At 40.5% G+C, this 72,089-nt stretch overlaps 2 protein-coding genes and 1 pseudogene across 13 annotated transcripts; all 3 read left to right on the top strand.

Annotated features, from left to right (window-relative positions):
• The first annotated feature begins 13,187 nt into the window (after positions 1-13,187).
• Positions 13,188-15,759, top strand: LOC112177902. The gene is made up of 4 exons (XM_024316142.2): positions 13,188-13,341; positions 13,955-15,024; positions 15,255-15,335; positions 15,500-15,759. Exons 1-4 carry the CDS (start codon positions 13,301-13,303, stop codon positions 15,580-15,582), a joined length of 1,275 nt encoding a protein of 424 aa, XP_024171910.2. The 5' UTR covers positions 13,188-13,300; the 3' UTR covers positions 15,583-15,759.
• A 9,199-nt stretch (positions 15,760-24,958) lies between these two features.
• On the top strand, positions 24,959-30,170 carry LOC112178587 (TATA box-binding protein-associated factor RNA polymerase I subunit B). Of its 12 annotated transcripts, none has more exons than XM_024316738.2 (8): positions 24,960-25,162; positions 25,314-25,492; positions 26,148-26,238; positions 26,732-26,798; positions 26,883-27,542; positions 27,881-28,732; positions 28,876-29,009; positions 29,492-30,170. In XM_024316738.2, the coding sequence occupies exons 5-8, from the start codon at positions 26,975-26,977 to the stop codon at positions 30,125-30,127; spliced, it is 2,190 nt and encodes a 729-aa protein (XP_024172506.1). In that variant the 5' UTR covers positions 24,960-25,162; positions 25,314-25,492; positions 26,148-26,238; positions 26,732-26,798; positions 26,883-26,974; the 3' UTR covers positions 30,128-30,170. The 12 variants fall into 12 exon arrangements, with proteins under 12 accessions (XP_040366960.1, XP_040366956.1, XP_040366959.1 ...); XM_024316743.2 differs by having other exon boundaries at positions 25,006-25,162; positions 25,314-26,238; positions 29,492-29,556; positions 29,643-29,781; XM_040511026.1 differs by having other exon boundaries at positions 24,959-25,162; positions 25,314-26,238; positions 26,736-26,798; positions 26,935-27,542.
• Positions 30,171-31,870: 1,700 nt separating this feature from the next.
• LOC112177901 lies at positions 31,871-50,831 on the top strand (annotated as a pseudogene).
• The last annotated feature ends 21,258 nt before the right edge of the window (positions 50,832-72,089 follow it).

Here is a 72,089-nt window from a genome sequence, read left to right as displayed (position 1 = left end):
TCCTATAGTCAATTTCACGACCATTTACGATCTAAAGCAATTAACATACAAGGTCTTAAACTTTCCATGATCAACTCAACTTCATAATTCTATAAAACCTTGAAATTTTATAACCGGGTTCTAGTTTAGTTAACAGATAACAATCGATTAAATAACTCTTCTGCTAAATAACAATCGATTAAATAACTTTTCTGCTAAATAACAATCGATTATACATTTCGCCATCACTCCCATTCTTCTCCATGGAACTCAAAATGAACTTGGACAGTCCTTGTTCAATTATACAATTCACCTTTAAAATCTCCAAGTTGAACTCCTATGTTATCAGGACAGCCAAAGATCAGTAGGTCACCAATTGAGATTAAAAATTAATCGAGGAATACTTAACCACTGCTACTATCAATAATCTCGCTGTGCTCACACAACCCAAATCTCAACCAAACATCAATTTCAATCATATAATCGTGTAGAACTTGACAAGTAGAGTTGGTTTCTTACCTTAATCATCACCAACAGTGACTGGAATCGTAGGAGAACTGAAGAAAACTGCCGGAACAGTAACCTCGGCACTGGTCGGCGCTACCCAAAACATCAATTCTTTCATAACTCAACCAAAATCAAAAACTAAATGTGCACAGACGTAGAACTCGACAAAAGGATTACGTTTCGTACCTCATGCATCTAGAGCCGCTGTCTGAGTCACCGGAAAATATGCCGGAAGGTTAGAAACTTTTGGTGTTCGCATCTCTTTCTACTATCAGGGACCTATTCTAATTGATTTCTTATTACTCCTAATATGGTTATGAGTCTCTGGTTTTGCTAGAATATTGTTTATGCCGTAGATGTCGTTTCCATTTTATGATATGTCATTGTATAAGTGTTAGCTAGCTGTGATGCAAGCTGTAGGAATCTTGAGACCGTTCTGCATAGGATCACTGATGATTGACGTGTGTCAATCTTCACATGTATTACACCTGGGCATTGAATTCCATATTAGAGAAGTTCTTGCGTGGGGCAGCTGCACAGACACGTGGTGCGGCTGTCCAATCACTGCCCAATAGGGGGGATGTTTTGGGTATTTTACTTTAAAAAGCAGGGACAGTTTCAGAAAAGGGGGAAAATTTTCTAGTTTTTTATTGGAGGGCTGCACCGCCACGTGGTGCGGCAGCCCCTATGCAAGAATTTCTCTCCATGTTATAAGCATTGTAATGGTTTGAGACCGAAATCGATCAATTTTGAATATAATTTTCATTTTGTTATCTCTTTCATTTTGAGTCTCTATACCCTACGATTGGACGATCAAAGATAATAGGCAGCCCCTTGGATCTCTGTTGAGACTAATTTCTACTACATTTTTAGTATATTTCTCTCTACATTTTACTTAGTTATTTTCTTTACAATGTCATTTCTAACTTATTTTGTGTTTTTAGGTAGTTTTGAGTCTGGAAATGGAAGACAAGGAGTTATATGCGCATAAATGAGAAGAAATGGAGAAATGAAGTTTTCCCAGTTCTACCAAGAAAATGAATCCCAGTTGAAGTAGGAATCCTAATGCAACTAGGAGTGAGCTCGAAAAAATGATGTTCGAAAATGAGAAATGAAAGAGTCCCAGTTGGACTAGGAAACCTAATCACACTAGGAATCCTGATGCTGCTAGGAGACCTGGAGAGGCTAGGAGATGCTGTGTCTTGAAGATGACTCAAGATAGTTCAAGAATGTTCTAGATTATTGAAGAATTTCGGCAATCATTGAAGATATATTTAAATTGGCCCATTTTGGGAGAGTCTGGCCCGAAGTTTGAAGCATGTGACTTGCACATGAATCTCTAGATCCTTTTTGATGGCTTGGAGGAGTCATTGGCCCATTCTAATTTCTTTTTGCCGTGATAATTAAAAGAAATATCAAGGGATTTTCGGCAAATATATTATGGGATATTCTTAGATTTTCTATGGAATTTATGTGAAGAAAATAGTGAACTAACTATTGATTTATGACTCTACATGCAAGGAGGCCGAATTGAAGTCTAGATACATGGAAGATTTCGGCAAAAGAATGTTACTTGCTGTGATGCCCCGGAAATTCGTATTTATTTTCCGAGGATTTTTCAGAATTTAAATTGTGGGTATCGGACTGTTTCGTGGCTCGTGGATGGAGCGGAGGTGTTTCAGGTGAATAATTATTCAGGAAGCGTCATTTGGGGGGGGCGCAAGGGTTGACTTTTTATTCGTTTAGATTCTCCTAAAAATTCCTTCATGAAAGTTGTAGAGTGCGTCGATACGAGTTCGTGGACATGCGGAACGAGAGAATTGGAGTTCGTATGAAGAAGTTATGGGCTTCGGAAAAATTTCCATTTTGGTATAAAAGGACGAAAATTTCTGAAAATTGCAAAAGAGCCCAGATTTCCCAAAAAGGAAACCCGAGCCCGTGTGCAGCCTCCATTTTCGCCGGCTTCGTTCTTCCTCCTTTGGCCGCCATCGGACGCGATTCCAAGTGGCCTTTCTTTGCCTCAACCTCCTCTACACGTCTGTGGTAACCATCGAGCGTGGGACGAGCTGTGGTGGGCGGTGCAAGGCCAAGAAGAAGCCACGTTGGGGACGAAATCGCCTTCGTCGGAACTGGAGATTCCGGCCACCTTTGCCGGTGATTCTTGAGGGCTTTTGGAGCTCGGAGGACGTAGATGCTTCCCACAAGGTGGCTTGCATCAATTCAACTTGTGGAGGTCGAATTTTGGAATTGAAATTCTAGGGTTTCAATCAGTCCGATTTGTTCTAAGGTAAAATTCGATCGATGGGTTTATAATTGGACTTTGGTGTAGTTATGAAAGTTTAAATTGGAGTTGAGATGAAGAACTTTAGTGTTTGGAGTTTTGTCAAATTCCGACTTTGGGCCGGCGGCGGCCCTGCCATTGTGGTGGTGTTTTCCGGCAGTTTCTGACCACCTCAGGGATAGTTTCTGTTCCTGAGTTCGATCTACTCGTTGATACGAGCATTTCGATATATTGTTTGTAATTTTTGGAGATCGTATGAGCATGTTAGGGTTTTTACGGTTTCGGACCGTTCGATGTTTCGATCCGTGAGGATTTGATTATCTGATCGACTTGTGGTTTCAGCATATCAATCGTAGATGTATTCTGGAGACATTGGGTGGTCTTGGATGTGGTTTCGCCTCGATTGGCGTCACTTTGGGGATTTTAGTTCAAAACAGGGGTTTCAGACTTAAATCGTTTGTGAATTGTTACTAAGTGGAAACCGATTGTGATTAGGTACTTGATGAAGTATTCTTGGACGGTCGTTTTGTGGGTTGGCTGCTTTGTTCTGTATTTAAGACGCAGCAGAAGTTTCGAGGTGAGTAATCTCACGATGTTCATTCACGAACGGGTTTACCATATTGTGTTGAAGTTATGGGATTAACTGTGACTATAGTGGTATTAGTGGCATTCCTGAGTGGATGATCATGTATATATATATATATATATATATATATGTATATATGTATTGGTGGAATCTGTGTGATGAGTTGGATGATTGCTGTCTGGGTGATGACTGATGAAATTGTGTATTGAGTTGTGATTGTAGGATATCATTTGTTGAGATACCATGGGTCTAATATGAACGTCTTAAGTGAGATTTAAGATATGGTACCTTGTGTAGGAATATCTGTGTGATGAATCGATGACATCAGTATGATGAATCTTTGTGATGATTATTATGTAAAGCTTGTGTAGAAATATATGTGTAGCTTGTGTAGGAATATTTGTGTGATGATTGATATCTGTGTGATGACTAACAATGAATCTATGTGATGATCGCTATCTGTGTAATGACTGGCAATATCTGTGTGATGATTAGTTGGATGATCGCTATCTATGTGATGACCGGCGATATCTGTGTGATGACTGGCGATATCTGTGTGATGATTAGTTGGATGATCGCTATCTGTGTGATGATCAGTAGGATGATGGCTATCTGTGTGATGATCGGTGAAATCTGTGCGATGATCACTGTGATGACTGCTCAATAACGGAGCTGAATTGTTATTAAGTTAACAATAATTGAGAAGACTGCTGTGATGGTCGGGGCTACCTACAGACGTCAGAGTGTGAGATTACGATGACTACTTTGACTTGAATTGCTTGACTTAATGTGACCTCCTGAACTAAATTATATGCACGGGTTACTATGAATTGTTTTGCCTGTTTTGAATTGTGATTGCTTTGTTTCTTCTTGATTGTATTGATTGATGATTTGATTTATCGTAAGAGCCAAAGTGGTGATTCATTGTACTCTGTGGTGAGGATAGGAAGGTGATTCATTGTTTTCACCTTGATGTCATGTTGATGACAAAAGCTCCTAGAGGGAAGGGAATGAGTGTGATTTGGAATTCGCCGTAGTGCATTAGAATGGCGTCAAACATTGCTTGAGGAAGTCTTGTTTGATTGAATTTGTGTAATGGGATGCTAGGTTGAGAATCTGAGCATGTAGTTTAGTCACTAGTTGACTTATGTAGGCACGATATGGAATGTTATGGAATTGATGGCCATAGGTGTGAGATATGTGCATATCGTGTTTAGGTTGAGGCGACTTAAGAAATGTGTTTTGCTTTGTGGTTTTGAGTTTACTCATATGGGCTTGCAAAAGCTTATCGAGTTTGTTGTGTGGCAACCCTGTACACCATTCCAACAGTGTATGGGTTATTTCTGCAGGTCAGGTTAATCGTGGCTAATGCTGAGGTAGCGTGCTTGCAGCTTAACGGTAAGAAGTCAATTTTGTGACTTTACCTTTATAAAGACTTCCGCTTGTAGTGAGCTCTGAGGAGCATTTACGTTTTATTTAGTTGTTGACAATTTAATTCGTAAGCTCGTGTATTATGTGACTTTGTGGAGCGAGTCAATATTGGAATTGTGGGTTCATGACATCAATATGTACTTGGGTTAAAAAGGGAAAAAGTTTCTAAGTATTTTGTATTGATGGTTGAACGTTCACGCATATATAATTATGGGGTTATATATCGATTTTTATTGTGTATAAAATTAGGGGCGTGACACTTGCTCTCCAATTTCAAGCAATTTTCTTATTGGCTGAAGTGATGTAATTCAAGAGAAATTTAAGGGAACCTTTGTGGTGACCCGAGAGGGGGGTCCCACAGCGCCACGACCCCGAGCCAATGAGAAACCGACATGTCACGAATGACATCTCGATGACCATCAACCCGAAACCGCAAGACCTTTTGGGTTTAGACTGTTGGTTCACAAAACATTTTCTTGGACAAATCACTCTAGCAACCGAACAACATAATTTCAAATGCGGAATTTAAAATGGGCTATAAATTTTAGCCTTACAATAGGAGCCTAATTTGGAAAACAAAACACTAACTAGAAATATGGGAGACGCGCCCCAGGGTTACGGGTCTCCTGGAATTTTGGTAAACGAGTAGGAAATAAATAAAAGTAAATAAATAAGGGACTTTAAAATCCAACAAAGGACCAAGACCTTCTTTTGGTAAAGTTAAAGAGAAGTGCGCCAAGCCAGGCCATGTGCCTCCTCTGTGCACTCCCTGACCACATGCTCGAATCCTGCACACTGTTGTAGGGGTGAGCTTTCGTCCTTGCATGCCCAGTAAGGGCTGACCCAACCATGCTAGGTTTGAAAATAATAATAATAATCGAAAATATTTACTACATAATATTGTGCACGTTTATCGAAAAATATTTTAAAAAGAGGCAACCACAAACATTTATTCTCTTTGATAAAACATATGCAACATGCTTCACACAACTTGGAGCTCCGAGATACTTACCTGCCGGCTAAACTCAAATAAATCGGTGACCGACCTGGTTCGTCATCTTTCGGGAACCGGCCAACTACTCTGTAGTATTTCTGACTACAAGTAGCGAAAGTGTCCATTTCCTGGCCCTGAGTCTCCTATGACTGGTTCACTGTCTGTACTCACTCTTCCTCGATAAACATAGGAGCACGGCCCTCCGGAGGTTCACGGTTATTGACACCGTGGGATCCCTAGGAATCTACTCGTCTAGGTCCCATTCACTTTCAGGTCACAAGTACAAACATACAAGGGTACAGTATCTCAATATGCAAGTCTAGCCTCGATTTTCGCAATTAGCAATTATCAGTTCTGAAAACACATGTATCACGAGGCATCGACTAATGAACAACCAAAAACATTCTTACAGGGAATATACTATCTTAGTATAGCATTCCACATATACTAAAAAGCCTCTAACAAGGAAGGGACAGCTCACCCTACCTGGAATTGTAGTGCTCGTCCACAATTAGCTTCGTTTTCGACTTTCGAAACTTCTTCCAATTTTATGGGCACACACACGAGTCCTTTATAATAAAATTAAACCAATAAGTAACTTGACGTCATTAACTTAATCAATCAAGCACCTAAGGCATTCACTTAATTTCCTTAAAGTCCTTAAGGTCCATCGAAATATCCTTTTAACATAAAAATCTACTATCAATTCCCAAATAATCCAAATGATATGGCATTTGAACCATTTAAGATATGGCCATTATACTTAACACTTTAACCTTCATTTCTTTAACCTTTTACTTCAAGAAAACAATTGACAATTTCCATTTCCGAACATTCCATTAAATAAATTTATCTCAATTTTCGGGACATGGATAATTTAACAAAGCAATGATCCATAATTAAATTTTTAGGTCAACTCGTTAGACCTTTCTATTTTCTTGGTATACTTTAGCTTCCTTAATTTCCTTTTTTCATCGTCAATGTACTTACAAAACGGATTTCTTAATAAGATCGGTCCAATAATCAATAATCAATATAACTTCATTTCGGGTACCAATTTCTTATGAACTTGAGCAATTTACATTTACTTTATCAATAACAAACTCACTTCTTTTCTTACAACCGTTGTATCCTTTAGTATCCGAAATGATAGTTATAGACATTGTCATTGCTTACCGTCTTGAACAAACTACTCTTAATCAACACAAATTCAACACTAACCGCTTTCCTAATTAAATCAATCAAGGACAATTTCCGATCAATTCCAATCTACTCAACAACATATCCATACACTTTTCGACCACTACAAAGAACATAGCCAAACAGATCCAAGATGCAGTCCCTTACCATTCTTCTATCCAAAACTAGAAGTCGATTTAACATGGCTGCACCAAAACACCATCAACCATTCGAACCCCTAACATGTAGAACAAAATCAACAGTCAACCCATCACCAACTTTCGTATCCAAAACAGAAACTACAGAGTGTCCTTACCATTTCTTCTTTTCCAGGTTAGAAGCTAATTCAACGTATCTGCATTCCACCACTGTTAACCATCCACATTCCTAACAAGCAAAACACAAGTTAACAGACATTCATCATTCAGTTTCATATCCAACAGAGTCTATGATCCTCACCTTGATCGATTTATATGGAAACTGTCCCAGTAGCTCATCTCTTCCCCAAAGCTTCAATTCCCATCTTTTTTTCCAGATTCCATAAACCTAATCATGACGACCTGGGAGTATGGCAACACGAGTGGAGGAGCTGCAGTGGCTCACGCACCAGCTGCGGTGCGTGCAGGGGTTCTGGCCGAAGCTAGAGGTCGAGATTTTTGGGGCTAGTGTAAATCGTGAAACGCTGGTTCGAACTATGGAGGTGGTTTAGCTCGATTTGGATGGGAGGCCGGAAAACGAAGACATGCAGAGCCGAGAGCTCCGGTGAGGCTCGAACGGCGTCATCAGGCGTCGGCGGCGAAGAGGAGTCTTTGGATTTTTCTCCGCTTTGCTTGTTGAGGAGAATGACAGTGGCGAAAGTGCGAGGAAATCGCCAGAAACCGGCGAGGGTCGAGCAACGGTGGCCTCGTAGTTTTGGGTTGTCGCGCGCGGAGGCTGCCGGCGGTGTATGTTGAATGTAAGGCTCGGGCTTGGGTCGGATTTGGGTGCTGGATCGATTGGTGGTGGCCGGAGATAGAGTTTGTGATGCCCCAGAAATTCTTATTTATTTTCCGAGGATTTTCCGAAATTTAAATTATGGGTATCAGACGGTTTCGTGGCTCGTGGACGGAGCGGAAGTGTTTCGGACGAATTAATTATTTGAAAGGTATGACTTTAGGGGGGATTCAAGGTTGACTTTTGATACGTTGAGATTCTCTGAAAACTTCCTTCACGAAAGTCGTAGAGCGCGTCAATACGAGTTCGTGGACATGTGAAACGCGAGAATCGGAGTTCGTATGAAGAAGTTATGGGCTTCGGAAAAACTTTCCATTTTGGTATAAAAGGACAAAAAATTCTGGAAATTGCAAAAAAGGCCAGGTTTCCATTTTGGGAAACCCAGCTCGGTTTTCTCTCTCCCCGAGCCCGAATTGCCTCTCCATTTTCGCCGGCTTCTTTCTCCCTCCTCCAGCCACCATAGGATGCGATTCAAAGTAGGTTCTCTTCGCCTCAATCCCCTCTTGAGGTCTGTGGAAGAATTGGAGCATGAAACGAGCTGTGGAGGGCGGTGCAAGGCCGGAAAGTTGGGCGGCGGCGATGCTTCGAATCCAGATCGGAACTTCTGATTCCGGCCACCTTTTCCCGTGTTTCTTGAGGGCTTTTGAAGCCCATAAGACGTTGATGCTTCTCCCAAAGCGGCTTGAGACGATTTCACTTGTGGAGGACGAATCGAAGCTTTGAAATTCTAGGGTTCATCGAATTTCAGATGTTGCGAGGTAAATTCTGGCCAAACGGCTATGATTTAGACTTTGTGTTAGTTATGAAAGTTTAAATTGGAGTTGAGATGAAGAACTTTGGTGTTGGGAGTTTTGTCAAATTCCGACTTTGGTCCAGCGGCGGTGCCGCCACTGTGGTTGTGTTTTTCGGCGGTTTCCGGCCACCTCAGGGATAGTTTCTGTTCCTGAGTTCGATCTACTCGTCGATATGAGCATTTCGATATATTGTTTGTAATTTTTGGAGATCGTATGAGCATGTTGTGATTTTTACGGTTTCGGACCGTTCGATGTTTTGATTCGTGAGGATTCGAGCTTCCGATCGACTTGTGGTTTTGGCATATCGATTGTAGAAGTATTCCGGAGACATTGGGTGGTCTCGGATGTGGTTTCGCCTTGATTGGCGTCACTTTGGGGATTTTAGTTCAAAACAGGGGTTTTGGACTTAAATCGTTTGTGGATTGTTGCTAAGTTGAAACCGTATGTGATTAGGTGCTTGACGAGGTATCCTTGGACGGTTGTTTTGTGGTGTGGCTGCCTTGTTCAGTATTGAAGACGCAGCGGGAGTTTCAAGGTGAGTAATCTCACAAGGTTCATTATGAACATAATTACCATTATTGTTTTGGCGTTAATTATTTAACTGCAAACTATAGTTGGTATTTGTAGGCATTCCTGAGCGAATGACTACGTATATATATATTTACGTGAAATATATATATATATATATATATATATATTCTTGTGGATGATGTGTGATGAATAATATGCATGATGGGTTCATATTATTGTTGAATGAGACTTTTCATAGAAACAATATTGTGGAAAAAGATGTTTTCTATTGTTTGAAAAGCATTGAGTTTGATGTTACATTTTGGAGTCAAGCGTGACTCATTTTAAATGTATTGGTCTTTGTACTAAGGGTCACAGATGGTGAGCAGGGATGGGGAAAGCCGGAATTAGATGGTCGTAACGTTTTTAGGTCAGGTGTGACTTACTTAACGTTGACTTGAGACCAGATGGGGTCTGAAAAGCATGGGTCGCAGATGGTGACCAATGGTTAGTTCTAAGACCAGACGGGGTATGAAAATCAAGAGTCACAGAGGGTGATAGGTTGCAGATGGTGACCAATGATTTATCTGTGTTATGAGCTTAGTTACCATATTGTCTTGGAGTTATGGAATTAACTGTGACTATAGATGTATTGTGGCATTTCTGAGTGAATGATTATGTGTGTACATATATATATTATGGGATATATATATATATATATATATACATATGTATTCATGTATTGATGGCATTTCTGAGTGAATGATTATGTGTGTACATATATATATATATTATGGGATGTATATATATATATATATATATACATATGTATTCATGTATTGATGACATTTCTGAGTGAATGACTATGTGTGTACATATATATATATTATGGGATATATATATATATATATATATATATACGTACGTATTCATGTATTAGTGGCTTCGTGGTGAATCTGTGTTGATGTGTTGTGTGTCTAGGTTGGACTGATTTGTTGTTGGTACATCATGGGGTTAGTGGGGAGCTATCTGATGCTCATGAGTACGTGTTTTTAAAAGAGAGTTTCGGGGATTCTTTCTTTTAAATGTCCTGGGAGGACTTGTGAATCATATTTTATATGTCACAGATGGTGACAAGTTGCAGATGGTGACCAATGGTTGATTTCGAGATTTGATGGGGTCTGAAGATCATATGTTACAGATGGTGACAGGGCGCTGATAGTGACCAAGGCAAGAAATAAGGAATCTCGCAGTTAGCCGGGCGAGTGGTTACGATAAGCTAGAGCGCTAGTATGTTTGCCATGGTACCTCATGGATCTAAGTAGGTTACTTATGACTCCTGGGTACGTATTTTGTCCAGGTTGGACTAAGAATCATATGCTATTTGTTAGGTTAACGATAGGTATGATTGATGTGCGTATGTGTTTTATCCAGGTTGGATCGATTAATCATATTTGAATTGTTATGTTAACGATTTATATGATTTTGTCACGGTGTGACTTTTGTGATTTCCTTTTTGGAAAAGAGTATTGTTTTGGGAAGCATGGTATGTTTTCCTTATTCTCGAGTCGAAAGGTTTTCCTCGTGTTGGTGTGAGTTATTTTGAGTTACTCATACGGGTTTGCAAAAGCTTACCGGGTTTGTTGTGTGACAACCCGGTGCACTATTCAAACGGTGTAGGGGTTAACCTTGCAGGTCAGGGGAAATCGTGGCTGAAGCTGAGGTATCTTGTTGGCAGCAGAACTGGTAGGAAGAAAATTTGATTTGGCTTTGCCATTGTTATGACTTCCGCTTTGTAGTGAACTCTGAGGAGTATTTACGTTTTATTTTGTGATGACAATTTAATTCGTAAGCTTATGTAATATATAACTCTGTTGGGCGAGTGTATATTAACTTGGATTGGTTCAGGGCATCAGTATGTACTTGTTTTAAGGGAAAGATGTTCCAGGTATTTGTATTGATGACTGAATGTTCACGCATATATAATTATAGGGTTATATATATATCGATTTTTATTTGTGTAAAAATCAGGGGCGTGACAGAGTTTTCCGACGATGGCAGAGAGAGTGAGAAGAAGAGAGAGGTCGGGGCATGGCTTTGATTCCTCTTGGGTTTGGTTCGGATTTAGGTATTGAGTTGATTGGTGGTGGTGGTTTTTGTAAGATGGTGGCCGGACGCTGTGTTTCAGGTGGTTGCAGAGGGAAGACGAGAAAGAGATGGGTCGGGGAGAGAGAAGAGGGGTGCGGCCGAGAGGGAGAGAGTGAGGGCTCTAGGGTTTTCTAGTTGCCCCTTTTCTATTTATACTCATGTTCGTGAAATAGCCATCTTGCCCTTGCGACGAATTACGGAAATCTCCTTGCTGATTCCTTTCGGGTTTTGGGCTCGTTACTTTTCTTTTACTCGTTTTTCGTCGGATATCTCCTAAATTATTTCGCGACTTCGCCCTAGGCCCGAATGAAAGAACATTGGTCCAAAGTTTAAATTTCGGCCTAATAGGTGGTCTCGACACCAAAACAATTTCCGAAATAGATTTCGTCACTTAAATCGCCTTGCGAAAATCTTATTGGAGAAAATTTACCTTCAAAATTTAAACGAAATTTTTCGGGGGCTCACAACCTTAGCCCTTGCTGTTCACTATATAAAGCAGGTTTGTGAAACTCTTCTACACACCACAAAATTCAGAATCAAAATACACAAACATTTCCCCCTTCTCTTCCAAGTTTCGGCAATTTCAAGAAATCCAAAGTTCAAGGCCGTGAAGCATCATCCTCTCTATTCAAGGATCCTTTCCGTGATCTTCATCCATTCCACCACCTTTTGAAGTTTCTTGCGTCATTGAAGATAAAAAAAAGTGTAACCATGAACTTCATAATTTATTTTCGATTTTTGGATTGTAAACAATTTAGGTTTCTTATGGATTTTTGATTTTGTTTTCTTTCTTGGATTGTGATTTGCGCTTTCTATGGTGGATGAAAGATTCATTTTAGTTATGTGATTTTTGAATACTATGAAGCATGTTTTAGGTTTTTGAATTGAAAAATTGCGATTTGAATATGTTCTTGCATGATTGTTAATTTCGAGCTTCAATCCCATCTTTTATGTGTTGATTGATCTTTGGATGCATACTTAGGTTGATGAACATGTAATTGAATCCATATTAAGGTACTAGCGTTCCAAGCTTTAATAATTTCGGTGGAAAACCTGTAATTACTTTGGTAAATTAACAATGAATCTTGTATGCTTGATTAGCGTTCTAACTTGTGTTCTTGACTTGAATTGATCAAACTTCCAATATGTTTACTGCGTTAAGAATATTTTTGTTAGTGATTAGCTACCACTAGTAATTACATGATTAATAGGGTTAACTATGGTGCGTTCATCTAGTTAATTTAATTAAGGAAAGTAAAAAGAACTTTGCATGCGTTCATTTTTGTTCTTGATTGATTCTATGCCTTGAAATATTTTGATTCATGATTTGATGTTTAAAACCTTGCCAACATGTTAATTGTAGTTAATTACTTCTAAATTCGTTCTATCCATAAAAATTAGGGGAAATGATCATTTACCCCATTTCTGTGACATTTGACCCCATTTACCCAAACACTCTAAGAGATTGCCCACTTAATCATCAGTTTTCTTTTTTAAACCCCAATTACCCAACTTTTTCAACATGTTGCTGTTTTATTCATTTTTGTGGACGCTTTTGCCCCTCTATAACTAAAACCTTTATAACTGAATAAGTTTCGTTTTGAAATCGTAACAGAAACGTGATTTATGGAGCGAAGCTCTCCGATTTTAGTGAGAGAGGTTCGTCTGTATATGTAGAGAGAGAAGCTCTCCGGGTTTGAGTGTGGAGCTCTATCATTTTAGAGAGAGAGAGAGAGAGGAACTGTGCGATTTATATAGGCAGGGGAGAGAAGCGTCCTGGTCCCGGTTGTTGAAGATTTACGGCGATTTTGGTATGTGAACCTCCTACGATTTATATTTAGAGCTGGTGGTAGTAGTTTTGCGATTCATATTGAGAAGAATTTTGCTGTGATTTTCACATGGATCGTGATCCAGATGCTCTTTGTGTTCCTCCACTGAGGTTTGCTTTTGTTTCTTTACCTCTATCTAATCCGGTTGGCTTTTAGCTCTGTTTAATATGTTTGATTTTAGGATTTTTTTTGTACGAATTGTTGTCTTATTTTTGAACTGAATTTTCAGTATCAGAGCTTCCAGGTGTTTGTTTTGGATATGAATTGTTTTTGTAATTTTGGTTTTGAACTTCCAGGTGTTTTTGAGTGCATTGTGTTAGTTTTGAGTTTCTGTATTATTTTGGTGTTTCTTTCGGTGAATTCATGTTTGGATTTTGTGGTTGAGCTGGTACCCGGAGTGTTACGGTAGTTCTGAGTGCAGTCTAGTGGGAGGCAGTAATATTTCTAGTGGGGGCCAATAATGTTGTTCAACGATATTTTAGTATCTATAATTGTTGCTTACTGATAATATTGGGAGGCAGTAATATGTCTAGTGGGTGCCAATAATTTTGTTCAAAGATACATTGCAATTTATTACGTCTTACAAATTTTGTATGGCTGTTTTGATTATATTACTGCGGACCAGTAATCGGTGTATTGGGGGCCAGTATTCAGTTTACTGGGGGGCAGTAATATGTGTTTTAGGTTTTATTAATAGTTTCGGCTACTGTGTTTTCTTCGCAGGTCTATGGCTGATCCTCTGGTTGCTAGGTGCCTTTACTCTGGCAAAGGTTATATGATTCCTTTGAATCAATGCATGGACTACTCTGAGTTGTATGAAGACATTTTTCGTACATTCCAGTTTTTCCCAACTGATAATGTTGAGCTTCAGTATTCAGTCCCAGGTTGTGAAGTCTGTTTTCTGCGTAATGATCGTGATTTCCAGATGCTGTTTTGCTCTGCCAGGATACATAGGCTAGAGTGTGTCGATATTTCAGTTTTAAAGGTTGGGGGAGGTTTTAGGAGAAACGGTTCGGTGGATAGTGGTTCGGAAGTTATTGATGAAGATGATTATTTGGGTGATGCATTCAGGACTGAAGTTCACAAGACGCATTTGTCTGATGAGTGGAGTTCTTATATCCATAATGTCGGGGATAAGTTTCATGGCGCTGTTGAGCTCCGTGAAAAGCTCAGGAAGTATGCAATTGCAGTTGGTTTCGAGTTTGTATTCCTGAGAAATGATCTGGACCGTATTCATGCAGTCTGTGCAAATGTTGGAACGGAAGGTTGTGATTGGCATCTTCATGCTTTTGCATCATCTGCCAATGGTTGCCTGTATATCACAGAGTTGAATAATACTCACACTTGCAAGGGTGTAGTTAGGACTCAAAAACACAAGCTTTTGGGGTCCAAGGTTGTCAAGACTTGCATTGCTTCTGATGTTAGTTTTAATCTTTCATTGAAGCCAAGGGAGATTATGAGCAAGTTTAAATCAACATATGGGTTTGATATTTCATACAAGGTTGCCTTGAAAGCAAAGCATCGGGCCAAGGAAGCGATTTATGGTTCTGATGCAGACACGTTCAGCAAGTTATCTTGGTATAAGGAAGCTGTTTTGCAGAGTAACCCCGGCTCTTCTTTTGTGTTGGAGGTTGAACCATCTTCAAATCGTTTTCAGAGGCTTTTCTTAGCTTACGGAGGTTGTGTAGAAGGCTTCCAATTCTGTTTGCCAGTGTTGTATGTTGATGGAACGTTTGGTAAAAGCATTTACAAGGGGCAGATTCTGTCTGCAACTGGAAGGAATGGGAATCAAGGTAACTGGATTGTTTATTCCCCTCCCCCCATAAATTTATTCTTGCCCCCCAGTAATATTGGCCTTTGTTATAGTTTCATATGTGAACTTAATATTTCTTGTTTTAGTTTTTTTCATTGTGATATATATCATTTTTACATTGTTGTGCGACGTTGTGACATTGTACTGCCGTGCAATAACAACATTATTGACCCCCAGTAGACTGATTTTACTGTGATCTGTTTTATGCAGGTTTCTATCCTCTAGCTATATGTTTTTGTGATTCAGAGACAGATGCAAACTGGACATTCTTTTTCAAACATTTGAAGAGTCTGCTGGAACCTCAAGGGAGAGTTATCACATTTATTAGTGATCGGGGTGTTGGATTGTTGAGCGCTTTCGATAAGGTTTTTGCTGGTAATCCTCATCTGTTTTGTTACAAGCACTTGGTGGCAAACCTTGCCAGTAAATATAGGGGTAAAGGTAATTCAAAACTGATAGAAGATGTAAAGCAGAAGTTTTTCAAGGTCGCATATTCGTCTACACAGAAGGAATACCGTTTCAATTTGCGGTTGCTTAGAGCAGCTGGAGGTGCCGATATTATTGACCCTTTTCTTTCTGAATTGCCTGTGGAAAATTGGTGTCGTGCATTTTATACTAGCTGCCGATATGGAATTATGGCTAATGGGATTGCTGAATCATTTAACTCTTGGATTGCAATTGAGCGTTTGATGCCAGTCTACTGTATGCTTGACCAGACAAGAATTAAACAAATGGAGATGGCGGGTAAAAGGAGGGAAGAAGCAAAACGTTGGACCACAGAACTAACTCCCAAAATGGAGGAAAGGTTGAAGGTGCAGATGGAGAAATCTCGTCGTTTCAGTGTCCATTATTCAAGTCCTGGAGTTTATGAGGTTCGATCTGACTTTTCATATGTTGTCAACATTTCCGATCATGCGTGTTCATGTGTTAAATGGCAGATCAATTGTTTTCCTTGTCCTCACGGCCTTGCTGCATTACAAGCTGCCTCTGAAAATGTATATGATTATATTGATAAGTACTTTCATGTTGGTATGTTCAAGAAGAGCTACAGTTTTCCTATCCATCCGATAACCAATGTTGATATGTCTTCTTCGGATTCTGCCTCTGAATGTATATTACCTCCCCTTGCGAAGAGGCCCCCGGGAGGCCTAGGGTGAAGCGGTTCAAGTCGGTTGGAGAGGTTGAAAAGAAGCTGATTCGTTGTGGTCGTTGTGGAAAAATGGGCACTCATAACAAGTTGAGCTGCACTGAACCTCTCGTTCAGCAGTAGTAAATGTTTCTGTAGAGAGTTTTTACGGTTTGACATGTCTAGTGGGGGGCAGTAATTGGTTTATTGGGGGACAGTAATTGATTATATTCATACTCAAATTAACATTTTTATCACACATGTCAGATTCTTACTGTTGTGATGATAAAAATTGCATCTACATAGCACAAGTTCAATTTTCCAACAGGATTAGTGATTATTGTGTGGCAATACTGGGGGGCAGTAATTGGATTATTGGGTGCCAGTAATTGTTTTTATTCAGGCTGAAATAACCTTTGTCTTATTCACATGTCAGATTCTTACTGTTGGGATGATTGAAGTATAAAATTTCATCTACATATCACAAGTTTAATTCTCCAACAGGTTTAATGCTTATTGGGTGTCAATACTGGGGGGCAGTAATTGGTTTACAGGGGGCCAGTAATTGATAGTATTCAGGCTCAAATAAACATTTTTCCCCTTCGCATGTCAGATTCTTATGTTTTGGGATGATTAAAATTGCATCGACGTAACACAAGTTCAATTTTCCATCGGGGTTATTGCTTATTGGGTGACAATACTGGGGGCCAATAATTGGGTTACTGGGGGGCAGTAATATGTTGCAGTTTGACATATAAGGTAGTAACATGTCTAATTTGGAGCATTTTTTGTAAAACGCCTGCTTCTAATTGAAGTCAGCATCAGTATACTATATCATCTAATAATGCAGTTCATTTCAACTTAGTTTGAAGATTAGACTAGTACGATAACTGTACAACCCCTACTCTTCGGATATGAAAACTACATGTATAAATATGTAATATCTAATCTCATGCCTCACTTTCTTCCCAGTACTAGGTGCATGAACCTCTCAAGCAGTCTTTTTCTCATGTTGTCCCCACCTTCCTTGGTTGGTTCTACGTCGTTTACAATGCTCTCCATGTAATGAAGCATAAAGGGACCGCAATCACCACTGTAAAGAAGAAAAAATTAGACATGTTTAGTAATGTACGCTACAACGACAAATGTTACCCAATAATTATGACAAATAATCAGCTTCAATGTACTTACGATGATGTGTTCTGTTGCGGGCAGTCAAAGTCTTCATAGAGTTCATAGTCTGTCTCCGCAACGTTATTCTGTAAGATCCAGTTCCTGGTTTGTTTTTCTTCCTCGGTCATTGCTTCCTCAACAATAATCAGGTTTTCGTTATCATCTTCGCCTTTGCATTTTTCTCGTGTGACATTGGGATCTTGGCTTTCTCTCGGCATTCTCATCTTAGTCAAGTTCACAGTATGTATGAACTTCTTTATGTGCTTTACCTGTTTTTAGCAGATATAGAATTTTAATTCCACAAAAGCATGCCAACAGTATTTAAAAGATAAAACTGAATTTGAGAGATTACTACATACCACTCTAGCTGCATTCAGGTGGTACTTCTCCTAATTGTTGAATTCATCTACTGGTGGCCTCAATGAATTCATATGGCTGATTCTCCTTTTTTCATTGTCGATTACCAGTAATGTGTAGTGCATGCTTGTGATGTGGTGAATTGGTAATAGCACCTTTTTGAAACGGAAGACGGACCACAGGGGTTCATAAATCATAGTCTCGACTCCACACTCAAAAGGTCGAGTGTCCTCTTCCTGTTCTTTCGTCTGTTCATACTTTATGGCATAATACTGTAAACAGAACGTAACCAAGTTAATTCAATTTAACAATAAGACTTATCATTGAATCTAGTTCAAATTTTGCATATTCAGTGGGGGTAGTAGACATATTACTGGGGTGCAATAATATGACGAAGAGCCACCAATAGGCCGACAAAGAACAGTTTATTTTTCATTCAATATGAAATTCATATACATAACATCTTCAAAACACAAAATTATATATACTTATTGCCACGAAGTGGACCATAAACGATCTACTGCCCCCAGTAGATAGATTACTGCCCCCCAGTAACCACAAAGGGTACTCCATATTACAGCATGTTACTCAATGTGGCTTCCCAATAAACACATAACTCAATAGATTTGGTTTATGCTACTTACGGAGGCGTCTACTGTGAGGAATCCCACTTGCGAATTTTGCTTTTCTGCATCAGACTTCAGCAAGTCAATGTAAACGGCGATCACCTGCAAAATACAGTAGGTGGACTATGCATCAAAACTTTATAAGTAACAAGACAAATGAAAATTGCAGTAATTGATGAGATTACTGGAGGGCAGTAATCAGTAAACTGGGTTGCAGTAGATTATTGAATGGAGCCACTGGGCAGTAATCTATCTACTGGGGGGCAGTAGATAGATGAATCGAGCCACTGGGCAGTAAGACTTACGTCAGTTTCAATGTCCCCCTCCTGGATTATTACTCTTAGGTCGTGCTTCGTTATCCGGCGTAGAAGATCACTGCTAATCCAGTACTCGGTCCTATTGAAACAGAAACATTAGATTCCAACACATATTTTATGAGTATGTAAACCGGAAATTAAATTGTTACACCAATTTTAAACCACAATGTGTACTTACGTGTCTTTCTGAGCAACGTTGAAGAAGTCTCGATAATACCTTGCCACTGCAGGATCCAATGTCTTCCATGTTTGCTTATCGCATTTGACTCCCTTAAGCTTTATCTTGTTGTGAAATTTTCCATGGGCTTGTGGCATGATTCCTGCCTTCTTAGGTGCAGCTCGCTTTGTCATTTTTGCCTCTTCCGGAGTGTCGTACTCCCACTCCTCCACTCTAGCTTTCTTGGCCCCCCTCCGGTATGTCTTCACGTTTTTCACTATCGAATGTATCTCCGGAGTTTTCTTCGTTTGTTCCTCATCGGTATGTGTCCTTTCCTTCTTTTTTTCCTTTCCAATTAATTGCATCACTTCTGTCTCAGCAATGTTCCTTATAATGTGGTCAAGCTGGGCATCTTCATCTTCATTACCATGTTGTTGCTGCCCCATATGAAAACGGCTTTCATTATCTTCAACAGGTACATCCTGTGCGATAGGAAACGCTGACGTCACCGTGTCCGTCGACTTTCTCGCACTGGCTGCATGATGGGTTTCTTCTCCGACGCTCGGTCCAAAGTTTGGATTTTCATCCTCAACTTCATCATGGTGGACCACACCTTGCTTGAACGGAACTATCTCAAGATTGGTTTGAGGTCGGGGGACCTCTACTTTCTCCTTTTCCAGCCGTATGTACAACGCCCTGATGAGGTTATTTTTGGCCCGCTTTTCAATTTCCAACTCCCGAATTCTCTCATCGGCAACCCTCAGTTTTCCCCATAAATCCTTGTTCTGTGCAGTCAGGTCCTCATTTGCTTTGGCTAGCCTTGCTAACTTTACCTCCACTTCTTTTGTGGGCTTTGTATCACCAATGGCTTCCTCCATCTCCCTAATCAGTTCCTTGATATTCCCCGTCAGCCTTTCACTTTGTTGCTCTTCTGCTTGGCTTGCCAGTGGTACCTGCCAACAGAATATAACCATAACCATCAAACTATGGGTCCCAAATAATGTGTTTACTGGGGGCCAGTAACAATATTATTGCCCCCCAGTAGAATGCCATAAAAGCACATATCTACATGCAAACAATTCAATGATTTAAAAGTTGAGCAACAAACATCACTCAAAACGCTTCATGGACTATGTTTAACGTATCTATTACCGGCCTATTACTGGATTCACATATTACTGGGTCCCAGTAATGTATTCATTACCCCACAATTAGTACTGCCCTCCACTAGACAAGGTCAATATACTGTCTACTGCCCCCCACTAGCCCGGAACAACCATCACAATTTGCCCCCCACATTCCACCGCAACACAAGTTTCACGGTTTATAGCAGTTATTCACAGTCAAAATAACAATTAATGTACAAAATCACACAGAAAGAATGTCAATAAACTGTCTACTGCCCCCCACTAGACACAGTAAGAAGCTCAGTTGTGCCACTCACCCAGTTGTCAAAGCTTGGTGTGTCCTGCACCTCATCCCCCAGCTCGATGTCTTCCAGTCTAATTTTTGCAGACCATGGTCCCGCTTTTATCAGATCCTGATACATTTAACAAGTAAGTAATGTGTAGTCAACATTGAAAATAAGGTATAAATATATAATGTTTTTGTAATTTTCTTACCACGGCTAAGTTCTCGTTCATGTACAACTGCTCCAGGCTAAAAATTTCCTTTATTGACCATCGGATGAATCGTGGAGTCTCATTCTGCCTTCCAGGAATCCAGGTCTTTGCCTTGGTTTTCTCAAGGAACCAGTAATAGATGAGAAGAAGGCATCCATTCAAAACAGATGGACTGTTCCTCCTATACTTTTGTAACCCTTCCATCAAGAAGTTCAGGATTAATCTTGGCCAATTGTACATGTTAATGGTCTCAATCTGTTCACATATCGCGACCATATCCCATGTGATCTGAGCACCGGTTCGGGTGAAGAAGAATGTGCCGAATAGATATGTCATCATTAGCACGGCTATCTTCCTGGCATCTTTCTCTTCTGCCGGCTTTGTCAACTCATCTATCAGTGTCGACTCCACCCTTGTTCGGAGGACAGCCTGCGTCTTTAAAGGGCTGCCAAATATTGGAGAGTCTTCCATCTCTTCCCTTACCACCCTCCTGTTCACATTGAACACATCTCCTTCAGCCGGGAGGTGAAACAAAGCCATGACATCCTCCTCCGTTATTTCCATAACAATATCACCAAACTTCCACTTGTTGTCGGTACGGTCGAAGTGCCTTAGGAGTATCTCCAGGTCCGCTTCATGTTTGTGCAGCTGGATCTCTGTTATCTTGTCCTGCCAGAAAGGCTCCATCATTTCACCAAAGTTGGTGCCCATCAAAATCTCTTTCGTTCGGTCTGGTATTCTGTCTTTGTGTCCGTTGACCATCCTCCAGAATGCACTGAGCGTGCACTTCTGTTGCTTCCACTCAATCTTTGCTTTCTTTGTCTCTGTTTTCTCCTCCTTTTTAGTCTCCTTTTTCATTTGCTTCTTCGCTTTCTTCTTTGGTTTTTCTTCTTCTGTATGCACTTCTTCGCTTTCTTCTTTGGTTTTCCTTTTTGGTTGTTTTCTTGTTTTAATTACAAACCTTTTCGTTGTCTGTTCACCCTCTGATTCTGATTTTTCTTCAGACAATCGTCCTGAATCTTCTTTAACTTCTTCTTCAGCGGATCCTTCGTCAGAAATATGTGCTGCCTGTTGTCGCTTTTTCTTTCTTATTTCGACAAACTTTTTTTGCAGTGTTTGGTTAAACGTGGTCTCAGTACAGTTATCGGAACTCTGTGAATTCCGGTCATCTTCCTCTGAGTCACTAATCAATTTGTATTTGGGTCTACCCATCCTGCACCGAAAATGAAATCACAATGATCAATCCAAAATAGCTAATAGAAGGGTTCTGACTACAGAAACCCTAATATTGAGGGGCAGTAATGTGTCTACTGCCATCCACTAAGCCATCAAAACTAGGACAAGTTTTTTGGATTCACAGTGTAATGCACTATAGAACCAAGAAAACCAAAAATGATCATTATATAATCAACAAAAGATGATGACTGTGTCCTAATAGAAACATTATTGGTTGGCACTAACTAGTCTACTGCCCACCAGTAGACCATAAAACATTACACCGCATCCCATGTTTCGCGTTTTATAGAAGTTATTCACACTCAAAACAACAGTTAATGTCCAAAAATCACTCATCAAGATGGTCAATACACTGTCTACTGCCCCCCCACTAGACTGCCAAACACCTCACATTTTGCATTAAAAATTCCACCGCATTATATGTTTCGCGTTTTATAGAAGTTATTCACACTCAAAACAGCACCTAATGTCCAAAAATCACGCACTGGGATGATCAATATACTGTCTACTGCCCCCACTAGACTGCCAAACACCTCACAGTTTGCATCAAAAATTCCACCGCATTCTATGTTTCGCGTTTTATAGAAGTTATTCACACTCAAAACAGCACCTAATGTCCAAAAACTAACACATCAGGATGGTGAATATAATGTCTATTGCCCCCCACTAGACTGCCAAACACCTCATATTTTGCATCAAAAATTCCACCGCATCCTATGTTTCGCGGTCTATAGAAGTTATTCACACTCAAAACAAAAATAAATGTCCCAAAATCACGCACTGGGATGGTCAATATACTGTCTACTGCCCCCCACTAGACTGCAACATACACCATAACTTGAATCAATAATCGACTACTGCAGTTTGACACAAAATTCAACTTGTAATAGCATATTTCTTACCGGCAATGAATCAATCAGTGATAATTGGCCCCCAGTACGTACTCTACTGGTGGGCACTAATGTTTCTAATTTTAGGGGGCCTCCCGAATACGATTCAGATCCTACCTCATTTCATCTAAAATAAATGTTTTGAAGTACTGATTAAGATTCGAATAATATTTTCACAGTTATGAACTAGAAACCATATATTTCACCGTTTTCACAAATATATGCAAACTCGATCGAGAAATTTCACAGAAATGTCACCAAAATGTAACTTCAATCTACTTTAAACGAAAGATTTTGTAATAGGTCTCCCAGAAATCTACCTAAAACTGGATAACGGAGTCGTAATAGGTTTTTACCTGTTTCGATATCTTCCAAGCCGGAAAAAAACTAGAAACACAACTGCCGGACCTTGAAGCGTCGTCGCCGTATAACGGTGAGAATACAGGTCAGAGACACAGAGAGAGAGAGAGAGAGAGAGTTAGAGAGGGAGTGAGGCAGAGAGAGAGAGAATCGGGTATGGAGGGAGGAAGAGATTTGAAACGGTTTGACGTTTGATTGGGATTGGTAACTGACGAGTCGTGCGGTGTTAGAATTGGTAATTGACGAGTGGCACTACCGTAATAATGTTTGTTTCCAGAACCTATATGAGTCTTGAACCTATAGAATTGGGTAAGTGGGCACAATTAGATGAAGGTGGAGTGGTTGGGCATATATTTGTCTAAAAATGTGTAACTGGTCACAACCCCTAAAAATTAACTTGATTCTGTGTTTTGATGTGTCACACATGTGTATATTTACTTAGTTGTTAAATGGACTAAATACTGTTTAGTCATTGAGCTTTTGACTATAAAACACTTTAGTCTCTGACCTTCTAATTTCACACGTTTAGCCCCTGTACTTTAAAATTTCAGACCAATAGATCCTTACCTTTTAAAAGTCGCGGCGAAATGTCTATTATGCGCTCAGTTTTTTTTATTTTAATTTTTTTATAATAAATTTATACCTTTCTCTTTTTATTTATTTATTCTTTTTTCTTTATTATTATTATTATTATTTTTCAAACAGAAAGAAAGGAAGGGAAAAAAAATAGAAAGAAAGAAAGGGAAAAAAAATTCATTTTCCAAAAAAAAAAAAAAATTTAATTAATTAAAAAAAAGAACTGAGGGGATAATAGATATTTCACCGCGACTTTTAGAAGGCAAGGACCTATTGGTCTGAAATTTTGAAGTACAGGGACTAAACGTGTGAAATTAGAAGGTCAGAGACTGAAGTATTTTATGGTTAAAAACTCAAGGACTAAACAATATTTAGTCCTTGTTAAATTAAATAAATCATAAATCCCCTTTATTTGTATTTTTCGTAAATAATGTATAAATATTCTTTAAATTGTTTTGCTAATGTTTTATTTTTCAGGAATTAAAGGTCTTTAATCCCTGGTTGATAACGATCTCTACTTATTCCTACTACATTGATAGGGTTTTAAATTGAGCACTAATTTTGTGCAGGTCAATCTCTTGTTAATGGTTGCCATCATTTCATTTCTATTTTGGATAGCTTTAGAGTAGGGCTGTCAATTCCGACACGACCCGATAACACGACTCGAAACCCGCACGAAATAAAGCGGGTTGAACCCGCACGATTAAAAAGCGGGTCAGCCGTGGGTCAACCCGCCATGACCCATTTAATAAATGGGTCGGCCACGGGTCAACCCGCCAACACGAAGTGAACCCGTATAACCCGATTATGCTATACTTCATCCTGAAATTTTAGATGTTGAGAGTATTTGATCATAGGATTAGACAATTTGAAATATTTTGCTTTATAATTATTGGATTTAATTATTTATGAATTATATATAATTATTTATATTCTTCGTCTTGTAGAGTTTTTAGTGAATTTAATCAATTTATGCATTTTCTTAGTTAAATGGGTCGCATTGTTAACCCTTATATTTGTCATTTTGTCAAACACGACACAACCTATTTATTAAATGGGTTAAGCGGGTTGGAAACGGGTAACCCGTTTAATAAATAGGTTGGGTTTGAGTTTAAATTTTTGACACGATTATTAAATGGGTTGGGTTTGGGTTTGTATCTTGAGACACGACAAATACCTTGACCCGACACGAACCCAACCCGACACGACCCATTGACAGCCCTACTTTAGAGTCAGCCATATTTTCAGAGAGTGCAATATGACAGTTGATGCCTAGGCTAAAACAAGTATTGATCAGGGTTTGTTTTGGAACTCTTTTCCTTTCCCTAAACCTTGTTTTATTTTTTATTGTTTTTTAGCCCTGGATCCGCCCCTGCACGGCGGTTCACCGGTCACGTTCGACTCCTCTTTTTCACAGTGGTTCTGCCTGTTATCTTTTTTTTGGTTACAAAAGGAGCCCAAAGAGGCCCAAAACCGAAAAGCGAGAAAGGCTAGCTAAGGAACAGCAGCATTCCCAGTCCTTCTAGGCCTAGAAACACCATCAAAATCATCCAAAAAATCTTTTTTTGTTTTGGAACACTCTTTTCCTTTCTCAAGCCCCTCCGAATTACCGAAGTCCCAGCATACAGGCTGCACAGCGCCGTTCTCCGTCTCTGAGCTCCAGCAGTCCAGCCTCTAGGTATCTCTCTCTCCCTCTCCGTCTTCTCCTCCTCCTCCTCTTCTTCTTTTCTTCTTCCCCTTTATATTCGGATATATATATATATATATATATATATATATATATATATATTTTTGAAGTTTCTGATATCCTTTATCTTCTTCTTCTTCAGTTCTTCGGCGGCTCGGCCCTTGAGGCTTGATCAGTTGCTGCGTTGCTGGGTTATTCACGCCAGTCACTCCACCGAATCTAGGATGTTAAAGAGGCGTTCTAATAAAACCCAATTCATCTCCAAATTGATAAAATCCAAATTGAAATTGATAAATCACAGTTCTTGGGTTTACTGAATTTGTGCGTGTAGTTTTCTAGCTAGTCATTCATTTAATTCAAATACCAATTCTGACATCATTGCTTGGAATTTGGGATGATATCGATCCAAGTCCATCGTTTGATGTGGTATAAGGAGTGTGAGGCAAATTTTCTTCGCTGTAAAATCCTGTGTTACTGATTAAACTGAAGAGACCTATACCAAAATGAAAATTATTTTGATTGAAGACAGGAGCTACTTGCCTACTACGTACTATATCGATATTTAGCTGTATCTAATGAATTTGTGGGTTCGCTGAATTAGGCTAATACATCTGAGTGGAGATGCCTGAATATTGATTTCTTTTAGTCGTCCTCCTCTGTGCAGGAACTGCTAAACCTGTTCAAGTTTCCATCAATATTATAGTATAGTTTGAAACCTCATAACTGACTCACTTTGGTATACAAATATGGTACTCATATATATGGAGATGATGTATTAAGGTGATTGGAACACTGCATTGTATTCTGGGCTGATCAAAAGTCAAACAAAACTGAAAAGCATTGGAGTTTCAAGCTCTTTTAAGATGTTTAATTTTTCCTTGGATTCATTCCTTCAAGCTGTTTTCTACTCATGTTGCATCATTCACCGTCGAGATTCTCTACTAATTTTTTTTTCTTTTTCTTTTCCTTTGTTAAGAAGTTCAAGCCCCACCGAGCTTGTAATCCTGGATCCACCCCTGAATAGGACTATTGATATGTAATATGTGGAGGGAAAGCCTTGCATACTGGTAAGGTTTTCTCCATTATGCTGGAAATTTTGCCGTTTCAAAATCAGCAATAGCAAGCATCAATAAGGATATGTATACTCAGTCAGTGTATTGCAATGAAGTACCCCTTTTTTTTTTTTTTTTTTTTTTTTTTGTATTGTGATCCATGTGTTATATACTGCAAAGTTCAAATCGTGGTCCCTACCTTCTGTTGAGGGCAAGTTAGAAACATTGCTATTTTTTCTACCACTTTCAAGTCCAGGATGCATGATGTAAAATTGCTTTTTTAGTTGCTAATCTAGAACCAGTATCAATGCTTTAGTCATGTTTCGTTGCTAGATTTTCTGTCACTTTCAAAATTAAGGGAAAAAAAAAAAAACCCGCAGCATCTCGCGGCAGCTACTTAGTATGTTTCTAACTTTATTTCTTATGCACACTATGTGTGATGTATGCTGATTCTTATAGCTATGTAGTTGCCAGCATAATGGTTCTATGAAGTTCTCTATTTTTGTAGACAGACACAAGATCAGTATTGGCGATTGTGCTCTTTGCAAACCTCCCCAAAATTCCCCATAATTCAGGTTATTGAAAATTTAACTTTAGTCCTTGTTTGCTTAATTAATACTGATACATATATTAAATTTTTTTTCTTCCCCAAATTCAAGATAAGGCCTTGTATTGCCTCTGCCCGTAGCATCAACTCTTTTCTGCAATCAGCTAAACAGTCCCACTATCAAAAAAATCATCTCCACCAGCAATGGGGAACCCAGATACATGGCGTTGCCAGAATTGCGGCAATGTGGGGCTAGAAGATGGCGATGATGGCTTCTTCTATTGCACCCAGTGCAACTCACAAGCCGAGGACTTCATGGACACCGGCGTGGCGGATGAGGACTTCCTCGACCAGACTGGCAACCCATTTGGAGGCCTCTACTCTGCTCGTCACACCCGTCGCATTAACAGCTCTGTTGTCAAACCAGAGCCCCTGTCTGAACCCTTAGACGACTTGTCACCTCATTATCAGCTGTTTAGTCAAAGCCAAGCTAAAACTGAAGATCAGGATCCCATAGGGCTCGAGGATTTTTCATTTGATGGGAGAAAGAATGAGGACTATTATGGATGGATTAGGCTTAGGTATGTGATGGGATTGCAACGGATGATTGAGCTCCAATGTGAGGCTTTGGTCACGGAGTTAAAGGTAAATCCCTTGATATGTGGTTTGGCTGGGACCATTTGGCTCCGCTTCTTGGCTGGGACTCAGGTTTTCAATGATGATTGTTCTGACCAGATCTTTGACTCTAATGAGTCTGAGATCCGCCAACAAGGTTTTCTTCAAGAACTAAGCTAATTATGTTACTTGACTTCATTTTTCTTGTTTTGGAGCTTGATTCTTTGAGTAATACTAGTTCACTTAAAAAGATCTTAATTGTTGTGCCCAAATATGAATTTTAGGATCAGTACTTAATTCTGATTGGCCAAGAATGAAAACAATCAGTTAATTCTCTTTTTAAAGCTCAATGTCAGTGCTAATATGATAAGAGTTCTTAGTCTGCTTTATTTGTTTGTTTAAACTTAGATAAATTTAGGTCTCATTCATCCTTGAGGCAGAGTTCCCTTTGTATAGTTACTGTCATATTTTTTGATTATTGACTTTTAATTTCAGGAGAACCACATGAAAATTTGAAGATGCCTTCTAGAAGCCATGCACAACATCATGCAAAGTATGACCCTCAAGCAGTGAAGGCGTGGTTTAGGTCCTTGAAGAAGATTATACCACTATCTTATACTCTAGCTGTTTCTTTTTTGGCTTGTCATCTTGCCAGGGAAGCAGTACTGGCAACCGACATGGTAAAATGGTCCCTAGAAGGAAAGCTCCCATATTTTGCTGCTTTTCTTGAAATTGAAAATGATCTGAAACAGTTTGGACAGCCTTCACGTGCCTGCCCAATAAGTTCAAGCTTGATGTTTAGGCCTTCTGAATCAGTTCCAGTGCAGAAGCTAGAATCACTAGCGGTGTCTGTTGCTGGGTCCATAGGCTTGGACTTACCTCCAGTCAATTTCTATGCTATCGCTTCTCGCTTTCTAAATAAGTTATCTCTTCCGGTCGAAAAGATTCTCCCTCATGCGTGCCGCATATATGAGTGGTCAATGCCTCCAGAGTTATGGTTATCTACAAACGAGTTGAGGCTTCCAACTCGTGTTTGTGTGATGTCAATACTGATTGTAGCTGTGAGAATTCTTTATAATATTCATGGTTTTGGAGAATGGGAAAGAAGTTTGTGCAGTCGACATGCTTCATCTTCCACATCTAACAATTGTGGAGATGAGGACCCCAGATCCAGTTGCGAAATGAAGGATGATGCTGATAAGGATTCAGAAGCTCTGCCTCACAGTAAAGATGATTCAGATACAAACTTTCTTAGAAACTTATCGCATGCGCATAACTCTAAGTTGGATACTGCAGAACTTTTGGCCAACCTTGAAGCAAGACATAATGAAATTGCTGATGACTATGGTAAATATGTTGGAGTGGTTTATTGTTGAAAATGATGATGCAATTTGTGGCAGATTTTTGTGATGTTTTATATATCAATAGTACATATACTTTCTATCTTCCTCTACTTAATCATGAAGTTTTAAATTCATTTGTCTTGACAGAATATTGCAAGGACTTGCCAACATATCTCCAGTTCTGCAAGGATACAGTCTTTGCTAGATCAGAACCATCGCGTAAGGATGCCAAGGAGGAAAAGTTAATTGAATCTTTATGGAACTTCTATCAAAGTGGAAAGGTAATATGTAGCTTGCTTGGAGTTTTGATATTTTCTTATCGAAATATAGGCTCCGATACATTGGATAAATTTTTGGTTTAGTCAGCTTAAAATAATTCTTTATGCATGCTTTTAATTTACATTCTGTTAAAATTTCTTTATAAAAGAGCTTCGGTACCATGTAATTAGCATAGTAAATGTAAAACAGAATAAATGTCTCTGTTCAGCACAATTAAGGAGGCTGAATTTGCAAAGATGCTGCAAACTGTGCAACTAGCTTTGATGGAATTGCCCATCTGGAAGAGATATATAATTTCCTTAGAGAAACTAAATGGAAAGTTTTCATTTGTTTGTAATTTTGAAGGGAAACTGAAGATGGTGAGGAGGTTCAGATATTCTTTTCTTCAATATTAACAACATATGATATTATGTATATATATAGGACGCGTACCTAGTAGCAGTACAACATATTAATATCATTTAACACATTTTGTTGGTTTCAGGATCCTGATACTGCAGTGGGGCAAGGATTGCATAGTGGTAGAACTGATGACCAGAAAAGACCAAGGTATAATGAAGAATGCACTAGTAGTAGTCCATCTAGAGAAAAGAAGCTTAGGACGCCATCCTCCAATGACGAAACTTCTCTCGCAGATGACCATAAGAGGAGCCAAAATGGTGCTCATTTTGGTGATAGCTCACAGAATAAGAACTCAGAAGTGAATGACCAAGAATTAGCTGAGACTCTCAAAGAGGAAGCCATTAATAGAATGAAATTAGACATGGAGGAGAAGAGGTTCTGTTATATTCCACCAAGGGTGAATCTCAAAAGATTTGATTACCTTCACTATGTGAGGAAGCAGGATGAAGGTGCCTACACTTACGTTGCACATGCTGACTACTACATACTGCTTCGTGCTTGCTCTAGAGTTGCCCAAGTTGAAACTCGGTGTATGCACATTGGGGTGTTGAGCTTTGAGAGGAGACTGGCTTGGTTGGAGAAGAGAATCGACCACTGCTTGCACTTGACCCCTCCTATTGTATCATGTGATTATTGTACTGACATGGTTCCTGAGAACACTACTGATGCAGAAACAATTGTTGAGGAATCGATTGGACTTTCAAATTTGAATATATGAGTTTATTTATTGTTTCCTTCTTTTTGGAAGGCTATCAGGCATATTTTGAACATTAGCAACTTTAAATGTTAGAAAGGATTATGAAATGCAATGTGGTTCAATGGACACTGTACCTGGCATGTTTTAATATGTGAAAAAGAAAATCACATATTAATCTTTCTAAATGAATATTTATACGTTAAAACAAGTTTTGATGTTGAATTCCTGCTTAAAGTCATTACCATTTTGTCGGTTGCTTTATGTGCTTAGAGACAATCATTTATCTAAAACATATTTCATTGGGGTGTGTGCATATGTTGTGAGCACCATGTTTTAAAACTGTTTTGACATTTTGGCAAGAATGTGTTCCCTTTCCTGGTAGGATTAGAGGATGAAGTAATTTGGTGAAACCTTCAAGAAGGGAGTTGGGGAAGGGTGGGTAGTTAGGTTTCTTCTCAGAAGGCGTGGTTTATTACCTTCATAGACTCATCTCAAAGTAAATAATTGATTAGCCATGATAATTGAAGTCATATGCCGGTCAATGCTTCTTTCAATTCCTGATATAAATTCTGGCATCACTTTGTAATTGATAAAGAGTTTGAGATAAAATTTTATACTCTTGAAGTTATGCAGTTTAACTTGCTGTTGCATAATTTAAAACTCAAGCTACTATAAGAAGTAACTATTGGTTTTACAACTTGAGATGATGCTGTAAAGAGAGGAATAGGAGACCTTAGACCATACGCAGAAATTTATTATAGGTGATATATAGGGAGACTCTTCAAACTAAATTTACCTTTTCTTATATAAAAGTAAGGAACCAGTGAAAGTACTGTACAAGAAAGGAAGCATCTTATTGTATTAAATGTGATTTTAATTCTGTTTTAGATGTATGTTAAAGTTTCTTAGAAATTTGAGAATGCTTTGTTCCATGTATAGTAATCTTCATATTTATTTTAATAAACTATGTTTCTTGTAAAAAATATAAAGCAAGATTCAGATATATGAATATGGCTAATACATGTTATGGTTTCTATAATAGGAAATATTCGAATAGAAATGTGCTGGTACATAATTTCAAATTTTTAGTAGGATGAAGGTTAGGATGTTTCATAAAAGCTACGTATCAAAGACTAACCGAAGCACTGAATGTAATATGTTAACCAATACATACATGTGCCCTGGAAAGTCATAAAGAGATCGAGGATCTGGGAATGTAATTGGTAACATCGGCTAACTAAAAGTGGATTTTTGGTTGGGGGAGTTTAGTCTGCTTCACATTTTTTGTATTGCTGTCTTTGAAAATGCCTACTATCCTCTGCGTGGGATTAGTATTTTGTTTCATGATGAACAAAAGTAAAAAACATGTCCTTTCCCATATGTTTGAAACCTGAACCGGAAGCATGGCCCTTTTCTCTTTTTTAGTAATGCAAGGACATTTTTGACCAGAAAAAAGTTAGCTTGAATACCTTTGTCACGCTTAAGTTGATGTACAAATTAACTACAATATTGACAACTGTTAACAGATGCCTGTTAATCTCTTGTTATACGTGTCACAAGTATATGGTTCTAGGTGATATTTAGAACTGGAATTGTGAGAGAATTGATCTTGAGGTTTTCTTGCTTATTTATCTGGATATAGTAAAATATTTTGTTCGTATAAAAGAAAATATTCTATCAAGTTATCTGTTAACTCACATGCATTATGACTTGTTACACACTGAAGATGGTGGGTTGAATAACATGCTTGTACCTTAATAAGATATTGTGTAGTCAACTAGCTCATTTACTTTTGTATATGACCAGGTATGCAAGTGCAAGTGCAAGGTCGGATGGTCTTCTCCTCCTTTGTAGAGGGAGGGATGCAAACAGTGTGGTGAGTCAAATAGGTTTATCGTCTTGTCTTAGACTCTTAGTGGTTGATTTGCAAATTGGTCTCACTTTACATATTGGGCACGGTAGTTTAGATGTGATAAAATTCGTTAGTTTTAAGTTTTAACACGAAAGTAAAAAGTTAATAAAAAGTCTTAATCTGGTGTGTAGGAATAGATAGCTTGGGTTTGAAATTTGTGAAATGTATAACATAGCCATTTGGTTCCCTTACGTAGGTCGTATTTTTAAATGTGGTTTTGTTTCCCCTTTGTTTTCCAATTTTATGAAGCAAGCTGTTCCTTCTATTAGTAACATCTCTTCACTGTGAATTAGGCTCAAACTGTTTCTTGTTTTTTTTCTTGCAGCCATTGGCAAGTGCATATGGCCTTGCCAAACATAGGGAAGGCCGTCGGGAATGGGCAATTGCTCCTGGCGTCTCCCCTTCTCCCAGATATCAACATGCAGCAGTAGGTTTTGGCATTCACTTATTGCATGTCCTCACCAAGTGCTTTCCTATTGAAACTTTCATTCCTAAAATAATTGCGTGCATATTATGATGCTAGGTTTTTGTTAATGCACGCTTGCATGTTTCCGGAGGGGCCCTTGGTGGTGGGCGCATGGTTGAAGATTCATCAAGTGTTGCAGGTACTTGATTATAGTTTTAACTTATCATAATTCTTTCAAAGTTAAAAGAGTGGTAGCAGGGGGTATAAAATTTAGGGAAAGTAACTAAGCTTCTATGAGAAACAGATACATGTAGCTTTCTTTAAGTTCTGCTATTGTTTTCTGGTGAAAAGTTTCCTTTGTTTTCAACAGATTCTCCATCATATGTGACCTTACGAATTCTCATATTTCTATTGTCTACAGTGTTGGATACTGCAGCCGGGGTTTGGTGCGATACAAAATCTGTTGTCACGAGTCCAAGGACAGGTAGATACAGCGCTGATGCAGCTGGTGGAGATGCTGCAGTTGAATTGACACGGCGTTGCAGGCATGCAGCTGCTGCGGTTGGTGACCTGATATTTATATACGGTGGTCTACGTGGTGGTAAGATATAATCAACAATTCATCTAGCTGTTTTTCAGTTCCCCTACGTTAAGACTTGTATTTAACAACGTAGTAAATATTTGTAAATCACAAAATGCATTGGATCCTATTGGCATGAACATAGTTTCACTCAATGCTAATAAGATGTTGATGGATGACTAGCCCCTCTGAGGTTTTGCATGTATAATGCTTTTGTTTCTTGAGGTTAAGAACTTAAGATTACCCGTAAGTAATTTTTTCTGGATGCAACTGTTTGAGCCCAAAAGTAATTTTGGCAAGATCCTTTAGTGGATTTAGCACAGCGGGTCGATACCTGCGGCCCAAAAATAAGCCTACTTGGGTTTGGGTTACAGCTTCGCCCATTCCGTAATCCATAAGGAAAACGAAACCTTATTGAAGTCAAGTAGCAGAGATTGAATAGGGAACTTCAATCAATAGTCCTTCTGCAGCAAGGAACAGTCGAAGACCTAGGTATAAATACTAGGATTTGAGGACATAACAAGGACCTCTCTCAAATTAACTAATCCCAGCGATTACAAAGCCTCCTTGGAGCAAACCTTCAACCTCGTTGAAACCCGGTGACCGCGCGCCAGTCCTAGTCTCTCCAAGAGCCGACTGTCAGCATCACCAGATCAACCCGGCAACCGTGCTTCCAGTCCTAGTCTCCTCGCGAGCCGACTGCCAGTGCTACTGCCACCGATACAACCAGCGAAGCAAGGGTAATGCTCTCGCAACCCAGCGAAGCTAAAGTCACGCTTTAGCAAAACCCGTGCTTTCTCCAAACTTCCCAGTGATTGCTCTGCTTAGTCTACAATACTAAGTATCGATTTGGTGATCGAAGAGATCACATCCAAAGTCCTTATCCGTAAGGCAAAAGTCCTTTCCCGAAAGGCTAGAGAAGAACCCTGTGTTGAGGTTGGTGCTCTCCTCGTCCACAGCGCTTGAAGAAGAAGTCAGGTCAAGGGACTACCCCGACGACTGCACCCCACGGTGCTGGCACGCCTGCGCAATCACTAGCTCAAAAGAGACAGTTTGCACCCCTACCGGATTTACGCGTCAAACATTTTGGCACGCCCAGTGGGACCTGTAATAGTGTCTCTTCGTGAACACAGCCATTGGGAAGTCGAGCGAAAACCCTTACCAAAAGGTTTACGCTAACTGCTCAAGACACAAGACCTCTAGTTACAGACCGCACTCTCGCGCGGACTGTCGTGGTCTTTCTGAAGAACAAGTAATTCAACGATTCTCTCATCCTGCTCAATCATCCGACATGTCTACTCAACGGGAAGAGAATCACCCGGCCACTACTGAGGGCCAGAATGTTACTACTCAACAAGCCAGCGCTGCCGTCAATGTTGTCGCTACCGCTGTTCCTAATACAGTGGAAAGTGGAGGAATAAAGGCTTTTGTCGCGAAGCCTATTCCAGAAGGAGCGACCTCAGAGGTGAGGTTCGCGATCATCATGGAGAACATTGAAAATCACCGCCAGTTTATACTGGCTGATTTTGAAAGGGAACAAGCGAAGACTGACCAGCGCATGCGCGAGTTAGACCAGCGCATCACCCAACATGCAGTAGATACCCAACAACAGATCGTACAATCAGAAAGTGCAGTAAGGGCTCATGTCACGGTGGTCGCTAGTCAGCATAGTCAGCACCAAAAAGAGATCTTGGCGGCCATCGCGAACTAAACTCAGCAGACTGCATCAAATATGGCAGATCTTCGCAAGGACGGCGCTGGCCTCGCAACCGAGGTGGCCATGCAGAGAGCCGAGCTGAACCAAGCAAGAGAAGTGCTGAACAAGGCTTTAGGGGACCCTAATGCTCTCCTCGGTTCTCTTGGCCAGCCGTCTGGCTCTAGCAAGTACGTACTGCCTAATCAGTGAGAAAAAGCTAGCAGCAGTACCGCTACACCGGCAGCAACCGTTGGCGCTACGCCACAGAAAGGCAAAGAGCAAGCTCTGGTTATCGGTGGCAGCAAAGAAAAGGACACCTCGGCAGATGAACAGACCACCAGACAGAAGCATCCAACGTCGAGGGTTATTGGAAACGCATCTGGTTCTACCACTTTTATCCAATATGATAGCGACGGGGCAGAAAATGTGTATCAAGAGCTACCAGGAAGCTATTATGGTATTGACCAGACGGGTAACCTGGTTAAGATAACAGCCCTGGCAAAAGAAATGCCCATCCCCGCAGTAACTCTTCAGCAACCAGCTACAACCCACGTGGTACATGTAGGAGAAGGAGGAGGGGCTTTGAACCAGGCACTACCCTTGCAGGCTGCCAGCCATACTGTGGCAACACCTCCTCCTCCTCCTCCGGGTCTGGAGTATGTGAGACGCGACGAGGTAGAAGAGATGATCAGGCTGGCTAATCCTAGGAATCAGGTTGATGGGGTCTATGAGGGACCTTTCCCACCGCATGTGATGCTCGCGCCCTTTCCCAGGGGTTATAAAAATATCATATTTTCTACTTTTTCAGGAGAAGATACAGAGAACGCGGCTACACATCTAGCCAGGTTTAGGGTACAATGCGGCCAGTACCAGAATGATGACATCCTCAAATGCAGGATCTTTGGCACTTCTCTCTCAGGCGTTGCCTTTAGGTGGTTTTCCAAACTTCGGCCAGGGACCGTCGCAGATTGGCCCGCGATGGAAAAGCTGTTTCGAGAAACCTTTGGAGCCATTGAGCCTGAGGTCGACTTGGCTTCTCTCACTCAGATGGCCCAACAGCCTACAGAGTCTGCTGTGGCCTATCTTCAGCGCTTCCAAATTCAGAAAGCCAAGCTTAATGTCATCCTGCTCGAGAAGGAGTTAGTCAAACTGGCGGTCAAGGGTTTGGAACCTCGCCAACGGAAAAAGCAACATGGCAGCATGATCCAATCAATGGGAGAACTCATCACAGAGGTTGGCAGCTTTGAACATCTCCTCAGAGAAACAGACGCTAGGAAGAATGCATCCAAAGGGACATATATGCCAGGAAAGCATCGCACCGTAGCGTCCCTGAGCTACCAGCCAGCTACCTATGACCCTTACTACCATCACCACACTGAAGAAGTGTTTCAGGATGACGAAGAAGAAGAGGAGAATGATGTCGCTGCTTATGAGCTAACCGAGAAGAAGAATCCAGCCCTGAAGCAGCTGAAAATATCCAAAGAACCTGTCAAATTCAAAACCATGGCCTTCACCAAACCTAAGTTCACGACATATACTTACGATGCCAATAAGTCACATGAGATCTTGGATGAGATGATCGCCGCAAAGATGGTGAAGACCGATTTTGGGCCTTTTCCTAGACCGGACCAGCTGAAAGGGAAGAAGTACTGCAAATTCCACAACTTGTGGAACCACAATACCGCAGACTGTGTGAAACTCAAAGACCAGATCCAGGTATGGCTCAATAATGGCAGTTTGCAGGTGGAAGCTCCAGTACAGGCGACAACGCTCGTAGACTTGAACCCTTTTCCTGACACCGGGATCAATATGGTCTATGTAAACTGGTCCAGGCAGAAATAGAGGAAACCAACCTTGGATTTAAATACCAAGGGGCGAGAAGGAAAGTCTACCGAGGATGAGGTCCCTGCGCAGTAGACAACTAAATCAGTCAGGAAAGCCTCACCAGTGATCCTATGCTCGCGATGCAAAGAAGAGTGTGGCATCCAAGTGTCACATGAAGAGGTCGAGCAGACGTTTCGCTTTGGCTCTCTCCCACCCATTAAGTGGGCCTCACCATCGCGAAACTATCAGCCTTCTAGCCCAAGAGACAAGGAGAGGGTGGAATCGCCACCATCCCCAAGGACTCCAACTTGTTCAGGAAACTGAAAGTAGCCGCGGTCGATCAGAAACAAGCGGAGAAGGCCACGAACGAACGAAAGGACGTTCTAACCAAGCCCGACATCCCACCTGCTCCAGCTGCCACCATTAAAGAAGGAAAGTGGTACACCAGGGAAAAAGGGAAGGCAGTGGAAATAAGCTTTTCTAAGAAAAGGAAATTGCAACATAGGTTCGGGGAAGCCAAGCGCGCTCTAGAGGCTCTGGATCAGGGCCTGATGAAGCCTTCGCAATTGGTCAAATCGTCGGAACAGTATCAGAAGGAAACGGAGGCACTCGCTGCCAAGCCATTAGTGGCTCCCCGCAGCCTCCAGAAAACAAGCAACAGGGGCAGACAAGCCCAGTGTTTTTTGCAGGATCACTGAAGAAAGGATACCTCCGCCAACTCGAACGGAAACTTCGCCGGCAAGGCGACCTCATGTTAGGCGTAGGTTATTTTGCGAAGAACCAGAGGTTAAACCTTCAGTTTTCAAGAGACTGGGGGGCAAGGAACAGACTACCGACCTTACATTGGAGGCCAAAAAGGGTCCAGAGTGTAGTGGTCGCCTCCCCCAAGGTCAGCGCAGAAGGGGAACCGGAGCCAGGCTCGCCCAAACAGACACTTGTAGTACAGGAACGCGAGCAGTGTGAGGTCAAAGGCCTTACAGAGGAGTCGTTGGTCGGTCGGTTGGCTAAGCAGTTCAACACTGACACCCCTTCTAAAGAACCCAAGCTTAATCTACATGACGATATGGAGGAGACCGACGTGGTTGATACGTCTTGCAATATGGTCTACGTGCTTCCCGTGCGGTATACACTGTCGGTCGCCGCTCAGGAATGCGTCGAAACTGGGGAAAACAATGTGCAACCCTTGCAGATCACATCAGCGGCCACGACACCTGTGGAAGAAGCAGCTTTGCCTGATACGGAGGATGCTCATAGCAAAGAATTCTTCATGAGCTTCACCAAACCAACACCTGCGATGGTCCAGCACATGAGACCTCTATATATAACTACAGACGTTGGTGGCATCAAGGTTAGCAAGATCATCGTAGATACCGGTGCTGCCGTTAATGTGGTCACTACCAGAACCATGCACTTGCTCAGAATCAAGAGGGAGAAGATCCAGTCCACATCCCTTACGCTCAAGAACTTCGCAGGGACTGTGACAAAGACCTTGGGACTTCTTTTCTTGCGCATCAAGGTTGGCCCAGCTGAGGGAGTTTATGCTTTCTTTGTGACAGATTGTTATGCGGCCTACAGTGCTATTCTGGGCCGAGACTGGATGCATAGGAGCTATTATGTTCCGTCGACTCTTCATCAGGAGCTCGTTATGTGGAACCGGAAGACAGATAAAGAGGAGGTGATTCAAGCGGACCCTCGTCCATTTCCCGTTTCCGCGAACTAGGTAGATGCCAGGTACTATTTGGAGCCTATCACTCCATTACAGGTCGGTGGCATCGATGACAAAGGCCGCCCCACGGGGGTGACGACCTCTGAATTGGCACAATGGGGGCTGACGCTCGCAAAAGAAGGCTTGGAAAGGCCTGGCCACGCTGTGCCCAAACCCTTAAATGATTAATGGATTACGACCTTCCAGAAGGAGGGATAGAGGCCTTCCACTCGCTGTACGAAAGACTATCATCGTACTTAGTGGAGAAAGAGGCCTACGATCGGGTCGCAACCTTAGAGGTCGTCCATGAGGAGCTCTCTGACCAGGAACAAGAGGCTGAGGTAGATATTCAGCTCGCTCCAGCAGCGCTGGACGATACACCTTCTAAAGTCAGAGATCCTACCAAGAAAGTCAATCTCGGAATAGCAGATGAGCCTATGGAAGTGGCCATTAGCGCTAACTTAGAGCCTAGCGAGAAACGGAGGCTCATTGAGTTATTACATGAATTCAAAGACTGCTTCGCGGAGAAGTATGAGGATATGCCAGGCCTATCACCGGACTTAGTTTGCCATCAACTACCAACACTCCCTGACAAGAGGCCTGTGAAACAAGAGCCGCGACGAATGAATTCTGAGACCCAAGTCCTCGTCAAAGAGGAAGTCGAAAAAATGCATAAATCAGGCATTATCAGGGTAGCCAAGTACAATCAGTGGCTATCCAATATCGTGCCAGTTCGCAAGAAGAATGGCAAGATGAGGGTCTGCGTTGACTACAGAGACCTTAATGTCGCTACACCTAAAGACGTCTACCCCATGCCGGTCGCGGATATGTTAGTAGACGCCGTAGCAGGACATGAATTATTATCTTTCATGGACGGCACCGCAGGGTATCGCCAGATTCCGGTCTCAGAAGAAGACAGACATAAAACCGCATTCCGTTGTCCCAGCTTCGCGGGCGTTTTTGAATATGTGGTTATGCCTTTTGGACTAAAAAATGCCGGAGCAATGTATCAGCGAGCCATGAACCTGATCTTCCATGACATACTTGGAAAAATTTTAGAGGTCTACATCGATGACGTAGTGGTGAAGTCTCAGAAGAAAGGTGACCATATCACCGATCTCAGAAAGGTATTTGAACGCATGCGCCAACACAAGCTCAGGATGAATCTAGCCAAATGCATGTTTGGAGTTCAAGCAGGAGATTTTCTAGGATTCATTGTCCATCAGAGGGGCATCGAAGTCCCTGAAGACAAAGCAAGTGCGGTCATCAACGCCACCGCCCCACGAACAAAGAAGGAGTTGCAGCGCTTGCTGGGTAAGATCAACTTCCTGAGACGTTTCATCTCTAACTCTGTCGGTAAAATCCAGCCTTTCTCCCCATTACTGAAACTACAAGGTCAGGCTGAGTTAGTGTGGGAGCCTAAACATCAAGAGGCTTTTGACAGAATCAAGACCTACCTCGCGAGTCCACCTGTGCTTGTTCCTCCGAGGGCTGGATTTCCATTGAAGTTATATATATCAGCAACTGAAGCTTCCATTGGCAGCTTGCTCGCCCAGGATGATGAAGAGGGCATCGAGCATGCTATTTTCTACCTCAGCAGGACACTTACAGACTGCGAAACCAGATATACTCTAATGGAAAAGCTGTGCCTTACATTGTACTTCTCCGCATGCAAGTTGCGACACTATATGTTATCTTTTACTACTTGCATCATTGCTCAAACCGACTTGGTCAAGTACATGCTATCGCGACCTATCCTCAGAGGCCGCATTGGCAAATGGGTATTGGCCTTGTCCGAATTCTCGCTACCATACGTTCCTCAGAAAGCAGTAAAAGGACAGGCCATCGCAGACTTTCTGGCACATCACCCTACTCTGGATATCTCGATGGTGAGAGAGTTAGAGATAGCGCCCATTACTATCACCCGACCAGATTTGGCGAGCATTCCAGAGTACGCCATATGGTATCAAGCTACAATCTCCTTACAGCCATGGGTATTGTTTTTTGATGGTTCAAGAACTGAAACATTAGCAGGGGCAGGTGTTGTCTTGGAAAACCCAGCGGGCGATCGTTTTTCTTATTCTTTCCAACTGGAGTTTAAGTGTTCAAACAACCAAGCTGAGTACGAGGCCCTTATTATTGGCCTAGAAGTCTTACTGGAACTAGGGGTCAGAGAGGTTCAGGTCCGCGGCGATTCTTTGCTTGTGATAAATCAGCTTCAAAACGTATACAGATGTGCGAGCTGCTTGCTCGTCCCCTACCTGAACCGCGCCGTTGAGTTACTGGATCAGTTTGACGACGTTGGTTTTGAGTACATCCCTCGCGAGCGCAACTTCGCGGCCAATGATCTCGCTCAGTTGGCAACAGGCATTACATTGAAATATGGAGTTCGCGAACGCATCCTGAAAGTTGAGCGTCGCACACTGCCTTCATGGCTCGTACGGCCTGACCCTCCGGATGATCCAGTCGTCGCTGCCCTCGAACCTATTGACGTTGATTGGCGCATTCCATTGATCCAATACCTCAAGCAGCCAGACCAAACAGCTGACAAGAGGACTCGTTTTCTTGCCTTAAATTACTTCCTCAGGGACGATGAGCTGCGTCGCCGCGGAGAGGATGGCATAGATTTTCGCTGCGTGTATGGCCACGAAGCAAAACGACTAATGCGCGAAGCACATACAGGGGTTTGCGGCGCTCATCAAGCGGGACCTAAGATGAGGTGGCTTATTAGAAGACATGGGTATTATTGGCCTAGCATCTTGAAGGACTGTATCGTTTTTGCTAAAGGATGTCAGGACTGTCAGGCACACGGTCAGGTCCAGCATGTTCCTAACATTCCCATGCAACCTATCATTAAGCCGTGGCCTGCGCGAGGTTGGGCATTGGACTTGATCGGGATGATTCACCCACATTCTTCCCTCCAACACAAGTTCATCATTGTGGCTACTGACTTCTTTACCAAGTGGGTTGAAGCTGAACCGTTGAAGAAGGCTTCTGGTGCTACCATTCGCCAGTTCATCTTTCGTAACATTATCTGCAGGTTTGGTATCCCCGAGGTGCTTGTTTCAGACCGGGGGGCAGCTTTCATGGGAGGTCCTGTCGAGCAACTTGTCAACTATTTCAGTATCCAGTTTATCCACAGCACTCCATATTATGACCAGTCCAACGGTCAAGCAGAAGCCAGCAACAAGATTATTATTACCCTGTTAAAGAAGACGCTAATCGAAAACCCTCGACAGTGGCACGACACTTTGTATGAGACGCTCTGGGCTTATCGCACCTCCAAGAGGAATCCCACTGCTACCACACCCTATGCATTAATGTTTGGTCATGATGCAGTTTTACCCTTGGAGATCAACGTTCATTCCTTACGTGTGCAAGATCAGCACCACTTGATCGGTGAAGATTATGTCCAGGCAATGTGGCAAGAACACGAAGACTTAAGCGAGCAGTGCTTGGCAGCATTGGATAATTTAGTAATGGAAAAACAGCGCATCGCCCGCACCTATGATAAGCAGACACGTGGCCGCAGTTATAAAGAAGGAGACCTTGTTTGGAAAGCTGTCTTGCCTTTTGGCGAGAAATTGACCGGTCGCTGTAAGTGGACTCCTCGCTGGGAAGGACCCTTGTTATTCATCGCATTTTGGAGCGCGGGGCTTTTCATCTCAAGGATTTGGACGGCGACATCCATCGCAATCCCATCAACGGGCGATTCCTGAAGAAATATTACCCTAGTGTTTGGGAGTCCGACGATCCACCCGATCAACCTTCGACCCAGACTGGGGGGCAATCATATTTTTCCTTGGCTCGCATTATTTCGACATTCAGGCCTTATTTCGTGGCCTTCGTCTCATATGTTTGCTTCACCTACGAATACTAGGGGGGCAACACTCTATACACTTTGTAACATGAGGCCTTCCTTTGGTTGTGGCCTTGTTTTGATTAATTCTAGGCCTTCTTTTGAGGCCTTATTTTTGTTATATTTTTTCCTTGACAATGTGTGTTAAGAATATACTAGATGGCCTATACATGAGGCTTTATTTTTAGAACAATGTTTCTTACTTGTGCTAAAAAACATTCATTCATAGTGGCTTTGCGGCCAAAAGCAGTACAAATTGAAACAGTTACATTTACAATTACAAGGCCAAAAGTGGCTTAAAGAAACATAAGGATTGCAGATCTTCTAAGAGTTCCTGGATCTTGTGGTGGTGAGAAGCAAATTGGGCCGTACCGCTGGCACTCTTCCTCTCTTCACCCAGATCCTCCTCTGATCTGAGTCGCCGCTGCTCTCATTTGTACCGGAAGAAAGGGGAAGGAAATACCCCATCCCAACCCTTCTAGTTGGATATCCTCCGGGATGGAGTTGGTATCCAGAGCGAGCGCGACTCACAACCACATCTACCTCCAGGGGAAAAACAGAAGCCTTGTAGTCGGGCCCTGGAGGTAGACGGCGGAAGAAGAGCAGGCGGCCTCAAAGTGGCCTTCCTCCCTTCTCCCTTTTGCTCCATGCGAACAGTCTGAGAAGAGGGACCCCTCAGAATAGGGTTCTGCCGCGTTAGGAGCGTGACATGTTCTTCGGTTTAACTGAGACTGGCAAGTTCATCCAGATTTTCAGAAACCAAAGACATGCCACTGGACCTGAGATTAGGCCATGAGGCCTACCCAGGTCTTGAGATTAAGCCATGAAGCCTATGAATTTGGGGCTGAGGATGAGGCTATGGGGAGAAGATCTCAGAAAGTGAAGAAAGAGAAGTAAGGTTTGCGAAACTATCTCTGGGAAAGCCATACTTGCTGGTGCTTATCAATTTCCCAAAGTGTTGATATTTATAGAGCCAAGTTCAGTGGCCTCAACCGTGCGATGGACGGTTGAAGTACTTTCAACGCCATCAATAAGAGTATCAGTGGAATTAAATGCAAAGATCTCGGAAATGAAGGTACTTGAAAACGCGTGGGAAGCGGGGCAGTCTTCAAGGAGATAACCGCTCTGTTTCGAGATTATTTTGTCAAACCAACTTCAATGGCAATAAAGGTAAAGATTAATTCAAAAATTGAGCGTATATTTGGGCCAAGCAGATAAATATAATATTATTCATACAAACTGGGCCTAATAGTGATAGAGGCCTAAAGTTTTCGGCCCGCATGGGTCAAGCGAAGTAGGTGCTCGTCCAGACGAAAACTGGCGTCGGCAGCAGCTCGCTCCGCTTGTCCGGTTGCTTCGCGAGCCTGAGCTAAGTTTTGGGACATTGCTTCGAAGGCCGCTAGGGGTTGCTCTAGCAGAGGCTCCTCATGCTCAAGCCGAGCCGTCACCGCAGTCAACTAGGCTTGCAGTTCTTGGATTTGAGTCCGAAGATGGTTCTGTGTAATCTGCAAGTCTCTAACAAGGATAGCTCTATCGCCCAAGAAATCGCGAGATGTCTCTGTCTGTTGTGCAAGGCCTTGATAGTGGGCCTGAGCTTGCCTCGCTTGTGCGATCGCGGTCATTCGTTCATTGATCCGCTCAGGAAGGTTTTGTAATAGCTCATATATCTCAGTGAACTCAGCCTCAGTAATAGTTCGCTCGTGGCGGAGAACCATCAAGTATTCCTGAACTCTGGCGGACGCACCCGGTAGTAGGATCTCGGGACTCAGAAGTCGCTATAACCCATCTCTCGCTTCATCTATAACTCCTGGAGGAGTCACTTCGAGTAAGCGAACAAGCCTTTCCAGCCTGGAAGGAGGCTCGGGCGATGGAGCATCAGCATCAGCAGCAGTAGGGGCCTCCTGAGGCTCTATAACAAGGACCGCTTCTGGCTCCGGTTCGACATTCGCTCCTTCTCCCACTTCAGGGACATGGGGGGCAGGCTCCTGGATCACCATATCTCTACAGATGGGTTCCGCTGGATCAGCGACAGGTACCTCCGCAGTGGTAGCTGTTTTCCCGACAGGATCAGGATTTCGTGGTTAAAGAGGACTTATTAGAGTACACAGAAAATAAAACAAGGACTGAGGCCTTTTGTTCAAGAGAAAGTGTACCTCTGTGGCTAGAGGCTCGTGCAGGATTGCTATCGGCGTGGGCTCTTGAATTGCTTCATTAGGAATGGGATTAAGCGCTACCTGCGTTAGGGGTTGTGCAGCGATCGGTTCCTCAGGCGGCGAGTCTGAAGGGGCTATTCCTTCTTCCAGCTCAGGTGAACTGTCGTCTATGACCTGCACCAGAATCAAAGCCAAATGCACATCGCTCGCGTTGCTGGCGAGAGGTGGGAGATTACTAGAAACCGTAAGTGTTTGAGCCTGGAGGGCAGTTGTTCCTTCACCAGCAGCCGAAGAGCCTTCCCCAGCGTGTCCGGAGGACCGGCGACGAACCTGCGGGTGAAACAGTTATAGGAATTGGGCTAAAAGATGGATGATTTCTAGTATGATTTTCCTATCTCTTACCAGTCGATCAGCGAGTGGTTCATCCTCTTCCCATGGGTCAGTGCGAGGGTCCGAGCGGTTGCGCTTGCGAGCCAAAGCAGCCGCGATCTGCCAAAATTGCAAAGTTAGACTTGACTCACAGAGAGGCATAATCCTAAGAGTAGAGGGTTCTCACAGTTTACGGATTATCGTTGTCAGAGGAAGAATCCTCAGCTTCAAGCTCTGCGAGCACTACCTTCTGCTTTCCAGACTGGCCAGCGGCCGGGGAAGCACGGATTGTGCGAGCGCCAGAACGTGGCATAGTTCCCTGACACAGCGAGGGGTGAGTAGAAAGTGAAAGGAAAATTATAGAAGATAAGGCTCAGATACTTACCTCCAGAGGGGGCTCGCAGATTACAATACCAGCCTGGACCGGGCGAGGAGCTCGCATCGGTTGTGTCACCGGAAGAGGCTGGGATCGTGTCGCATCCTCAGGGAAGCGAGCGAGCATTTCAACATCGACAGGATAGGGGTTTTTCAGTTCTCCAAAGAGTGCTGTGAAGAGTTCGTTGTCCTGCTGAGTCCAGCAATTGACGGAGACCTCTTCCCACCATGTCTCATATCCTTCTTCAGTCCCGTCCACGATGTCGATGGCCTGAGCCCAATCAGGAAGATCAACCAGCGCGAGCATACTTTGCTCCGGTACAGGTCCGAGAAGGGGCCCGAATCTGCGCCAGGAAGTGTTGTAGTTCCAGGCGTCGTATAGAGGGAATGGCACCAATTGGACAAGGCCGAATTGGCAAGAAAAATGATTAGGAGCCTAAAGCTCGAAGCTGAGTTCCTCGGCAGCGATCCTGATGTCTGAGCAGGAGATCGCGCAGCGAAAGACCAAGCGTGAGCGATCAGTGTAGCGAGGATCGCCGGGAAGAAAGCCATATTCAAGTAAAGAGGGGAATCTTCTACCCAAAATTATGTCGCAGTATGGCATCTCATTTAAGAGGTACAGGTAAGAAAAACACTCGGAGTAAGGGGGGGATGAGTACCTTCCCTCGCGGCTGAACCACCGACCTAAGAGTTGGTCAGCCGGTGGGAGTAGCGGGATGTCATCGCGACGGAAGAATGGAAAGTAAGTCTGGATCCAGAAATCCAAAATCCAAAATCCAAAATCCAAAAGGGGCCAGACATGCTAGTCTCAAATGGATGCATTGTGGCCTGGTATAACATGCGGTAGAGGGCTCCTAACACTGGTTGCCCAAGCCCGATGTTGCGGCCGTTGTAGAGGGCCGTCGCCAGGAGAGTCCAAGTACCAGTGGGCTTGCAGGAAGAGGTTCAGAATATGAACTTGCAGAGCCAATACTCCAGGAAGGCAATTCCGCCGGTCGCATTGTGTTCCCGGCTGTAATACGCCAACCATTGCGGGTAGGAGCGGCTGTGGGCGCTTCGATCGTGCTGGGCCATGGTCGAAGTGAAGTTGACAGAATCGAATTGACCATGCACATAGGGTTCTCCATCGATGGGCAGGCCAGTGATGGCGAGAATATCCAACAGAGTAATACTCATTTGACCAAATCTAAAGTCAAATGTGTTGGTGGCGGTATTCCAGAAACAAAGGAAAGCAGCGAGCGGTGAGCGATTGCCACCGCGAGGAAGTTTGAAACATAGGTCGATAGTATGCGTGATGCCTGCTGCGTTCCAGTGAGCCAGATCCCTCGCCCGCATTGCGCGATACCAAGAAGTCTCTGCTGCACTAGTGGAGGATGGCCAATGCCCTATTTTGGCTCTATGGTTTTGGGCGCCCCAGCTACTGAAATCTCCAGGGGTCCTTCGGAGGACTGGAATGGGCCGACGGACTGGTAGATAGTAGAGAGCGATGGCGTCGGCTGGAATAGCATCTTGTGGCACTGGACCCAGTCCGGTTTGATGGTCGGAGAATCGAAGGAGCAGTGGTCGATGGATAGGAGTTTGGAGACGAATGCGGACACCGATGTTGGTTCCCCAAGTGTGGGCAACTTTTTCGTTTAACTCTTCCTCTTGATCGATAACTATTTTCTTTAGGGGAGCCATTTCTGGGTTTCTGCGAAGGAGGGAGCGGAAGAAATGGATTTTTCTGGGTTTAAGAGACTAGAAGGGTTTCTGATGTGACAGGTCTCGCGGTCGTGGATTTAAATAAGGAATTTTGTGAGGGAAACGATACGACAGAAAGGCGTTTTGCACATGAAAGGACGCAACCTTCATTAATGACATCGTCTCAAGCGACCGGCGCGTCGTTGTAGTCCCCTTCAAGCAGTTACATCTTCGCGGGCCTGCTTTCGGGGCCTGGGGGGCAATGTTTGAGCCCAAACGTAATTTTGGCAAGATCCTTTAGTGGATTTACACAGCGGGCCGATACCTGCGGCCCAAAAATAAGCCTACTTGGGTTTGGGTTACAACTTCGCCCATTCCGTAATCCATAAGGAAAACGAAACCTTATTGGAGTCAAGTTGCAGAGATTGAATAGGGAACTTCAATCAATAGTCCTTCTGCAGCAAGGAACAGTCGAAGACCTAGGTATAAATACTAGGATTCAAGGACATAACAAGGACCTCTCTCAAATCAACTAATCCCAGCGATTACAAAGCCTCCTCGGAGCAAACCTTCAACCTCGTTGAAACCTGGTGACCGTGCGCCAGTCCTAGTCCCTCCAAGAGCCGACTGTCAGCATCACCAGATCAACCCGGCGACCGTGCTTCCAGTCCTAGTCTCCTCGCGAGCCGACTGGCAATGCTACTGCCACCGATATAACCAGCGAAGCAAGGGTAACGCCCTCGCAACCCAGCGAAGCTAAAGTCACGCTTTAGCAAAACCCGTGCTTTCTCCAAACTTCCCAGTGATTGCTCTGCTTAGTCTACAATACTAAGTATCGATTTGGTGACCGAAGAGATCACATCCAAAGTCCTTATCCCTAAGGAAAAAGTCCTTTCCCGAAAGGCTAGAGAAGAACCCTGTGGCGAGGTTGGTGCTCTCCTCGTCCACAGCGCTTGAAGAAGAAGTCAGGTCAAGGGACTACCCCGACGACTGCACCCCACGGTGCTGGCACGCCTGCGCAATCACTCGCTCAAAAGAAACAGTTTGCACCCCTACCGGATTTACGCGTCAAACAGCAACATACAAATATCTCGAATTTCAGCCAAGCTCTTATTGATTCGTTCATTAATTCTCTAATTGTTTCTGCGTGGAATGTGCCTGAGGGGGAGTCAGCTAGGAAGAAATGGGCATATTTAGGGCATTCTAGGTGTGGCTATGTAGTGGTTAATGGATGTATTTATAAGCTGTTATTTGGTGGCTTTTGTTCAAGCTTTTTCTCATTATGGAATTAGCTAATGAAATTTTACTGTTGATAGCATTCAAGCATATCACTGGGTAGCGAGGATTCATGTAATCATTTGAATGATGTTTGGTTAGATGAGTATCTTGTTGTTGTTCTGGATGTACTCTATGAGGATTCATGTAATATGCACGAGGTCAAGGCTTTACGTCCCCCTCGATGTTAATTCGAATACAATAAGTCAGGCGTGGGGATGAGCCTCCCAGCTTGTCTGGGTTCCAAACCCCTCTATAAGAAAAAATCACTGGGTAGCGGAGGAATTTGAATGATTATGAAGTCAAGGAACTTATGTCTCTATAATCTCAATTAGATAGTGTGGCGATGGTCTCATGCAGACCATAGGTGAAGGTGGTTGCTGGAATCTTCGGGGAAATTTACTTGTAAATTTCTTCTAGACATTCGATGGACAACCTTCTCTTGCTCAATTTCCTCTTTCTACTTCAATCTGAAAGGCTAAGTAAGGCAGAATCTTTTGGTGGGCGGAAGAGGGGAATGGTGTTCTGTTCATTTAGATATGTTGTGATGGCTATCTTTTGGGTGATTTGGCTGGAAAGAAACAGAAGAATTTTTGAGGATTTGAGTGGGGAGGAGCTGGATGATTTGTGGGCTTCAGTTTCTTTGGAGCTTAGGGCTAGTTCTCCACTTTTTTGTTTTAATTTCTTCAAGTTTGAGAACTTTTGTTCTCGTCTATCTTACAGCTTCTAGTTTGGTTCTTTTTGTTTCTTGTTTGTTGCCGGTTGTAGCTTTCTAAGTTTAGTGAATTCGTTATTAGTATTCTGCATTCTTTTTTATTTTAGTGAATTATGTTTCCTGTAAAGAAAAAGCATATTCATTGTTGTTTTTATGTGGTAGGGGTGTTGCTTGATGACCTACTGGTTGCGGAAGATCTGGCTGCTGCAGAAACAACAACTGCAGCCTCGCATGCTGCAGAAACAACAACTGCAGCCTCGCATGCTGTAGCTGCAGCCGCTCAGTCTAATTTACCACCAGGCCGTTTGCTGGAAGATATGGATTCATTGATGAAAGAACGAGGCAGATAATGCCTGAAGCAGCACCTGATGGTGCTGTTGTGCTGGGAAATCCAGTTGCCCCACCTGTAAATGGAGACATTTATGCTGATATAAGCACTGAAAATGTCTTGCTCCAGGGATCTAGGTTAGTTACTTTTCTGTGTAAATTTTGCTGTAGCTTTGAAGTCAGTCAGCGGTACTTCTTGGTCTTATAAATATATGCTGGATGTTGATTATTCTGTAGAAGACTGAGTAAAGGTGTAGAGTATTTAGTTGAAGCATCAGCAGCAGAAGCTGAGGCAATCAGCGCTACTTTGGCTGCTGCCAAGGCACGACAAGTACTTAATGGAGAAGTAGAGTTACCTGATAGAGATCGTGGCTCAGAGGCTACCCCAAGCGGGAAGCAAATATCTACCTTGATCAAGCCTGAAAATGCTGGGTCAAATAATATTCCGTCAGCTGGAGTGCGAGTGCATCATAGAGCTGTTAGTATATGATTGTGATTGCTCACTATTATAAGCTGTCTCTATTCGAGCCACGAGCTTTAGATCTATTTGGATCCATCATTGATGTGATGTTTACGCTATCTCAGGTTGTTGTAGCTGCAGAGACTGGGGGAGCTTTGGGCGGCATGTTGAGGCAGCTTTCAATAGATCAGTTTGAAAATGAAGGCAGGCGGGTTAGCTATGGGACCCCGGAGTGTGCAACTGCAGCAAGGAAGTTATTAGATCGGCAGATGTCCATTAATAGTGTGCCCAAAAAGGTACAGGTACCCTTTTCATTTTTCAGACTTGATAAATTGAATGAACACATTCAACTGTTATAAATGATAAATCTAATTCAGATAATGCTATTTTATGTTAGAAACTATAAACATTTACGTTTGTTTTCCCTCAATATAAGAAAAACCAAGTTTGGACTTTGGACTTTGGAGCTTAAATGTATTGTATATGTGTGAATGCATAAAGGCACTTTTCTAGCAAGCAAGCATTATCATGTAGCAAGCAAGGTATAGCTTGCTTACTCTCCTAGTAGCGTATGTTGGCGGGAAGGAAGGAGGTATTGGACAGACTAGACCATACTAAAATAAAGAGGCATTTCAGGAAGTAACTAGTTGCTTCCAGCAAAGCTTATAAAAAAACCTATCATTTCTGAGCTTGAAATACCTATCATCCTGTACTAGCTAATACTCCCTTGGCTATGTTTTTGCTTGTTAAAGATTAAGAGAGTATCCATTCTCCTGACATAGTTAAACCGTGAATAACGCTATATAAACATGCATGTTCTATCCGATTTCTTATCTAATGAACATTATAATCCTGTCACCTATTATTCACCAATGTGGTGCTCCCAGCCCTAGTTTTCAGTTGATTATTTCATCCTACATGTGATGTCTACATATCTAGTTGGGGGTCACATTATTAATGAGTTTTCTCTTTTACTACCAGGTAATAGCACATCTTTTAAAGCCACAAGGATGGAAGCCTCCTGTTCGCAGGCAATTTTTCTTGGATTGCAATGAAATAGCAGATCTTTGTGATAGTGCTGAACGGATATTCTCTAGTGAACCAAGTGTCTTACAACTTAGGGCTCCCATCAAGATATTTGGTGATTTACACCGGCAATTTGACGATCTCATGCGCCTTTTTGATGAGTATGGTTCACCTTCAACTGCTGGGAATATTGCGCAAGTGTCTATGTTTATGATTCAAGAAATGTAGTCATGGTTTCAAAAAGGTTCTTAATTTAACCTGCACTACATCTGCTATGGCATATATGCCTGCGACTTCGCATTAAATTCATTAATATTTACCATAACAGTATAACAATCTACTTCACTCGTACTATTATCTGAATGTTTATTCTATAATTAGCAAGTCGGGAAATGCTAGTGACTAGCTTTACAATAAACATTTGAATAAAGCTGGTGCTTTTCGTAATATGGAATCTTAATCTATTAGTTTGCATACAAATATTGTTTCTGTATATTGCCAAGACGGTTTTTTTCTGCAGCCATAATAACCAAACAGGCGACCTACTTCCTTCTTCCCTCTGCATTGTTAATTTATCAAGTATAACATATGTCTTTTTGACTGCACATACCAAAGGAATATTGGAGAGAGCAATTTACAAAAGAATACTAGTGTGAAAGTTTAGGGTTCTGCTTATAGAAAAGGATTAATGCTACCGACCGTCACTCACTGGTGTCAGTAACTTTTGCTAATGTTACTGAGCTGCAATAAGTTCTATTCTAAAAACATATAGGATTTTTTCTTTGCGGACCTTTTTTACTGGTCCACACACGACCCTTTTTGTACTGTCAGGATCGCCAAGGAAAAGATTCCGGAAACTACTTGAAGATAAGTAGGCTTAAAGATTATTGAGCATCATATTAAAATGAAGATCCTGATGCCCTTTTTACCTCTCTGGCTTCTACACCCTAAAAGTGTAGGGCCACAACAAATTTAAGGTGTGAAGGTTAGGAGGTAAAATGAAATTAATTCCTAAATAAATAACGACACCAAACATCTTCGTTCTATATTTATGTGTTATGAACTTCTGATGCCTACCACAAAGTGAGCCTTAGAGGGTTCTAAGACTAGGCAATTGAATCCCTAACTAAACCTAAATAGTGTAATAGACCCATTTCCTAAGAGGCAACAACACATACATGCATTTCTAGTAGGATGAAATTGAAATTCAGGAGACAGGCCTTTGGTTATAAATCTGATCAGAACTGTATTGCATTTGCTACAGAAGGTTGATTGCCTAGTTTCTATGCAAATCAATTTGGATCCACCTTGTATGGTCGGCCTTGTTTACTTACATGTTATATTCTTTATGTCTGTAGTTCACCATTGACATGCAAGGGTATTTACCTTTTTAGCTCATAGATTATAGACATTTATTATATTAATATTATTGGTGCTTTCTGGGCATTATGTGATTCCGCCCTCTTTGTGTTATCTGCTCACGAGTCTACAGTATCAATCGCCATATTTATAACAAATTTACTGGCGTCCTCCCTCTCCATATTGGGAAGCTCTCTAAGTAAAAACACACTCTTAGATTTTAATTATCTTGAAGGTTCATTTCCCCCATCTTTGATGAATTGCACAAACCTTGTAGAACTTCGCATGGGTTCAACAACTTGGAAGGCCATATTTCCATGCTTAATTTCTCCAAGCTCGGTCAACTTAGTAAACTTGACATGCGGAAAAATAACTTCTGTGGTATCTTGCCAAGAAGCCTATACTCATGCAAGTCCTTGAAAGCAATTCGACTAAGCTATAATAATCTAGAGGTTCAAATACACCCTGAAATTCTTTCCTTGAAATACTTGTCCTTCCTCTCACTTGGTTGGAACAAACGTTTGACCAATGTGACAGGGGCAATGAAGATACTGATGGATTGCAAACGTCTCGTAGTGCTTTCCTTGGCATCTAGTTTTTTAGGTGAGGAACTGCCAAATGATGTTGAAATGGTGGATTTTAATGCATTTCAAAATCTTCGAATTTTAGATTTGAGTTCATGTAACCTTGGTGGTAAAATTCCTTCATGGTTATCAAAGCTCAAAAAGTTACGGGTCTTGGATCTGAATCACAACATAACCACTGGCTCAATTCCAAGTTGACTGGGGACTCTTCCAAGGCTGCATTCTATAAACATGCAATTTAACCAACTTTCTGGAGAATGTCCAAAGGAATTTTGCACACTACCTATGTTAGTATCTGAACAAACTGCAGCTCAAGTAGATCGTATTTCTATTGAACTGCCTATCTACTACCGTCCTAGTGTCGATTGCAACACCTTTACAGTACAATTATATATTTTATACCCCATTTATATTCATAGAAAACAATAACCTACATGGGAACATATATACCTATTGAAATTGACCAATTGCAGCTCCTCAAAGTGTTGGATCTTAGCAATAACAACCTTTCTGGTAATATTCCAGACCAGTTATCTTACCTCAAGGATGTGGAGGTATTGGATCTCTCCATGAACCACTTGTCTGGAAAAATTCAGGCATCCACCGCAAGTTTTCATTTTATATCAAGTTCTAATGTCTCATACAATAATCTCCAAGGGCCAATACCATCAAGCACTCAGCTCCAAAGTTTCGATGCCTCTGCATTTGAATGGAAAATAAAACTTTGTGGTGCCACTTACACACGAGTGTCAGACAACATTTAGTCATTCAAAATTTTATAAACAAATGTAGTCCGATTTGGCTAATTTTTTGTATGATTCATATGTGTGTATGTATAGAGAATGAATGGTTTAGATTATTGAACTACATGCTAAAAAATAAAATCATCCCCACATCTCAAGTTTAAGGAGATCCTCTCTATATCCAAGGCTCCCTATATTATATATATATGTAACACCCTGACCCCGAAGCCTCGTCTCTCTCTTTCTACATCTATCCTCTGTAGTTGGTTGGTACGGAGTTGGGTAGCCATCAGGACCAAGATGGATGGTTTTTTTTTTTTTTTCTCTTTCTCCCCTCTTCTGTGGACAAAGAGCCCTTCGATCACCCCCGCAATATATCTTTCGAGTGGTTCTGGAGTCATCATGAGATGATGAGATATTGTCATATTGCACGTGTTCATTTTCTTGATTGCCACTAAAGGATCAGAAGGTTGGCTTTATTTACTTTTCAAGCAATCCTCTGGACTAGGGCTGTTACTCGGTCGGTTCGAATCGGTTATACGTGTTACCAACTTCAAAGCCAAAGCTTTCGGTTTCAAAACTGAGCTACCAATTACCAACCAAAATTTTTGGTTTTTAATTATATCTGTCAAATTCGGTATTTCGGTTTTCAGTATTACCAACTTTAAAACAACTAATTCTTTATAATATAAATTAGAATGAACAAAACTAGGTTTTTGAATTTTATAGTCATAAACTTTGTATTCATCTACTAATTATAGCTTTCTTTTGTATATATGACTTCAAGTTTTAGCAATTTTCAATAAAACTAGGTTATTTAACCATCTTTGACTAGGTTACTTAAAATACATGTACTATTAATGTAGTATATGTAGTAATGTTCATACTATTATAAAATTTTTTATGTTTATTTCTTAATATACATGTATGTGTATTGAAAACTGTGGTATATAAATATAATATTTAGATAATCGGTAGATTAGGTATTTATCAAAACCAAACCAACTTTTTCGATAATTTTCGATTTCGGTATTATCGGTCTCGGTTACCAAAAAGTCGGTTTACCGAACCTAAAACATCGGTTGGTATTCGGTCGGTTTGGTAATTACCAAACCAAGTGGCAGCCCTATGCTGGACTATAACAATATCTCCAACAGTATATGCTGCTAAACTTGACGAATATACAGCTTTAGAAAAAGTCTTTTGTATGGTAAAACTTTCTTGAAAATACTACTTCAATTTCAATTTGGGGTTAGCAAACTTTAGTAATATTACTAGTTGTTAATGGTTTCTGACCTTGGTTTGTGAAGAAGGTATTTTGCTAGATACTTTGATTTGTAAATTGTCTTTATTTGCTAGTTTTGCAGGTTGTGTACTTGTTGTCCATGGTCAAACTTATCTGCTATTTGTCTCGGTCGTGTATAGATGTTGAGAACCTTAAATGGGTTCAGTTATTAATTGGTATCAAGTCTGGGATTTTGATTCCTTGAAATTTACTTATAACTTGCATTTGAACATTTCTGTTGAATTATCTATTGGAATTAGTTGATACCATTTTAGACCGATCATACATTCATAGTTGGAGACACTCAGGTAATTGGTTCTTAAGTTGCTTAAGTTGAGAGGGATTACTTACCCATGGATTGTGCATTTGGAAAACTAAGTTCAGAACTGTTAGGATTTACTAACTTATTTTGAACTTGATCTTTCCAGATTGGAATCTCTTCAGAGTCTTATACTTTCACAAGTTGGATGAAGACATGAATAAAAACCATTTGGGTGTTATGCCTTGCTTGTTATTTCGGGTAAATTGCTTTTTTCTGGTCAGCGGAAGGTGAGTTCACATGTTGTAAGCTCATAATTTGATTATACTTGTTGAAAGGTTACTGGAGTTCTTATTTTGCTTTGCAATTTGGCTAACATGGTAATGGAGATGAAACTTCTTGTTCATATCAAACTTAACAGAATATTTTGCAATCATCATACTTTTTGTTCTTCTGGTCTGTTTCTGTCCAACTATTTTGGTTAATTACTCAAAGTTATCTTCTTTTGGAAGATTAATCTTCTAGCATGCTATAATTGAAGAATCAATACAGGATTAGAGTGAAAGGTGTGTGTTTCTTATTTAAGTATTGTTCTGACATGAACTGACTCATTTAGTTTTTGTGGAACTACATGGTAGTTAATGATTGCAGGTAATGCAAAGGAGAGGTTGAAGTAACTATGTTAATCATTTAGGAAAGTTTATCAATTAGTTGGGGTGGACTGTTCTTGTATAGTGCTTGTTCTCCTCACTGATGTATATAGGGTAGTCTTCATGTGTTAGTTTCTGGAAGTTTACGACGCTGCCTCTTGTACATGTAGCCATACCAATGTAACGTCTGTTTAAGAATTTGTATATGTAAATTATATGTAATGAGTGAGTATGTGGAAGTGGAAGCCTGAGAAGGATGCATCAATCTCTGGGAAGCAGACATATTCAGGTGAATTCCTCTTCTTTGTTCCTATACCACTTGTACAGTTGCAGGTAAGTTCTTTTATTCATTTATACCTTGCTATCGAATGAGTTGAAAACAATGGCAGAATTTAAAGGAATGTAAAGAATGATTGGAGCTTTAATGAATTTAATCCGGTTAGGCCCGGGACATAATTAAGGAGGGATCGAGTTCCCTTGGAAAGACCCTAAACTTGATTGGGCCTCGTGGATTCGAGCGGATAATTAAGTAGGGATTGTGCTTCCCTAGGGTGAAAGACCCAAAACCCAATCGGGAATCCGCTTAGTAAGGGGTGTGCTCGGTGGCCTTAATGCAAGCAATGGGCTCTAACCGGGAAAAGAGTAATAGAAAAGAGAACATTATCTGATAAATTTGAAAGTAACTTGGTGAAGTGAATATTACAAATGCCAAGTTATGGAATGTTGCTTATCTGATTTAAGCATTTTTAGAATGTGGATGAACGAATTGTTTGTGATTTAGGACAATGAAATTGTCCAAGAAAGAGTGAAATTTTGATACGAGAAGATAATAGTAAATGCAAACTCATTGCATATTTTTGTGGCCACTTATAGTTTGGGACGATGGTTGGAAGGGCATCAGCAAAACAAAATAAAGTACAACTGAATCTACACTATTTTGCATGAGCTGACGATTTCATGAATATGAGGTTACCTGTTCTTGATAATAGCATACTGGAGTTTCCTGGGTACACTATTGCTGATACCAACAAGAAGATACTCGCCTGGTATGAGTTCCGAATTAATTTATGAGCTATTATAAAAGAGAATATCACGTTTTAATTATCTTTTCCCTTTTCTTCCCCACCTTGACAAAGCTCACAGAGTGATACGCAAAATTTCACATCGGGTTCACACGTTCCAGTGTTTAAAATTTGTATTAGGGAAATGGGGGAGAAACTGAGTATTGAATATGCAATTGATGGTTGTATGTGCAAGTGCACAATGCTGAAAATTTGGGATAATTTTTTAATAGCAAGTTAAGTCCTGAACTTGACAAATTAATCGTTTGCAATGAGGTTTTTTTTTTTAATTTTGAGGACGAAATTTTTAAACGGGGGGAATTTGTAATACCCAATATTGAGAAGTTAACTAAAACAAATCAAATGTAAATGACATATACATTAGTTATTGGTAGTAAATCAGGAAATTGAGCACTCAGTGTGTATTCAAAGAAAGTGAAAGGAATTATATCTTTGTAACTATGTGTAGGTCTCTAAGCCTACAAGTGGTAGTATATTTCTTGCTGCCACATAGCAAATCTAGAGGAAAGGGGAAGGGTCGAGAGACTTCGAGGAGGCAAAAAGAGAAGGAAAGAGAAAGAAAAAAAAAAAAAAAAAGAGGGGAGAGCAAGAAGGATGGGAGAGTTACCGACTCTCTCTCTCCCTCTCTCTCTCTCACATATATTACGGGGGTGATCGAATGGATCTTTGTCCAAAGAGGGGGGGAGAAGGAAAAAAAACCCATCCATCTTGGTCCTGATGGCTACCCAACTCCGTACCAACCAACTATAGAGGATACATGTAGAAAGAGAGAGACGAGGCTTCGGGGTCAGTGTGGTATACCCCTTCAGATCTACTCCGAATGGGTATACCACAATCAAAGTGCTACAATATATATATAGCTCCACTTTGAAATTAAAGTGCGGATTTAGAGTTTATGGTCACTTTTCGGTCGCATATCCACATCTCGACCGTTCAATTTTTAGGTACTAATGTAGATCATATTTGCAAATTTTCAGCCAAATTGACGAACGTTAAGGTGTCTAACTCGCTTAAACCAATGGATGAATTGAATCTGTCCAACCTGAACCGTACTAGCTTTAAGGCAGTTATCAATGCCTTAACGATCATCAATTTAACTGAAATTTTTAGAGATGATCTATACATTAGTACCTAAAAACTAAATAGTTGAGATGTGGATATACAACCGAAAAGTGATCCTACACTAGGCCAAAAAAGTTAACACACAACGGGCCAAAATTGTTGTGTGATTTGGACGATCTCTGTTGTGTGATGAAAAATAGCACAACAATTGAAAGCCGTTGTATGAAACACAACGGTCAACAGTTTCTTTGTTAAATGTGTTGTACCTTTCCTCGGAGATGCCAGGCACAGCCAAGCTGTGTGAGGCATGTGCATCTTTCATACAGCAGAACTTGTTTCCAAGCTGTTATTGAAAAGCCTAGTTAGACAACATTTTTTTTAAATTCACCATTGTCTGCTATACTGTCACACTTCAGCTGTATAGTATGATTGTTATGTGAATTGGTTTTGGACAATAGAGTTCAGTTTTTACCGTTGAGTGATTGTAAAGAATGTATTGAGTGATTGACCCAATTTTGTGTATTCAGACAACGTTGAATTGCCACACTATAAAATTGTTGTACAATCATTTTTATTTCCTATATTTTGTGCACAATAATGCTAATTTTTACCTAATGAACACGATCAATTAGAAAGAAAACACATTACAAACCATCAAATGAGTAATCCATATACATCAAATGTTAAAAGGGAGCATTTCCTAATCATCTAAGTCAACATTAAAAGAAAATAAATATTCTAATACATGCCCATCTACTTGGGATATTCAAAACTGATACAAATTATTCCAAAACAACATAGCATTCTAGTGCCATGCCATTATCTATATCCATAAACCATCAAAAACTAATATGATTATTGAAAAAAACATGAGCAGCTGCTGCATGTGGATATTATATGCCAGCAGAAGCAGAAAATGGTGCGCCCATAGGATCAATATTTTCCCTTTCTTTTGTAAAATCCAGAATGAGTATGTCATTCTTACCAACGTGGATATTATATGCCAGCAGAAGCAGAAAATGGTGCGCCTATAGGATCAATATTTTCCCTTTCTTTTGTAAAATCCAGAATGAGTATGTCATTCTTACCAACGTGGGGATCTTAGTTATCAGCAAAAGCAAGAGGATAGGCTGGATTAATATAGAACTTTAATCTATACATGTACACACAATTGAGACTTTCAAAGTCATACTACTATGTTAGTTAAGTCCACAACTTATGTTATTAGCTGAAGCAAAATAAAAGGCTCGATTAATACAGAGCTTTAAGTTATACATGTATACACACAATTGGGACTTTCATAGCAATAGTACTATGTTAACATAGCATATGCTATCTGTGAAAGGAAGAAAAAAGATTGGATTAATACAGAGTTGTAAAATCAATTCCAGTTAGTTGTGTATTTCAATTTCCAGGTTTCTTTCAAAACAAACATATATAGATCCTCAAGGTCTCAAGTGTTTTACCAAAGTCACAACATCAGTAAATAAAAATAAATGAGAAAACCCAGAATTAATGAAAGGCTTATTGAATCAAACAAAAAAAGTATAAGTTATTGAAATTGATCAGATTCAAAATTGCAAAGCATCATAGATCCAAAAAAATTACCAAGCAACAAATGTTTTCACTCTTTATCAACAATAATTAAGTTTCTTCTCACCAGCTCCAAGCTCTCAGCTACTTGCAAAAGCAAGAGCATGTCTAAGGTATAGCACCAAGCAAGAGACAGGAGGTAGTATTCGGCACTTCTGTTAAAAAGAGCATGAAAGGCATCAAAGTGATAGCAGGATCTTCCAACGCTCATATTATCAATTGAGAAGAAAGAAATATAATTTGTTTATTTATTTATTATTATTATTATTATTATTATTATTATTATTATTATTATTATTATTATTATTATTATTATTATTATTATTATTATTATTTTTATGAATCTAGAATTTTAAATACATAGATTTAAAATCTGAATCACAGGGGAAACCAAAATACAAGCCTAGGAAATAAAATCATAATGGAAATGAAAAGTACTACAATTTGGAGCAATTAAAGTGAAGCAAGTAATCACAAGTAACGTAATTGTAAGGATATTAGGCTATTATCTTTCAACACATAACTTTCCCAAGGTTACTAGGAGAGCACAAGTTGCATAAGACTAGGAAAGGATTTCTCCAACTTTCCCGTGACTCAAGGAATCAAAGAGGCGTGCAAGACTTGAAGAGAAACTCCGGGAGAATCTCTATCACTGATTTTGAGTTAAAGGTCGTATTCATTCCATATCACTTTACATTTAGAATTGATATGCATATCGGTTTTAGTTGATTTGATATACTTATCTGCATTAAAAGGTTTTTGAGATGCATATCAAATATAGATTGGATTTGCAAACAGTTAGGAAGTATTGATTGTTTATCAAAATTAGTTTTAAAGACTTTCCTTATTTATCTTATTTGATATGAAAAAGAGATTTGATTGAGGGGGAGTCTTTCTCCTCTATAAAAGGTTTGAAACTGATTCTATTCGTGGGGTTTTTGAATGTCTAACCTTGTCGTTGGTGTGCTACATATGTTTACTCAAATCATTTTCTGAAAAACTCTCTTCGCATGTTATATGTTTCTTTCCCTTGCATACTCTGTCACTTGCATATTTCATTCTCAAGATTACTGAGACATTGAGTACAAGGAAGATTGGAAGATTGGCTCATTTGATAGTGTGATAATTAAGTTAGGAGTTAGAACAGTTGTAAAACTGTTTGCTAAGTGAAAGTGATTGTTACTTGTATACTGTAAACTTATTTGACTTATAGTGGATTGATTTTCTTGTGTTGGCTATGTTACAAGCACACAATGAAATTTCCGTAGTGGAGAGGTTTACACTGCATTAGCAATCTTTGTATTGACTTGAAAGTGCATACTACAATTACAAAGCAGTTTCCTTAATCATTTTGTTCTATCTGGTAATTACAATTGGCATCAAAGCGGGTTCATGATTTTTCTAGTAGATCACAAGGATGATGGAACAATCTCGAGATAGTGCTGCTGGTGGATCTGTTAATAGTCCTCCATGGTTTGATGGAGGATGTGAAAAGTATACTCAATGGAAGATAAACATGAAATCATATTTGTATGGTCAAGATGAACATGTATGGAATATTGTGGAAAATGGCTGGAAGACACCTATAGTTCCAGCTAAAGGTGAGGGTTCGTCTGCCTCCATTCCTAAACCACGGAAGGATTGGACTGATGAGGAAATATGTGATCTTCAAGCTGATTTCAAAGCAAAAAATAGCATTTTTACCGCTCTCTCTGAATTGAAAAGCTAAGGATCAGTCATTGTGATACTGCAAAGTAAGCTTGGGATCTATTGCAGACTACATATGAAGGTAACAAAAAAGTACGTGCACAAAAATTACGAGGTCTGATTTATGAATTTGAAACTATGACTATGGGAGATGATGAAACCGTGGATGACTTTCATGGTAGAATTTTAAAAATTACAGGTCAATGTCGTAGTCTAGGTCCCCCTTTTGATGAAGATAAGGTTGTTAAGAAAATTCTTAGGGCCTTGCCCGAGAAGTTTCATTCTAAGGTCACTAGTATTGAGGATTCTTTTGATATTGATGACTATCCACTGGATGAACTTATTGGAAATCTCAAAATGTATGAACTAAGGCTAAAACCTAAAAAGAAATCCAAAGGTGTAGCTTTGAAGGCTGTAAAAGGGACAGAAGAGGAAGATGAACCACTTGACCTTGCTCTTCTGAATAAAGAATTCAAAAAATTCCTTAGAAATAAATCATCTTCTCAAAATTTCAATGCTCTCAAGAAAAACTTTGTCAGTAGTGGTAGCAGTGATAACAATGCTAAAAGTGGGAAAGGAAATTTTAAAGGGAATAATTCTGGAAAAATTAAATGCTATGAATGTGGTGGCTATGGCCATATTTCTACTGATTGTGGTAACAGGAAGCATGGAAATAGCCATAACAAATCTCTTCTCTCGACATGGAGTGATGATGAAACTTAAGAGGTTGAAAATGTAGCTTTCGTGTCATCTTTCTCACTTGAATCTGAAAGTGATGAAGGATTCTCAGATGACGAGACCACTATCCGCTGCAAACAACTCTATAAAGCATCAAAAGCCACATTGCTAAAAAATGCAAGCCTGGAAGATGAAGTTGAGTTATTAAAGGCTGAGAAAGATAAGTTAGAGCGTATGTGGAGGACTTCTCAAATCACATGGGAACAAGAAAAAATCAAGCTTGCAGATGAATTACACAACTCACAAAGCGACAAAAATTCTCAGACTTGGAAGAATGAATGTGCTGACCTAAAAAACAAAGTCAAGATGCTTGAACTTGAGGTAAAAGGACAACATGCTTCAAACTTAAACTTGTTAACTGAAAATGAATCATTGCAGGAAGAACTGAAGTCCACTCAAGAGAAGTTCACTAAGTTTGAGATAAGTTCTCGAACTGCGTCAAAGCTATTTAGTTCAGCAAGCCCATCATGATACATTTGGACTTGGATATTCGGGAGAAGGTTCCAAAAGTACACGCTTTGTGAGAGAAATGAATCCAGTAGTGGAGAAAGGTGATGATTCAAACACTGAGTTCATCAAAGACACTACCACAAGACGCAGGACAAAAGTGGACAAGGAACCGAAATCTCTTCAGAATGTCACTCAGGTAAGGATGGACCAGGGAACTCCAACTAGTCAGAACAGGTACTCAACTTTTAGATCTTTTATTCCTACATGTTACTACTGTGGTAAATTGGGACATATTAGACCTAGGTGTAATGAGAGACTTAGATTGCCCTCATTTGGAGAAGAAAAGCTGTCAGTAGAGTCATTGCATTATGAACTCAAAGAATAAAAGTTCTTATTAGTAAACTGACTGATTTGATTACTAAAGCAAACATGCACACTGTAAATAAATCTGTCTGGATTAGAAAGGAATTGAATAATTGCTCTCCTAATCACATTGATTCATCTGACTCTATTAATGCTAATTGTCTCATGGCATGTGTAAGTATAGATATTTCTTCATCACATATTGAAGCAACTTGCCTGGTAGCACTTACTGCCTTGGCAGACAAGCGAAAGGATATTTGGTATGTCGACAATGGTTGTTCTAGACATATGACTGGAGACAAAGCCTGGTTTATATCCTTCAAGGATGAAAACACGACTGGTTCAGTCGCCTTTGGAGATGGAGGAAAAGCAAGTATTCTAGCTCGGGGCACAGTGAACACTCCAGGTATACCTAATCTTAAAAATGTTCTATATGTTGAAGGCTTAACTGCAAATCTAATCAGTGTCAGCCATTTGGCTGATGACTATAAAGATGTGTGGTTTAACAAACAAAGATGTTTGGTGCTGAATCAGAAAGTAGAAGGTGTCATGGGAGGTAAGAGATCTTTTGATAATTGCTATCATATTCAAGCTAATGAATCTTTCAGCTTTCAGTCTTGTTTGTCTGTGAGATCCGCAGAGGAGACGTTTGAGCTTTGGCATAGAAGAATGGGATATAAAGTATAAATTTACAGAAATAATATATACAAATAATGAAATAAAAGGGGGATTCAAGAATTAGGGTTTCGAAAATTAAAATAAATAAAAGAAAGAAAATACAAAAACACATATACAAGAAGGAAACGTAAGAAACAAAGATCAAAACCAATGTCATATAATCAAACTCGATTCAAATCCTATAATTGATCATCTAAGTCATGAGAAAGAAGTTGATCATGTGAAACATTCGAAGCAAATGATTTCCCATATTTTACTTTCCTTTACTAATTAATCTAAATGAAAGCACCTAGATCAATCCTATTAAACATGCAATCAAAGTCTAAAAAGCTAGCTAATCAAAACATGTTCAACGCAAGAAGCATAGAGAAAGGTTATCAACTTAAGTGCACATGCAACCTAGTATGATCGAATAAGTTCATCTATTTGCAATCCTCTTCAATTGAATTCGACCTTTGTCCAAAGCCTTTACTACGTATGAAATAGGTTCACAAAACTATTAGGTGAATCGTTTACCTAAATCTAGCACCAATTACATGCATATATCCTAAGTTGGCCACCAAAGAACATAAACATATAAAAGTTTTCTGTAAAGCAAATTCAATAGAACAAACTCACATAAGCAACTTAGAATCACAATCATAGAATTCGAAATCTTTATTTAAACATAGAATTGGGCTTAAACTTTTCCCTAAACGTTATTGTTAACTAGAAACAAGTTCCTACGAATTCAAATAAGGAAAACCAAAAGGTTACAAGGAAAAAGATCGAATTACACCGTGAGTGGAGATGGAGATGGAGATCTTGAATGTTGAACCCTTGAATCTTGAAAGAAAGTCCTCAAGGTGGATGATGGAGGCTATGTCTTCACGGCTCCTTCTTCTTCTTCCTCTCCTTGCTTGAAAACGCATAACTTGCAACTAGAGAATGGAGAGAGGGAGAGAGCTTTCTGACGTTATGGAAGTATTTTCTGTATGAGAGAATGTGTGTAAAACGTCAAGCTAGGGGGAGTATATATAGGGGACGTGAACTTGGTTTCCAAGCTTCATGAATCTTCTTTTATTTTCCCAAATATTTATTTAATAATTCCACATAGCTTCCACCAATCACGTAGCGCCATGTCAGCTTTGTTGTGTCACCCAACCAATCAAAAGCCTTCAAAATAAGTCTCTAATATATTGTTGCCGAAATATATATGGATTTAATCTGATTTTCTTCTTCATTTTCGGCCAAATATCAAGGAATGAACCTAGACAATGAATTTGGATACATTTTGAACCTTTTCTCCCTTAAAACTCTCCATGGCCTTATCTTTAATGTTAAGCCCCGAACCAAAATATCATTTGTTTACTTGTAGAAAAACGAAAGTTAACGATTTCGGTTACATTTTAGTTGTTCTCGATAAGTTTAGTGGCCCTAAAAAATTTTGTTCGGGTCAAAATTTGAGAAAATTTCCTTCATGAAAGTTGTAGAGGACGTTAAACCGAGTCCGTGGACATGTGGTACACTTAAATTGGAGTTCGTATGTTAAAGTTATAAGTGAAAGATTAAAATTACTGTTTACGGTTACTTCCTATAAATAGCCGAGTTACTGTGGTAAGTTTCCATTTTTGGAAACCTACCCGGCTTTTCTCTCTCCTCTCCCTCGACCCTTTCTTCCTCTTCGGCCGATTTCTTCTTCCTCAGAATTCTTCCTTCTTCGGCCGACCCACGACGGAATCTACGCACCGGCAAGCTCGTCCCCTCTTCCTTGACACGCCTGGGGTGGTGTTTTGCGGTGGCTCGACAGGAGGAGCTCGGAAGTGAGTTGCAAAGTTTACTGTAGCTGAATGGAGGTTTCGTCAATTTCTAGCGATTCCGGCTGTTTCCGGCCACCAAACCACCATCGAAGGTGCGGTTTTTGCCAAGGATCATTTTGCCCTTGGCTTTGAGCCATGATTTGCAGTGTAGAGGGAGAATCGATCAAAATCCGATCCTAGGGTTCTTGGAATTTCTGGGTTTTCTTCACCGGCCAATATCGAGCACTTAAAGGTAAAATTGGAATCTCTTGTAATTGTGAAAAGTGTTGGGTCTGTTGAGTAGGTGGTGCTGCCAAAATTTGATGGCCGTTAGTGGTGGTTGCCGGTGGTGCGTGGGGCGTGGGGCCCATGCCCCTCCACTGTGGACGGTGCATGGTGGCGCGTAGGGCGGTGCTTTAATTCCAATTTTTAGCTAGTTAAATTCTATAATTCATGTAGAGCTTGTATATGAAGTTTGGTGAAGATTGGTGAAGTTTTGGATTTATTATGAATTTTCAAAAATTAAGAGTTTCAATTATCGATTTACGAGAATCCGACTGTCGGATATCTCTCGGTTAGGACTTGGAACCTTTAAGATAACGAATTGGTGTTAGATGTAAAATTTGGGTTGAATCCGAGAAGAAGTGGAGAGTTTATTTATGAGGATTTGATTTTGGGAATCATATTTAATTGTTGAATGGTTATTTACGGAAACTAATTGTGTACAGGGCGACGTACCGAGTTATTGTTTGACGAAGGAACTCGTATGCGTGATCGCCTGAATAGTACAGTGAGTGGACCTTTATTTTTAAAGAATGATGCATGCATTTATTTTTCCTGAAATAATAATTTATTTATCATATTATTATCGAGCATAATATTTTGCTTTGGATTTATGATTTAATTTTCGGTGATTAATTATGAATTATTTTCAATTATGATTCTGAAATGGATTTTGAGCCTTCGATAAGTATCTCCGATATATGACTTTTTTATTTGAAATGATGATTTCAGTGATTTGCGACGAATTATTTTTCGAGGTGATTTCTGGAAATTTATAATATATTTCTATTCGTCGATATTGAGATTTCAGGAATATTTTTCGAAAATGGGATTTTCGATGGAATTATATTTATCGATTATTTCTCGCCTAATGGTTTATGATTTCGAGAATATTTTGGCGTGCGGGGCCACGTCGTTGGATGATGTACTTTCTCGTGAGATATTGGGGAAGCCTTACGGATTTTTCGAGTTTTCGTGTGGTTTTAAACCACCATACCTGGGTCGTCATATTTATTGCTAGCTAGCCTATTAGTACTCCTCCCTACGTACTATGTGTTCGTGGGTGAGTAGAGCAGAGCATGGGAGGCTCCAGAGTGTGGGACACTCCGACCTGAGCCTGGGAGGCTCCCTTATTTGTATGGTGAGAACTTCTTCTCCATATTTGATTGATACCTTCAGCTAGCGGGGCTAGCTCCATTTCTTTTGACCAGCAGGGTTGGAATGTTTTCACGAATTTTCGTATTGCGAGAAATATGTTTTATCCACGTTGCATGCATCGAGTTTTTAAAGGAATAAATGTGGGAAAGTATTAAAGCTTTTTCTTTCGTTTGAGTTATCTTACTTATTTATTTTTGTCCACTCACTCTAACGTGTTTTACATTACTTTCCCCTGGGCTCTTCGGTTTCAAATGCCCAGCTTGCAAGCGAATTAGTGGAGGTTGGGCGTACATGGCATTTGAGGCATAGTTGTCACTACTTCCGCAGTGTAGGATCCCTTAATCCTTTACTCTTCTTTTTATGTCCCTGTGTATTAGTAGTATTGCTCTGATAACCTTTGGGATTAGTATTGTTGAGTTTTGCGTTTTGTGTTTTGTGAAAGTGGAGTTATTGGTAATTGGGAGCAGGGTGGCTCCATGAGTATAAGGTTGGTTTGCTTGAAGTGTTTTTGTGTGTTTTATAGGTTTTTGGGTAGTCCATTTTAGGGGTGATTCTGCCGAATTTTTTTTTGTAGAGCTATCCCTAAGGTGGGCCCCACAGGGCCACCTCGGATATCAGGGTGAAATTCGGAGTGGGTCCTGTCATTTAATGTCTCCCCATGATTTTCTCTTGATTTTCATGACAAAATGTATATTTTATTTCATATTTTCGTCCAAAATATATTGAGGGGATTTAGGAACGAATCTGGACTTGTTTTGAGCTTTTTCTTGTTGCACAATCCCTTGAAACTCTCCCTAGAATATCTCCAACGTTTTTCCTTGATTTCTTTTTTATTTTTCACATTATATTCATGATTTCCCATGGAAAAATCAGATTTAATTCCCAAAAATATCTTCCTTACGTGCAACAACCCAAAATCACTTGGGCTTTTCACCTTTTTGCCGAAATCCATAATTAATCTAGAAGATTCTTGGGCCTCCATGTGTCATCTTCAAGCCATGATGTCTCCTAGTGCCTCCAGGAATCTTCTCCCAACACCATTTTTCTTCATTATTTCGACCATACTTCCTGGTTGGCTTAGGAGTCTTGCTTTGTCAAAGTTTCATTTTCTGAACAAGATTCCTGGCTGAAACAGGATTTCCTGGCTAAACCAGGAAAACTTCATATCCTCATTTCAGCTCATTTTTGCAACCCTTTGTGTCTTGTCTTAACTCCCTTCAACGTTGACTAGCTTCTCTTTCCACTTTTGAGCACATTTCAGCTCGTTTATTCCAAGGTGGACCTGAAAATAAAAACTATTATTAAAAATAGAAACTTTCTAAAAATAAGAAATGGAAACTTTCCTAAACTAAAATGGAAACTTTCTAAAAATAGGAAATAGAAACTTTCTTAAACTAAAAGGATTTATTTAAGGAAATAACTAAGTAAATGTGAGGAAATAACAATTAAAACGTCGCATTAAAATACTCCTATAACATGTGAACTATCAGGACTTGCTAAAGCTTTCCTCCAAGCAATGTGTCAGAGGTCTACCCAATCTAAATGGCAAAACAAACAAGATGTATGGTGACTTCAAAATTGGAAAGCAAACCAAGGCACCTCGCAAGGTGGTAAACTCAGCAACAACCGCAAAGGTACTGGAACTATTACATATGGATCTGATAGGACCGGCTCAATATGAAAGTATTGGAGGTAAGAGTTATATGCTAGTTGTTGTTGATGATTTCTCAAGATACACATGGGTTAATTTCTTAAAAGACAAGACTGAAACATTAGAGTCATTTAAGAATCTGAGTCAAAAATTGATAATTGAAAAGAAGTCATTCAATTCTAGCATAGTCAAGGTAAGGTCAGATAATGGTACAGAATTTAAAAATGATGCCTTTGCTAATTATTTTCTTGAGCCTGATGTGTCACATAAGTTCTCAGCCCCAATCACTCCTCAGCAAAATGACATTGTGGAAAAAAAAACAGGGTTCTGCTGGACATGGCTCGAGTTATGCTACATGCTGTAGGATTAAGTACAAACTTTTGGGCTGAGGCTATAAGTACTGCATGTTATACAATTAATAGAGTCTTCTTAAGACTAGGTACTGATCGAACATCTTATGAAATGTGGAAAGGTAAGAAGCCAAATGTAGGACATTTTCATGTATTTGGAAGTCCCTGCTACATTTTAAGAGACAGAGAGCATCTTGGGAAGTTTGATGTGAGAAATGACGATGGTGTATTTCTAGGGTATTCTATGAAAAGTAGGGCTTATAGAGTCTATAACAAAAGAACTCGAGTTGTTATGGAATCCATTAATGTCTCTATTGATGATGAATATATGAAACAGGAAGAAGCATTTGTAGATACATCATCCACTTCAGTCACAACAACAACGAGCAAAGAAGTCCAAGCTGATGAAGAAGAGATAACTGATAACCGATAGCATATTTGAACCTGCTCCCACCACTTAAGCAACTTGAGATTCTAAACAGGTCCCTCTTGCTCAAGTGTTGTTGGGAGATTTTGACCTCCTCATCTGAAGGTTGTTCCTTTATTAAAAATCGATTTTCACGACGACGTTCTTATGCTCCATCTTCTATATGGCTTGGAGTGCATAAGTTTTAGGGTGTAGTGCAAGAAAATACTCGGTGGTTGATTGGTCCTGGAGTTAATATTTCTTTTTGGAGGGACAACTTCTTGGGTAGACCTCTCATTGAATTGTTTGGTGATCATGGTGCTTTGAACTATAATCATTCCTTGGTCTCAGATTACATTGATAATGGATCTTGGGCTTTTCCTCCTCTCTTGCAAACTAATTTTCCGATGTTGTGTGATTTGATTAGACAAGTTCCCATTGTAATGGACCCGATGATGGAGGACAAAATGGTTTGGCAGTCTTCTTCTACTGGAGAGCTTACTGCTAAGGATGCTTTTTCCCCTTTATGAGACAACCTTCTCCTATGGTGCCATGGGGTAAGCATTTATGGTCTAAATTTATTTTGCCTCGAATGACGTCTTTGCACGCTTGGAAGGTTTTGTAGGGTAGAGTAATTTCAGATGAGTTTTTACAATGACGAGGAGTTGCTTTGGCATCTCGTTGTGACTTTTGTGGTCACTATACTGAAACTCTAAACCATATTTTTCTTCATTGTTCTTGTGCTGCTTCAATTTGGAATCACTTCATCTCTATTTTTGAAATTGGCATAGCTCCTGCTACAATTCATGAAGTTTTTAATTTGGGTATGGATATGGAGAGGAGTCCCCAGCTTCAAGAGCTTTGGTTAATATGCTTCACTACTATTTTGTGGTATATTTGGCATGCTAGAAATCAAATCAGATTTGAGAGCAGGGCATTTTCAGTTCTTGGAGTTTGTCGCCTAATCTCAGGGCATATCCAAGTAGCTAGTAGACATGCAACAAGTCATATGCATAATACAATTCAAGATCTACGTATCTTGAAATTTTTTGGTGCTTGTTGTAGACCGCGACGTCCTCCTAGAGTGGTTGAGGTTAATTGGCATCCCCCCATTATTGGGTGGATCAAGATTAATTCTGACGACGCTTGGAAACATGAAGAGGGTATTAGAGGTTTCGGAGCTGTATTTCGTGATTATAAAGGTCAGTTTATTGGTGCTTTTGCCTCTAACCTGGATATTCCTAGTTCTATTGTGGCAGAAGTAATGGCAGTTATTACGGCTATTGAGATTGCTTGGCTTCGCGATTGGAAACACATATGGCTGGAGGTAGATTCCTCTACTGTATTGGATTATATTCGCTCTCCTTCTCTTATGCCTTGGCAACTTCGAGTACGTTGGTTAAATTGCTTATATAGGATCTCACAAATGAACTTCAAGTCTTCACACATATTTAGAGAAAGGAATAAGGTTGCAGATGCTCTAGCTAATCATGGAACATCTTTGTCGGAGCAAGTATGGTGGGATATGCCTCCTCCATTTCTCTTGTCGCTCTGTGAGAGTAATGTTTTGGGTCTTCCACAGTTTAGATTTCTTTGACTTGTTTGTTTCACTTGTTTATTCTGGAGGTTTTGGTTAGGTCCTCCTCCATTGTCATTCGCATTTTTTTTTACTTAATAAATTGGAGTGCTAGAGAGGTTGCTCCTCTGCTATCACTCATTGCATCAAAAAAAAAAAAAAAGATAATTCATGGAAACAGCAGCTCCAACGATAAAGATTGGTGAGCAGTTTACCTTACACAATACTTTCTATTTAATTTTTTTATAAGAAACTTATGGCTGTTTTTCACTCCTGACGGTGACGGCATTTTGTGCAGCCTGTGCTGGGTTTTGAGTGGATTTGAACAGTGGTGTGGATCATACCTCGCTTCTGGGTTGGGCGCGAGATCGGAAGCGATGGCGTCGGGCGGCGAGGAAGTTGGGAGGCCCTCGCGTCAGGCGGTAATGGCATCGTGAAGCTCTAAGGCTCTGCGCTGTGGAGAGATGATGGGTTGGGCTTCACTGTTGGGCCTTGGCTACATATCCTGTAGGGCTGCGGTTTATAGGCCCGGGCCTTCACTTTGTCTTTTGGGCTAAGTGTTGGTTCTAGGGCTACTATTAGGTCTGTTTGGACTCCAAATTAGATAGATTTTTTCTTTCTAACTTATACCCTATTTTTTTAGGGACCTATGCACTTTTGTTTTGTTTTTGTGCCTATTTACGATGTATGTTCATAGTTCATAGGCTCGCTGAATAAGTGAGCACTAGTTGTCTAATGGGTGGTGCTAGCATACCACATCCTAAACTTGCCCTAGAGTTAGCAAGGGAAGGTATGTATCTGTGCCATTCTGGCTTGAGATGAATGAATGATTTGATTGAAAATATATATATATATATATATATATATATATATATATATATATAATGCTTGAGTGCTACGTGTCATGTAATTTTGTACAAGCCACGTATTAAATTTTAGGATTAAGTACCTTCCACCCCTGTTCTTAAAAATTTCAATTTTGCTTCTTCCGTTCTAATTTGAATGATAAGTTAACTCATATCTTTTGCATTTTTGTCAATGTAAATCCTCCATTCATGTTGTTAAATGTAATTGGCGGAAAGCATCATATCATGCTCCACACATGTTTGAAGGCTAAATCGATGTTATTTCATCCTCAGAATAGCTTCGATTCAATGGATGAGTGGTTGCAAGATTGGATCTTCCACCTCTTGTCCCTTTACATGGGGGAGGACTAGGACTGCTTGAAACTTTTTCCTAATATGGTTAGCCAGTACTCCCTGAAATCAAGTGGTCCAAAGTTCTGGATGTGACTTCTTGACTCTGTTGACAAGCAAACATGTGGTAGTCAGTCTAGTAAATGGACAGCAGGGAAACATTCTAGCAAGTCTGAGTTGGTGGTTTACGTCAACAGCAAAGCAAGATGAGAAAAGATTTACCACTTGAGGATGTGGCCTGCTGCTCTAATCACTCCAACTCGAGGGAAACTTGCGAGGCCATAGATTCAGTAGAATATATTGCATGCTGGGAACCCCAATGAGGAACTAGTTACACAGCCTAATGTGTTTTTCCGCCAATTAAATTTAAGCTATCAGGATGGAGTTTCAAATTGACACATTCAAAATTATGAGGTTGACAATACTTGGATTAGAAACAAAAGCATGTAATTGAAACATGTAGCATCCCTACTAGAAAGAAAATGGAAACTTGTTTCACCAACAAATATTTGAAAAATATATTACATTAGAAAAGAGTGCATATGATCCAAAAAAGGCAGAAATTGTACCAAATTTAAATTCACTAATTGACACCCTAGTGTAGTGTAGATCAACACTCTCTCTCTCTCTCTCTCTCTCTCTCTCTCTCTCTCTCTCTCTCTCTCTCTCTC

The sequence above is a fragment of the Rosa chinensis genome, chromosome 7 (assembly GCF_002994745.2).
Source record: "Rosa chinensis cultivar Old Blush chromosome 7, RchiOBHm-V2, whole genome shotgun sequence".
Taxonomy (NCBI): Eukaryota; Viridiplantae; Streptophyta; class Magnoliopsida; order Rosales; family Rosaceae; genus Rosa; species Rosa chinensis.
Note: the sequence above shows the minus strand (reverse complement) of the source record. Positions and strands in the feature narration are given on the sequence as shown.

Excerpts from the sequence above, each read along its gene's own strand:
- LOC112177902 (XM_024316142.2), top strand. The coding sequence starts at position 13,301 with ATGGATCGTGATCCAGATGCTCTTTGTGTTCCTCCACTGAG. Across the intron at positions 13,342-13,954 it reads CTTTGTGTTCCTCCACTGAG|GTCTATGGCTGATCCTCTGG; the intron begins GTTTGCTTTTGT and ends TTTTCTTCGCAG. Across the intron at positions 15,336-15,499 it reads TTTCAAACATTTGAAGAGTC|ATAGAAGATGTAAAGCAGAA; the intron begins TGCTGGAACCTC and ends AATTCAAAACTG.
- LOC112178587 (XM_040511026.1), top strand. The coding sequence starts at position 26,975 with ATGGGGAACCCAGATACATGGCGTTGCCAGAATTGCGGCAATGTGGGG. Across the intron at positions 28,733-28,875 it reads TGAAATTGCTGATGACTATG|AATATTGCAAGGACTTGCCA; the intron begins GTAAATATGTTG and ends TTGTCTTGACAG. Across the intron at positions 29,010-29,491 it reads ACTTCTATCAAAGTGGAAAG|GATCCTGATACTGCAGTGGG; the intron begins GTAATATGTAGC and ends TGTTGGTTTCAG.